The sequence below is a fragment of the Prionailurus bengalensis genome, chromosome C1 (genome assembly GCF_016509475.1).
Source record: "Prionailurus bengalensis isolate Pbe53 chromosome C1, Fcat_Pben_1.1_paternal_pri, whole genome shotgun sequence".
Classification (NCBI taxonomy): domain Eukaryota; kingdom Metazoa; phylum Chordata; class Mammalia; order Carnivora; family Felidae; genus Prionailurus; species Prionailurus bengalensis.
In genome coordinates, this window is record NC_057345.1 from 138057833 (window position 1) to 138129921 (window position 72089).

Sequence of the window (72089 nt, forward strand, 5' to 3'; positions counted from 1 at the left end):
CTTAATGTTACCCTATGAATCATTTTAATGCCATTAACAATGATGAAATAGTAACTTTTTCTGAAGTGAAGAAAACAAAGAGTGCTATAATTTGGGGAAGTTACTTTGAAAATTATTATAAGGTGTCCTTTTCAAATTTTCAGGTAATTTAAACATTTTCCATTAAAAAATAATACTAGCAATATTTTATATGAAAATTAGGATCCAAAGATTGTAGAAATGACACTATAATTATCATTTTTCTACTTCTTTAACTTCTGAATACAATGCTTTTCCCTCACTATAACAAATTATTAAAAATATTTTTAAACTCTGTTTCATTTATTTGTATAATTCAGGATGTGTATAATTTATTTGTAATAAAATTAGCTTTTATGCCTACAGATGTTCCATTCAACTATTCATTAAGTTTATACAGAAAAAGAACAGTTGCATGCAATATATATTTCTAATGAGCATAGAATAAGAAATAACACCTTAATAAAATTTTGATATTTTGTCTTTAGCAAATTCTGAAAGATATTAGCATGGAACAATATTATTGTTCACTGTGAATATGTGATAGATAACTAGCTGAAATCCTAACATGGTAACATAAGCATGACCGTTTGTCCCCCACTTCTATTTCCAGACCACTGCAGGGCCCTGTAGTGCCTTTCAATCCTTTTGAAAGACTTTTTGTTAATTTTTTTTTCATAGTTTTGGTTATTTTTACTGCTACATCTCAGTAAAATATTTTGAGATTTTGTAAGATAAAAAGGAAACAAACCCAGAAGGAAATCTGCAACAGTATGCAGTGAGTCCCCAGACGTGAAAATCATATCAGATCATTAGAAGTAATATTGTAAGAACACATATCTAAGCCTATGCCATTCTTGAAACCAAACAGTATGTATGTTCATGCTTTTGGTGTCTGTATGAGTTTTCTTTCTGGAAAAAGAGTGTTATTTTCTAAGTTACTTACTCAATTTGAAATATGAAATTGAAGTCAAAACTAACCAAGCTGTAACTTTAAGTCATGAGATACAAATAAATCTCCAACTATATGCTTTTATATTTAATTACTAGTTTAGAAAGCCATATTTTTTTCTATCGGAATAAACTTTAGCCACAAGAGGGATAAGCGGTATAGCAATACGAAATTTGCTGAGCTAACCTAAGTCTAAAACTAAAAGTTTAATCTGGTTAATAAATAAAAGCACAGACAAAGCTGAAAAGAAATTCTCACACTCTAACATACAAACAATGTAGGCATAAAGAAAAATGTAGTTAAATTTGCCCATTTGAAGTGATATAATGATTTTTTTATTTTCTCCAGAGTCCATTATAACATTAATTCTTTGAAATCATGTCAGGTCCACAGAAAATTAAAGAAAGAAGAAAATTAAGTGAAGGAGGGATATAAGAAGGAAGAAAAAAAGAAGGAAGATTGTAAACATTAGAGAAGGAGCAGAAAGCAGAACAAAATTGAGAATCGCTGTAATTTTGTTACGTTGGTCAATTGGTCAAATAGACATTTTTGTTACATAAAACTCAAAACCTTGACACTTGTCTTTGGAGGATGATAACTCTGATGATATTTAACTAACATTCTTTCTCAGAATTAAATTTGTACACTTTGTTTACCTGAGCATATTTTTTTCCATAACCTCTCTCAATTTTTATGGCAATAAATTAGCACAGACGCCTGTAACAGACGGAGCCTCTCCAAAAAAATGAAGACATCTGTCTTTTTGAAGAGGGACACAGAGCCTACAAGAGAAATGAAGCAAAAAGAATGATTCCCTCACGTGGGCAGAGCAAATCAAAGGGGCTGAAGTGATTCTGACTTCAATCTATTCAAAGTCAACATGTTTATCATTACATCAATACTACTACAGGGAAGGAGGAAAAATTAGGTGGCATGTCACACATACTAAAAACCTAACCAAGATAGAAAAAGTGAGGACAATATTTCAGTACAAATGGATAACTCACTGTACATATTAGAATTACTATGAATTATATGACTTCTATCCAGATTAAAAATCAGACAGAACCTAGATATTCAGTGTTGATATAACTCCAATAATGTGTTAATGACAAACTCAGGTGCCTGACAGTGGTTAAAGCAACTCAATAACATTAGCATTAATTGGCTATATTCTAAAACACTTTGGTTAAGCAACAGAATTTCTTTTCTCTGACAAAAAAAAAAAAAAACAACAAAACAAAACAATCGATGTTTAAGAACAAGATATTCATGAAAACCTGCGATAGAAATTATCTTAAAGAATATCAGACTTGGGGCACTGGGGTGGCTCAGTCGATTAAGCACTCAACTTCCCTCAGGTCATAATCTCACAGTTCGTGGGTTCCAGCCCCACGTCGGGCTCTGTGCTGACAGCTCAGAGCCTGAAGCCTGCTTCACATTCTGTGTCTCCCTCTCTCTGCCCCTCACCCACTCACATTCTGGCTCTCTCTCTCTTTAAAAAATAAACATTAAGAAAATTGAAAAAAAAGAATATCAGACTTTAATGACTTAAGAGGGAAAAGGACTTTGCAAATCATGTGTTCTATCTCCCATATTTTACATATGAGGAAACTAATACCTAGAAATAGTAACCATTCTTGTCTAGAAATCTCAACCACTGATAAAGATTAATAACCACTGATAAAGATAAGATATACCTATGTAAGATAGAAAAGACAGTTGGCAAATACAGATAAGATATATTTATACCTATCTATGTTATATTTATCTATGTACCTATGTATCTCTGTATCTATCTATCTGGGGTCAGTTATAATTTTCTTTTTCATTGATTGATTGATTTTATTTAAATCCAAGTTAGTTAACATATAGTGTAATAATTGTTTCAGGAGTAGAACTTAGTGATTCATCACTTACATATAACACCCACAAGTGCCCTCCTTAATGCCTATCACCCATTTAGCTCATCCCCCACCCAACACCTCTCCAGCAATCCTCAGTTTGTTCTCTGTATTTAAGAGTCTCTTATGGTTTGCCTCCTTCTCTGTTTTTATCTTATTTTTCCTTCCCTTCCCCTATGTTCATCTATTTTGTTTCTTATATGCCATATATGAGTGAAATCATGTATTTATCTTTCTCTGATTGGCTTATTTCATTTAGCATAATATCCTCTAGTTCCATCCACGTTGTTGCAAATGGCAAGATTGCATTCTTTTTGATCACCGAGTAATATTCCATTGTGTGTATATCACACACACACGTACACACATACCACATATTCTTTATCTGTCAGCAAATGGACATCTGGGCTCTTTCCATAATTTAGCTATTGTTGATACTGGGGTGCATGTGCCCCTCAAATCAGCATTTTTGTTTCCTTTGGATAAATACCTGGTAGTTCCATTGCTGGGTCATAGGGTAGTTCTATTTTTAATTCCTCACACCTGTCAGATGGCTAAAATTAACAACTCAGGAAACAACAGATGTTGGCAAGAATGAGAAAGGGGAACACTTTTGTACTTGTGGTGGAAATGCAAACTGTCACAGCAACTCTGGAAAATAGTATGGAGATTCCTCAAAACACTAAAGTTCTTTTTTAACATGGTGTTAGCTCTTCTGAAAAGAAAGAGTTTGTTATTATGTAATAACTCACTTTTCTTTCAAAGAAAATGTTTAACCTGATGTGTTTCAGAAAAAAACTTGTCTGTGTCATGAATCCTGAAAGTTAAAACCTCCCTCCTTTGGAATAACTTAACCTCGATCTCTTAAAATATGTTTTACAAAAGTGAATCAGAAGGTGGATCCACTGGTAGCCATAGGTACCACTTTTTTCCTTTTTCCAAATAAATCATATATATTATTTTTCATAGCTCAAAACCTCCAATCCATTCCAAGTAAAAATCATGATTCATAGTGTTTCATTTAAACTTGAGTTAAAAATCTGAAACAGTAGATAGCTCTTCTGTGTTAAGACTATAACCATCCACTTACTAGAGAAAGGACTGAGTTTTCGTTTCTAGGATCATTCACATTTCTCCTAAATCTCTCTGCAATGCTTGGTCCAATCTATATTATCTCTTACCTTTTGCCTATTAACATCAATAGCACTTCTTTTTATTAGTCTCTTGGTACTCACTGATGCTTTATGCATAATGATGCTTAAATTTAATTGAGCTGTAAGTTTCTGTTTAATTATGAGGCTCCATGATACCTTCAGCACTTTTTCCTTCTATGGTTACTGTAACAATTTCTCTATAACCCCTTTAAAATCCTTCACCTATTAAACTCCTAGCAGACAAGCCATTTTTAAGAAAAAGACTAATTAGAGCTTTGTAATTATCTTAATATATTTTTGTTTTGTTTTTTTAGCAAAAGCCTTTCTTTAAATACACATCGTAGAATAGTGTAAACACTGGTCTTTGATGGTCTAGTTCATATAGAAAGTTCTTTGGCTTGAAAATCAAATATATATTTAACCACAAAAAAAGTTGTTATGCTTCAATTCTGCTTTGTTTTTTCACTCTACTCTAGTTGTGTTGAAGTGGTGCTTACTATTTTCCACAGTTGGCATCTCAGTGTGAGAGCTATTCTGGTAAGTTACAGGCACAGAATTTCCTCTGTGACAGGTACTCAAATCAACCACTTCACAGTTAAACCTACGAAATCTTCATTATGTCTCAGGTCCAGAGATAAAATTTCAAAACTGTAAGTTAATTATCTGGATAACATATCTTTACACTAAAATATTCCCAACTATTTTAATATTATATGAATTGTTTGCTTCTTTTGAAAGATGAATATGCAGGTCTCAAACAAGAATTAGAAACTGAAAATGAGACTTCAATTCAAAACTTTGAAGATGATATTGGCTATGGAAGGAATACTAACTGCTTTCTATGTCCTCTCTTGCTAGGGCATATTTCAAAAGCTGTAACACTTCCATTAATCTGTCTTGTTAACTAGATTTTAGGGATTCACTGTGGCAAGAAATTTCTTTCGTATTTCTTCCATGACAATTACCAACTGCTTGAGTATTTCTTAAATATTAGCTGAAGACAGAACTTACAGTGAAATGGACCTTCCAGATAAAATCTGGAGATAATATTCTATGACTTTGTACCACAGAATTTTCATGTATGTATTATTCTTCCTCCAACATTTGTGCAAAAGTGCCCTAAGAATCGACACAAATATGCATGAGTGAAATTCTTGGTGTTTTCAGTTGGGTTTCCTAAAAAGCAAAGTCTAAGCAGGGATTTAATTCTCAATATGCATTAAGAGAATGTTCATCAGGACAAGAAGAATAAATGCAAAATACAGGAGGGAACAGAAAATAGTATAAGTAAGGATGCAGTTTCTGATAAAGTTAAGCCTTAGCCTGCACCAAGGTGATGAGGTTCTCCTCATAATTGTTCCATATTGAGGTAAGGGAGTCTCATCTATTGCAGTTCCTGTTGAGATTTTTGAGGAGGTCAGGCAACCCTCCATGCATCCTCTGTGAGGTGGTTCCTATGAAAATAGATCAAGTTTCCTGACAAGCTCACCAGTGTAAGTAGTTAGTCACAGAAATTTAAGGATATAAGAGATAATAAGAGCAAGGTAGCAACAGCAACAAGTACACTTGGCTTTTAATCTTTTAAGGAAGCAGCTCTCAAAATCTCATCCATGGAAATGCAGTAAGAGCAATACATAGGAACTATGCACTATGCAGTGAGAGTAATCAAAACGTGGTATATTAGTGAAAGGAAAACCATAGAGATACATGGAGGGAAAAGGGCATTAAAAAGAGACTCGCACATTTGTGGTTAATTGATTATGGTTAATTCAACCAAGGTACTATAGTAATGCAATGGTGAAAAAAATTACCTTTTTAATAATGGTGATGGCATAATTGGCATATTAATTATCAATTGCTGCATGACAAATTGTCCCAAACATAGTGGTTTAAAATAATAAGTTATTATCTCACAGTTTCTGTAGATTAGGAATCTGGATAAAATTTGGCTGTGTGCTAAATACTGGTAAGAAAAAGTAAAGACAAGCTGTAGATAGATCTTTTTCAAAGTATCTATCATCTGATGAAAGGCATATTCATAAGATACAGAGAATTTTTAGAAGTCAAAAATTCAATAAAAAGAGGCAAATGATGAACACTTCACTGAAAAAGTGTAGATGACAAACAAGGACATGAAATAATCCTCAATATCATTAGAAATTAGGGAAATGACAGTTAAAACCACAACATACCAACCAGAATGGTTAAAATTAAATTGAAAATGTTGAGTGTTGGTGAAGAAAAGGAAAAAGTGGACCTATGCACACTGCTAGTGGGGAGTAAAAAATAATACATTCTTGTTGGAAAATAGTTTGCCAATTTCCCATGAAGTCAAATGTACTTGTTTAACAACACAGAATTCTTCACCTGGGTATTTACTCAAAGGAAATAAAAACATGCTTATTCAAACACCTATCTGCAAATACTAGCTGGAAACAACCAAAATCCCCTCAACTGACCCCTAGAAGTCTGGAAACATATGCCCCATTTAGGAACTTCATTCATAATCACCAAATCTAACAACACCAGAACTGTCTAGCAACTCATCCACAATGAGATACAATTCAGTGGTATTAACGGATGAACTACCCGATTTACGAAACAATATAAAGCCTTAAGCTAAGTGAAAGAAACCAAGAACAAAAGACTGCATGCTGTATGATCTCATTTATATTGTATTTCCATTCTGGAATATGTAAAATTATAAGAAGAGGATTTACACTTCTCTAAAGAAGACATCCAGATGGCCAACAGGCACATGAAAAGATGTTCAGCGTCACTCCTTATCAGGGAAATACAAATCAAAACCACACTCAGGTATCACCTCACGCCAGTCAGAGTGGCCAAAATGAACAAATTAGGAGACTATAGATGCTGGAGACGATGTGGAGAAACGGGAACCCTCTTGCACTGTTGGTGGGAATGCAAATTGGTGCAGCCGCTCTGGAAAGCAGTGTGGAGGTTCCTCAGAAAATTAAAAATAGACCTACCCTATGACCCAGCAATAGCACTGCTAGGAATTTATCCAAGGGATACAGGAGTACTGATGCATAGGGCCACGTGTACCCCAATGTTCATAGCAGCACTCTCAACAATAGCCAAATTATGGAAAGAGCCTAAATGTCCATCAACTGATGAATGGATAAAGAAATTGTGGTTTATCTACACAATGGAGTACTACTACATGGCATGAGGAAAAATGAAATATGGCCTTTTGTAGCAACGTGGATGGAACTGGAGAGTGTGATGCTAAGTGAAATAAGCCATACAGAGAAAGACAGATACCATATGGTTTCACTCTTATGTGGATCCTGAGAAACTTAACAGGAACCCTTGGGGGAGGGGAAGGAAAAAAAAAAAAGAGGTTAGAGTGGGAGAGAGCCAAAGCATAAAAGACTGTTAAAAACTGAGAACAAACTGAGGGTTGATGGGGGGGTGGGAGGGAGGGGGGGGTGGGTGATGGGTATTGAGGAGGGCACCTTTTGGGATGAGCACTGGGTGTTGTATGGAAACCAATTTGTCAATAAATTTCATATATATATAAAAAAAAAGAATTTAAAAATAAAAGCTAAAATTATGAGAAAAAAAAAAAAGAAGAGGATTTGATGCCTGCCAGGGGCAAGTAGCAGAAGGAAGTCATTGTGAGGAAGGTGCACAGGGAATCTTTTCGAGGTCCTGGAAATATTCTCCATTCTCTACTACGGTTTTGATGGTGATACCATGGTTGTATGCATTTGTTTAGTGCATTAAAGCACATACTGAGAGTAAATTTCACTGTATTTAAATTGTGTTTTCAATAAATCTCACTTCAAGAAGGGAAAGAAGCTATACTGGGAGCTCCCACTATGAGAAGGACGTGATTGGCTACAATAGGCAATGCTTTCAATGAAGCAACTTTAAAAAGCTGAATGCATTTCAAAAATCATTCTCATAGGCATTAAGTTTTTCTAATTTTTTCATCATTGCTTTTATTTTTTAATTTTATTTCAAGCATAGAGTTAACATACAGTGTTATATTAGTTTCCGCTGTACAATATAGTGATGCAACAGTTCTATATGTTACTCAGAGCTCATTAAGTGTACTTTTAATCCTTTTCATGCATTTCACCCATCCCCCACACCCACCTCCACTCTGCTAACCATTAGTTTCTTCCCTATAGTTAAGAGTCTGTTGTTTGGCTTGTCTCTCTTTTATTTTCCTTTGTTCATTTCTTCCTTAAATTCTACATATGAGTGAAATCATACAGTATTTGTCTTTCTCTAACCGGGTTATTTCACTCAGCATTATACTGTCTAGATCCATCCATGTTGTTGAAAACAGCATGATTTCATTCTTTCTTACGGCTGAATGATATTCGGTGTGTGTGTGTGTGTGTGTGTGTGTGTGTGTGTGTAAGGGTGTACCACATCTCCTTTATCCATTCATCTGTTGATAGACACTTGGGCTGCTTCCATAATTCAGCTATTGCATATTGCAAATAATGCTGCAATAAACAGAGGTATGCACATATCCCTTTGAAATCCCTTTGTAAATACCCAGTAGTGCAATTGCTGAATGCTAGGGTAGCTCTATTTTTTAAATTTTGGGGGAAACTCCATACTGTCTTCCACAGTAGCTGCACCAGTTTGCATTCCCCCCAGCAATACACAAGGGTTCCTTTTCTCCACATCCTTGCCAACACTTGTTTCTTCAGGTTTTTTTTTCTTTTTTTAATTTTAGCCACCTGACAGGTGTGAGGTGGTATCTCATTGTGGCTTTGATTTGCATTTCACTGATAATGAATGATGTTGAGTATCCTTTCATGTATCTGCCAGCCATCTATATGTTTCCTTTGGAGAAATGTCTGTTCACATCTTTTGCCCATTTAAAAATTTTTTTTTCAACATTTATTTATTTTTGGGACAGAGAGAGACAGAGCATGAACGGGGGAGGGGCAGAGAGAGAGGGAGACACAGAATCGGAAGCAGGCTCCAGGCTCTGAGCTGTCAGCACAGAGCCCGATGTGGGGCTCAAACCCACAAACCGTGAGATCATGACCTGAGCTGAAGTCGGACGCCCAACCGACTGAGCCACCCAGGTGCCCCAAGTTGTATCAATTTTTTATAAATTTGAATACCAACCTTTTATTGGATATGTCATTTGCAAATATCTTCTCCCATTCTATAGGTTGACTTTTAGTTTGTTGGTTGCTTCCTTTGCTGTGCAGAAGCTTTTTATTTTGATATCCCAATAGTTTCATTTTGCTTTTGTTTCCCTTGCCTCTGGAGACATATCTAAAGAGATACTGTTATGGATGATTTCAGAGAAATTACTGCCTCACAGGCATTAAGTTTTAAAGGTACAAGTAGCAGATGAACTGTAACTCCAGAAAGTAGAGAACATTCCAAGGAGACTTCATGCCCATCAGATATTATGGGAATTTCCCAGTCAGGTTGATGTTCAAGCTTACTCCAAACTCATATACTCTGATGGCATAAAGAAACCAACTAAAGTCTCAATGTTCAAGTAGTACAAACATAACAATTTAGACATCTGAGAAGCCTCATCACTAACCTAATATTCCCTTTAAAAAATACTGTAGAATTTTAAGAATATGAAGAAAGATTGGGAGTTCATTTCAAAGTTCTAAAAGGAACCATAAAACATCCAGTGTCCTATAGACCTTGGGAAAGAAAGACCTGCTGGAAAAGTAGACTATTTCAAATTTTGGATGGCCTCTCCTTCAAGATATTTGCCAGATTTTAATGCTGTACGCATTTAGAAGCTTGAGAACTGGGCTGAGAAACTCTAGAGGGTAAAACTTAGTATCCCACAATTTCAAAAAGATAAAAACAAAGAGAAAAACCAAGATTTCAATAAAAATCTCAGGAGGGTCATCCCCAAGAAAGAAGACAAACATGAGAAAGAATGAGTAAAACTATAACCAAATTTCTGTGACAAATTAGTCATGACGTTATTGAGATTTCTGCCCCTTCTTATCCATTTGGCACAGAGAAGAGAAACATCTTCAGGTAGAGGGGAACAACATCTTGAACCTCTGTGTTTCCTTGATACATAATATCTGGCACATAATAAAGATATATATTTTAAATGCATATTTAATATTTATAATATGTATAATATTATATATAATATAATGTAATATAATATAATATGATATAATATATAATATAATGTAATATAATAATATTATATATATGTACACACACACACACACACACACACACACACACACACTGGACCTGAGAAAAGGCAGGGACTTTAGCAAATCAAGGGAAAAACAGAAGGCATTTAACAACATATTGCATATATAGGAGAATTAGCAAGCAAACCCTTTAAATATACATAATTCTAATGTTTAAGAGCATAGAGAATAAATTTGGAAAATACAGGTGAATTCAAGGAGACTTCAACAGAGTATTGGAATGTATAAAAATATTTAATAACTAAAACATAAGATATCTAGAATTTAGAACTCAGTAGATGGTTTGGATGGTAGACTGCAAGCAGAAAAATATAAGACTTGTAAAATTAAAGACAGATTAATAGAAAATATACAAACTAAAGCAGAAAAAGAAAAAGATAGAAAGGAAAAAAAAAACAGAGCATATAAGTCACATACAATGTTTAAAAAATTCTAATATACCTGTAATGAGAGTCATAGAGAAAGAAGAAAGAGAACATACCATAATATTTGCAGAGAAAAGGGCACCTGGGTGGCTCAGTTGGTTCAGCATCTGACTCTTGATTTCAACTCAGGTCATGATCTCAGGGATAGTGAGTTTGAGCCCCGCATTGGGGCATTGGGGTCTGTGCTGACATTGCAGAGCTTGCTTGGGATTCTCTCCCTCTCCCTTTCTGCCCCTCCCACACTTGTGCTTGTGCTCTCTCTTTCTCAAAAATAATAAATAAACTTAAAAAATTAAAAAAATATTTGCAGAGATAATGGCATGGATTTCCAAATCTATTGATATATGTCAACTCATAGATACGTGTAGATCAGCAAAATCTAAGAAGGACAAACACCAAGAAAACTACAGCAAGAAAACCACAAAAAAGTTTTTTTAGAAAATCTTTAAAATAGCTAAAAGGAAAAGTGGATACATTGCATCTTGTTAAAAGAAGACTGAGAGACTGAGAGATAACAAATGAATAGAAATTATGAAAGAGAAAACAATGATGGTGTCTTGTTGCTCACAGAAAATAGCTGCTAACCTAGATATCTAGGCAAAATATCCTTGCAAAAGGGAAGGAAACAGAGGCAATTTCTGACAAATAGAGATAATTTGTTTTTACTAAAAGTAAAGCTAATTTGGTTTCTTCAGGGAAAAGGAATAATGCCTTAAACAGAAACATGAAAACTGAGAAAGGAAAAAAGGGATAAAAAAAAGGTAAATATGTGTGGAAATAGAAGTAATTAGTGATTATAGAAAAAAATAATTGTACTACTTTATGTGGTTTAAATTAGAAATAAAACTAAAAGATATGACCACAGTAGTGTAAAATGTTTGGGATCTAGGGAAGGCAGAATGTAAATGTTCTGATGTTCTGTCAGTATTTCCTAAGTACAGTAACACTTTTTATAGTAAAATGTAATAACAAAGTATATTACCTACAATAACCACTATGAGAATAATTAAATTGTTATAATGCTAAAATTGAAAAAAAGACACAGATAAGAAAAAAAAAAAACAGGTTACTCAAAACGTAGGCACAAGAATAATTATAAACAAAATAAAATGAACCAAATAGAAAACTAATAGTATAGCTCTCTGTGTGTGCATGTGTATCAATATCAGTAATAATAAATATAGATAGAATAATTATTTCAAGTAAATGTCTAGGATATTCAAAACTTTTTATTTTATTTATTTTTTTTACGTTTATTTATTTATTTTTGAGAGAGAGAGAGAGAGAGAGAGAGAATAGGTGCAGAGAGGAGACTGAGGATGGGAAGCAGGCTCTGTGCTGACAGCAGAGATCCCGATGTGGGGCTTGAACTCATGAACTGCAAGATCATGACCTAAGCCAAAGTCAGATGCTTAACAAACTGAGCCACCCAGGTGCCCCATTAAAAAATACACACATGCATTCAATCTGCTTACAAAATAATGGGTGAGAGAAAGTTTGAAAGTGAAATGATAAAGAGCATACAAAATACTAATCAAGGACATTTACAGCGGCTATACTAGTATCAGATACTTAAGTCAAAAGCATTTGTAAAAATAAAAAAAAAACTATTTCACCATAAAAGGGCCAATCCATATTTAACAATCCTAAATTTGTATGCACTCAATAACAGAGTCAAAATATATAAAACAGAAATTTAGAACACTAAAATGGGAAATAAATGAATATGCAATAATGGAAGAGTTTAACATTCTCTTTCAGATAAGAAAAATTTCAAAAATATAAAAAATTTCATAAATATATATAAATATATAAAAAATACATAGATATTATACTGGAGGTCTTAGTTACTAGACACACACACACACATAGAAAAAGAAAGGGAAATATAAAAAGAATATAACAATTATAAAGGAAGAAATAAAAACATCTAACTCAGAGACGAAATGGTTGTGTATCCATAAAGTTTAAAATAGTTACAAACACAGAGGGAGGGACGAAAACCATAAGAGACTCTTAAATACAGAGAACAAACCGAGGGTCAATGGCAGGAGGAACAGGGGAGGGGGGGAAATGGGTGATGGGCATTGAGGAGGGCATTTGTTGGCATGAGCACTAGGTGTTGTATGTAAGCAATGAATCAGGAGAATCTACCCCCAAAACCAAGAGCACACTGTATATACTGTTAGCCAACATGACAATAAATTATATTTAAAAAATAAAAATAAAATAAAAATAAAATAAAAAATAAAGAATATACAGAAAATCTTTAAAATAAGTCTGAATGTCACAAGGTTGCTGTATATATGATCAATAAATAAAATAAATCATACTTCTATATATAAAAAGAAAAATGGGCAAAGAAATTCTTTAAAATTATGTTACATTAGAATAAAAAACCATCACATCCTAGCAAAATTTGTGTTCTAATCCTTTTTAGCTAAAAGCTAAAAAATATTGAGATAAATTTGTTAAACATTTAAATGAATAGAGTTTATATAATGAATGTAGATTGAAATGGAAGACTCAGTATGTTAAAAATGTCCCCTTTTAACCAAATTAATCTATGGTTTCAACTCAATTTTACTCAAAATAGAAATATTTTTGTGGGAATGGACAAGTGGATTCTAATATTCGTATGAAAATACAAAAGGCCGAGAATAGAAAGCAATGTGATAGAAGATTAATAAAGCTAGAGAATCTTCACTGCTAGCTATCAAACCTTAACATAAAGTTTTAGTAACTAATATTAATTAAGATAGTAACTAATATTAATTAAGATAGCAGGGTTTTGGCAAAAGGACAAAAAACTGGCCAGCAGAACAAAATGAGAAGCCCAGAATCTGATGAATGTATCCAGTCACATTATTTATAACAGAGGTGAACTGCAGTTTCATGGAGAAAAGATGGTGTTTTTTTCAGTAAATGGAGTTTAAGTTGATCAGTTATCCATTTGGAAAAAAAAAACAAAAAGCAAATGTATATTTTTCCTTATAGCAAATAAACACAGATATTCCACATGGATTACTTTTCTTAATGTGAATGTAAAGCAATTAATTTTAATTAGAAAACGTGAAAAGACATTGTTATGACCTTAAAACAAGCAGAGAATTTTTATCAGAATCTAAAATTTCTAACAATAAAATAAATTAATTAATTGGAATATAATAATTTATGTTAATCAAAAGCATTATTGAATGAAAGAAAATACATGGATTTGGAGAACATATATGCAAAATATTCATCTTACTAAAGATGTTTTATGTTGTGCACAGACTAATTACTCACAAGAAAAAGACAGCCCATCTTTTAAAACATGGGCTAATAATGTGAACACTGTAAAGAAATATTTCCATATCCAAAGTACGAAAACATGTTCAATTCCATTTATTGTTGAAATCAAAATAAAACCATATTAATGCACCACTACATATTCACTGAAATGGCTAAAAATAAGAAAGGAAATACCAAGTGTTAACAAGACTGTGGACCAACAGAAAATTCTAAGCCACTAGTGGAAACACAGATTCGCAGAACTTATAAGTGACAGCTGTTTTCAGCTAACTATGCCCCCTGTATGACCTAGAGGAATAGTCCTCTTGGGCTGCCATAACAAAATACCATGTCATGTGGCTTAAACAATAAAAATGTATTTTCTCACAGTTCTAGAGACTGGAAGTCCAAGATAAGGTGCCAGTAGGGTTGGTGTCTGGTAAGAGTTCTATTGGGTTGCAGACAGCTGCCTTTTTCCTGTGTGCTCACATGGCTTTTCCTCACAGTGTACATCATGGAGAGAGAGAGATGAATAGTGAGAGAGAGAGAGAGAGAGAGAGAGAGAGAGAGAGAGAGACAGAGAGAGAGAGAGAGAGAGAGAGAGAGAGAGGGAGAGAGAGCTCTCTGGGGTCTGTTTAAGGACACTAATCCTAATAGATCAAGGCTTCACCCTTATGATTTCATTTCCTTAGAGGCCCCATCTGCATATACAGCCAGCCACACTGGGGGTTACGACTTTAGCATATGAATTTTGGGAGGATACAAACATTCAGTCCTTAACATTCTGCATCTGGACCTCCAAATTTTTACCGTTTTCACATGCAAAATACATTCATTCCATCCTAAGTGTCCCAAAATTGTTGAGTCATTCCAGCATCAATTCTGAAGTCCACAGTCTCATCTAAGTATCATCAAAATCAGACATGGGTGAGACTTGAGGTCCAATTCATTCAAAACCAATTTCACTCTACCTGTGATTTTGTCAAGCTAGACAAGGTATGTGATACCAAGGTACAATGGTGGAGCAGGCATAGGATTGATATTCTCATTTTAACAGGGAGAAATTGGAAAGAAAAAAAGGGGTAATGGGTCTTAAGCATGTCCAAAATCTAGCAAGGCAATTTCCATTAGATCTTAAGTTTTCTGAATAATCCCTTTTGGTTTGATGCCCCTACCTTCCTGACCCACTGGGGTGATGGCCCCACCTCCCGCAGCCTTAGATTGGGTGGAAGCCCTGTAGCTCTATGTAGCTCCTGTTTTCAGATTATGCCATATGGAAAAGGTGAAGGGAATTTTCAGATATAAGTAAGGCTTCTCATCAACTTAAGTTAATAAAATATGAGAATATTAACTCTGGGCCTGACCTAATCAAATGAACTCCTTAAAAGAAGATCTAATGGTCAGAATCAGGAAGAAGTCAAGAGATACTCCACATGCCAGATATACTCTCCTGTTGGCCTTAATAAAGCCACATTTTGGAGAGAGTCAACATGGTAGCAAACAGTTGACACTGAGGACTCCAGTCCTACAACTGCAAGCAACTGAATTATGGCAACAAGTGAGGTTGGAAGAGGATGCCAAGCCTCAATGCAATCATAGCCCTAAATGACACCTTGATTTCATCCGAGAAAGAACCTGAGCAGAGGACCCAGTTCATCTATGGCCGGAATCCTGACCCTGTACACTGTTCTGACCTACCGAATGATAACTTGTGCTCCTTTAAGCCTCTAAAGTTGTGATAATTTGTTACACAGCAATAGAAAACTAATACATATGACTTCCCACATAAAAGAAATCAAATCTATTCTAAGATGGCACACATATTTCTCAAATCACAACAGTGTGTATACAAAAAACATTAAAGAAATTCATGCAAACAGACTTGACACACAGGAGATTTAATAAATTACGGTTTTGCTCTAAAGGTAGGTGGACTAAAAGTGTAGCTTTTCTATATGCCTAATACAAAAAGCTATGCCATATAGCTTTCCTATATGCCTAATACAATCTCCTAATTTACATATTACAATGAGTGTACATTCAAATACCAGAATTAGAAGGATTACTCTAGTGTACTAAAAAGTATGAGTATAGTGATGGTAGTGCACATGTTATCAGCACATTATAACCCTAGTGGACTCCCTAAAAACATTGCAGCAATGTCCAAAAAACCAAGTTTTAGTTTCTTGACAACTTGTTCTCTAATTTTTGTTATTACACTTCTCTAGAAATCATCTATTATATCATTATTTGTGGTGATTAATTCTTCCTTAATGTGATTTCAAAAAACAAAATAGATGAATGGCAAAATTCTTCTGAAATGGATCTGGTAGCTGTCTTTACTAAAATGACTTAAAGATTTGCACTTCCTAAATGAAGTGTAGAAATATCTTGTCATGCAATGTTCAAGTATTTCTTAAAGAAATGGGAAACAAATGTTCTTGTGGTACAGAGTGGAGGGAGCTGTGTGGCCAGAGACAGAATATTAGCATATCCAAAAAAATATATACAGTCTGTAAATTTACCAAGTCATAATACAACCTTCAAAAAAATAAAGCTTGACAAGATACTGTTGTTTGTGGAGACTATGAGGAGTGAGTCAAATGTCATCAAGAGAGCAAGGTATATATATATATATATATATATGTATATATATATATATACACACACATATACATATATATATACATATATATATACACATACATATATACATACATATATATATATACACATACATATATATATATATTTTTTTTTTTTAAGAATGAGAAAAACTACTGTGAAGATTGACTTTGAACTTCCTCTAGGACAGATCAGATGGATAATCTAAGATTAAGCTGTGTCTTGTTCCACTCTTAACCCTAATTCTGAGATGTGAGCTCAGGAGAATTACTTCTCTGAGTTCTAATAAGAGAACTTTTCTTCCCTAGTATCTAAGTGTTAGGATCATAAAGGTAGAGCCTTATGACCCAAAGTGTGGTGTGTGAACCAGCAATAGCTGGGAGGTTGGTATAAAGACAGACTCTCAGGCCTTCCCTCAAGCTTACTGAATCAAAATATGCATTTCCACACGATCCCCAGGTGCTCCATATGCACTGTAAAGTAGTAGCTCATAATCCTGGTTGTATACTAGAATCACCAAAAACTTAAATCATAAAACCAAAAAAACTAAAACCAAAACATAAGCAACAGCAAAAAACAAAAAACAAACTAATGTTCCAGGTCACTCCAGAAAAATTAATTAAACTACAATTTAAGTAGGCTGGGGGTGCGTTCCAGGCATCTAGATATTTAACTTTATTATTATTATTTTTTTAATTTTAGACAGAGAGAGCATGAGTGGAGGAGAGAGGCTGAGGGAGAGAGAGAAAGAATCTTAAGCAGGCTGCATGCTCAGTGTGGAACCCAACGTGGAGCTCGATCCCACGAGCCCTGATCGTGACCTGAGCCGAAATCAACAGTCGGCCGCTTAACCAATTGAGCCATCCAGGCACCCATTAAATGGCATGTGTGTGTATGATTGTACAACATTTTTTTTAAGTAGGCTTTATGCCCAGCCTGGGGCCCCACTCGGGGGCTCGAGCTCACAAATGTGAGATCAAGACCTGAGCCGAAGATCTACACTTAATCGACTGAGCCACCCAGGCGCCCCTTAGATATTTTTAAGTTCTGCCAGGTGATTCTGATGGGCAGAAGTGATATGAGTCCCTGTTCATGACCTGCTAGGTACAAAACTCAGCTACATTTAACTTTTAGAGAATGGATTCCTACACCTGAATCACAGTCCAAGATTAGAATCCCTTTACTATACAGACAGCCCAGACCAGACACCAACTGTCTGCCTGAGCTTCAAACACCAGTCACCATTTACCCTACTTTTCTTGTCTATTAGGACCTAAGTTATTTTGTATCCCTGAAATAACTGCAGTCCTGAAATAGAATCAGATTATTTCCAGACACTGCCTATACCATAGACTTTCTCTCACAATCCGTAAACAATGAAAAAGAACTCCAGTCTCTGGCCTTTCCCAGACCCTACGGATGCCCATCTTTTAGTAACTAGCATTTATTCCATGGACTGACCAATGATCATTTATTTTGTACTTTTCCTCTTCTGTGTTCTTCTTTTTTATACTGTTTTTCTTTTTTATGCTGTTATATTAAATTGCTGTGTTTTGGTTATTTATGAATCACATCATTATTAATTACTTTACATGCCTTAATCGCTTCATTAACTCTACAACAAGAGTCTATTCATTCCTAGTGCTGTTTTGGAATTCAAGGCCTAATCATGAAAACTGATGGTCCTTCCTTGATCATCAATAAAGTAACTACTGTACACTATTTTTAAAAAATAATTCTGTACATGAACCCCATTTTTCAGTCTTCTCATAGTGCTCATTCCTTACAGAAAAAGAAAAACATAAACTCCATAAACAAAATGCTTGTTTTTATTTCAAAACACTCTGGCCAAATGTGTCACGTGCATTATTTTATCATGGAATGCATTTTTTTTATACCCAGGGGTATCTACTACATATCACTAAAAGCCATTTAACCATTGATAGCTAAAATTGTACAGTATCTTCTTGCTAAATTTCCTAGACAGTTTAGCTCATCTAATTATACCATATTATCTAACACGACCCCCCTTCAAATGAATTTAGATCAAATGCATTTCTTCACAGAATGATCTTAGTTGGGCATTTCAACTCAATTCTATTCACATGGCTCAAGTGCCTTTCGTGTTTCTGCACTAAATGAATTTACATGTGCAAAGCATTCTCAGAGCTCTGCAAGTTCCATTAGTTGGAACAGAAATGAAGGAAATCTGGATCCAATGCATGGGTAAAGAAACTGAATGAACAATACTCTGAAAATAGCTACAGGGATGATGCAGGAAATATGCACAAGGTTAAGAAGTTTTTTTTGTTGTTGTTTTTTTTTTTTTTTTGGACTAAATAAGAATGACTGGAAAATTCAGATTGGTCTGGTGAGGTAATACACCTATACACATCTTGCCTAATAACAGATACTTTGAATACTTCAGAAGAGGCTGCCCTGAGATACTGGATGATTGCATTGTGATTCTGTATGAATGATCCATTTGTGAGGATCAAGGAAAACATCCTATCAAGTCAGATGTTAGGACTGATGTAGAAAGTTGGGGGGAAAAAAAGAACCTACAGAAGTAATGAGACAGTGTCTTTTACGTACAAGAAGCTACAATGACTGGCATTGATGAAGTAGAGTCAACAAGATGAATAAATCATCCTCCCAGCCTTTTTAGAGTCTCCTAAATTAGGGAGTAACACCCACAAATAAAATACCTAGTGACTTGAGATAACTTAACAAAACTTATTATATGCAGAGTAAACACAAATCATCTCTACCATAATAATAAGGTTTAGATAGGGATTGAATCTGAGTTTTTCCCTACAAAACTAAACCTCTGACTTATGATGTATTAGTAGAAGTCTGATAAATCTAAAGAATAATCATAATTTTAATGTTGGTATTTGTGAATCTATTAAATTTTAAAAGACAGGTTCTGGTTTATATTGCTGATATATCCACCACTTATTAGCTATGTCCATGAGCAAGTTTCTTAACTCTGCCTGAATTTCCTCACCTTTAAAAAGGTATGCCTGCATGGGGCACCTGGGTGGCTCAGTCGGTTAAGCGGCCGACTTTGGCTCAGTTCCTGCTTTGGGCTCTGTGCTGACAGCTCGGAGCTTGGAGCCTGCTTTGGATTCTGTGTCTCCCTCTCTCTCTTCCTCCCCTGCTTGTACTCTGTCTCTCTCTCTCTGTCTCAAAAATAAATAAAGACTAAAAAAATTTTTAAATATATATCTGTAAAATAGACACTTCTTGGGATTTCCTTACGGTTAAATGAAATAAAATATGGAAAGAGCTTAGAATTAGGCCTGGCATACAATAAGGACTAACAAAATTGATATTATTGTTACTATCAAGTAGAAATAATAAATTATGTATTAATATTATCATAATAATTCTATATTCCTTCCTATAGAACCCACATTCTTGGTGTTATTTTAAAAATTATTTTCCTCTTAACATTAAAAACTACTCACTAATGCTCCTGAATGACATTAAAATAGTGGTTTTCTCTAAGCAAATCATATCACAATGATATACTATTATTTATACAGAAATTGAATTTCAATAAAAATTTCGTAATTTTACATGATGAATAGTCTAGCACAGGACTGGTTATCATAATGCACAGATACCTTAGATGGAAACTTGAACGAATTAAGACATGGTCAGAAACGTAAGCATATAGAAATAAAACCAACATAAATAGGGAAATGCTTTCAAGAGTTTTAGAGTTTCTTATTTCAAAGCTTGGGCTCAACACAATACAGAAGCCAGACTGGTGATGGTATTTTTGGCATAATAGAAAGAAAAAAGTAAAAATTCCCATAATTTATCCATGCAGATCCTGCCCTTTCTGACACCTTAAAAGCCTCTGACAATTTTTCCTTGTGTACATTCTTGAGTAATGTTACAGTAGTACAATTTGAATCTTTAGATTTGAAGACCAATATTTTATTCTAGTTTTCTTTGTGTCAAGTTCAGTATAGTAGATAAGCTAACATTATAAACCACATTATCAAAAGGTGAAAATAGTAATAAGGCTGTTTTGCAAAATGCATGAGCCACAAAAATGCCAGAGATGAAGTGTATGGACAACTCATAAAGTAAGAGAATCTTATTAACATAAGCTGAAGACTGTCTTGAAGAGAATATGAAAAGTGAAGGAACATATCCCCTAGTCAAGAAAATGGTTACATTTCAATACAGTAATAAGTATGTTTATCAATGCTGATGAGAGTTGAGTGACATAATGATTGTATAAAAACTGAAAGGATGAAACCTCCTCTTTGGGGCTTGACTTAAACATTATCTCCTGTGTCTTAAACTGTGGTGTTAAGAAACCACAGGCCATACCTCTCTCTTCCCCATAACTTGGCCCTGTCATGCAACCAAATTAGAGCTGTTTTCCTCATGTCACTGGGAAATGCCTTTATTATCTTTATACCCTTATGAAAGAAGAGTAGAAAGAAAAAAAGAGTTTAAAATATTCAGGTAACACACAGCCTTTCCTAGGTGACCTCTTCAAAGCTCAGTATCTCATAATAATCAAAAGTCTATTGTTCATTCCTGTTACATTTTTGCTGTGTGTCTCAGATATATTTCTTCTTTACTTCTCATGTCTTTATCATAGGATCCAGGCAGAAGGAGTCGCTAGATTCTGGGACATACTACTCCCATGGAAGAGGGAAAGGAGAATGGCCGACCCACTTCATGGCTCATAAATTTCTGTTCAAATATAGTGTGGATATTTCAGCCTTTATACCACTGGCAAAATTAAATCAAATGGCTGTGCCTCACATCAGTGGGTCACAGAAGTAAATGCCTCCCAGAAAGATTAATCTTCATTCACCTGGCAACAGGAAGGTATGCACTATCCTCTTACAGAAGGGAGGTGAATAAATGGTAACAATAAATATAATTTGTTATATCTCATCCTCTTAGTAACATATTCCCTTGCCTTCTGTCTGCACATAAACAAACTCCTTCCCAAAGAAGGCATCTCAAAAAGTCCCAACCCATCATGACATTAGACTCAATTCTAGGGTCTGATGTTTATTTCTATATCATGAGTATGGCTACTGTTGATACAAAGATACATGAACTACAAAAATAAGTTATCTGCACCCTACAATGCCCAACATTCAGTAGTGACACAGGGATGTGTTAATCACAATAAATACTGTGTTAGAAAATAAGAAGAATGGGAGGCACAAAATAATTGGTCCATAGCAAAGCTGACTTACTCCTGGAAGATATTTAGGGTACCCATCTACTTTGGGGATAAAGAATCTTCCAGAATTCGTCTTCAATTCTGTTTCATGATCATATCACCAAGTTCTTTGGTTATGCTCCATCTCAAATCGATCCTTCTTCATTTTCCTTGGGCACATCTAACGAAAGTATTAAATTGTATACCCTCCTTGGGGGCTTAATTAGTGTTAAGAGATGCATCTTGTCCATAGATGAGAGCTCAATGTCATTTTAACTGTCGCATTGTGTTTTCGTCTAATTTTTTGTTATGCTATATTATGGTTTGTTGGTCCGGTCTAGGAGTTATCTTGGCTGTACAAACCTCTCAAATCTCTTGTCTGATTTTAATCTGATCATATTAAACATGATTTTAATAAGCTTCATGTTCCAGTAAGAATGTCTATAACTCTTTTTGAAATACACTTTTCTCTCCCTAGACATGTCAATGCCTAAAGATTATCAGGTTTCAGCAGAAACACTATACCATTTGTTTGTTTCTTTGTTTTTCCTGTAAGCCATTTTGTCCTTCCCCAATTTTTTTTTCTGAGAATCAATTTAATCTTGTTATGGAATTTAGCTAAGGCAACTCAGTAGCCTCCATGATTCCATCTTTGCGTTAGGCCAAACTTCAAGAAGTCTTTGTTATGCAAAGCATTTGCCAGTTTTCAGTGGTTGAAGAAAATGGTTGTATCTTTCAATCCTCTGATTTCAGAAATTTCTAGATCCATGTTTTTCTTCCGTGATTTTTAACCTTTTTTCTAAGTTCATGCTTTTCTTAATACTTCTTTAATGCCGTCAAACGCAACCAAGTCACATCAGTCACTTTTTGTTTTTCAACTTCATTTAAAATGGCAAGTTTGTTAAGTATAGTAGCAGCCTTTCAAGTTACCGCAAGAGACAGATATACCAAATATATCACCATTCAATAAAGTTTCTCCATGTTTCCTGTCTCTCCTGAGAGTTCCCACACCTCCCAATCCATAGTCCTGAAGCCAATGTCATATATTTTGGGACTTTTGCTATGACTGCATCCTGTTTATAGGTACCAATTTCTTATCAGTTATATTTTCTGACATGTTGTGGTAACAACAACAAAAGACTGGATATGGTTGCCTGCATTGCATTTAAGTTAGAGATCATCTCTGCTTCACTTGTCTTTTCAGCTAGGATGGGAGGAGTAATCCGAAGGAGTCAGCATCTAGGAGCTGCCATTTTCATGGCAGGAGGAGAACATGATGCATCTAATAGTTCTTAAACCTTCTTCTCAGACATTATGGCTGTCAATTCTGATCACACTGAATTGGCTCAAGTGTCACATGACCAAGTTCCCAAAATGGGCTAGAGTCCTATGTGTCTGTCCAGAGATAGATAAGCAAATAATTTCAAATACGAATGCAATCTATATTAACTCATGGTTTCAAAATTACTGAGGAACAGTATTAATACTGCATCCAAAGTTTCTAGGCAGATTCAAGATACAACATGTGACTAGTTATGGAAACAAAGACTGTAATTGTCCTAGGAAGTTCACATTTAGTTACAAATATATATTTGTGTGTGTGTGTGTATGTGTTTATCTATTAATCTTAGTATGTTATGTTTATGAGAAAAGAATTAAAAAATAAGAAATCAAACAAAAAACATAGGTGCTAGATGATACTCTTGAAAGACGGTATTCAAAAAATGATTATATTACTTGTAATAGATTAGGTTTTACTGTTACCTCCTGCTAAGACAGTGATATTGCAGACAAACTGTGACTCTCAAATTAAGAAAAACACAGAAGCATTCAGAATTAACAAAGTTCAAAACTCAAAACACCTCACCTTTGGTGACAAAGTACATCTGAATCTTGTATTTGTGGAATTTATAAATTGATTCATAGGAGACCAAGAAATGATCAGGCATCTTGTTATAGATAATCTTACAAAACTGCAAATGTTTGAGAAGTAAAAAAAAAAAAAATGCATACATTGTGTCACTCAAACAGATGTGCCATAGAAACAGAGCAGTCAGATGTGGATTAAATGAATCTTGTCCCAAGTAAAGGAACTACAGATTTCTCTCATTCCTGCACCAGCTGCCTCAGACATTAACAATGTTAGCAGCTAATGGAAAAGGTGACTTAGAAGCTTGATTCTGGGGAAACACCTGTGGGGCTTATTCTACCCTTGATAACCATTACTAAATACAGTCTTCCCATATTAAACATAAACTGAATGTAGAATCCAACAAAAGAGCACACTCAATTATATCAAATTAGCATCTGAGTGTATGTAATCACAGAGTTTAGACCAGAGTTATTAAGCTGTCCTTTGTAGCACAGTGACAACGGTTGAAAATGATCCCATAGTATAATATAAGGGGTTTTGTGAATGCACAGTGGCATCCTTTATGTTTGGATGCTGACACTGGAGTTTTACAGAATATTTCCACACATGCAGGGCTGAGAAGAAAGAGCAGGCTTCGTCTTTTCCAAAGTACTTTCTAATCATTTTAAATTTTGCCATCTGACAAGAAAAGTACTTTTATGGCAATTCTAGATTTAGAATAAAAGTTTGAGTATGATGAACAGAAATAAAGTTCACACTACCTGGATCTTCAAAGCCAGTCACAACAACCACACTCTAAATCCCCAAGTTAAAATATTTGTAGCCTCCAGCAATTCTCCCCAAATGCCAAAACAAAAATAATATTTCCAGACAAAGGTTGTACATAGAGAAAGTATGGGACCAAGAAGTTTGCCTTGCTGCTACAACCAATATCTTTAAATGAACAGTGCAACGCTTATGTGATGTGATGCTCCTCAGATGTCCTCTCATCATTTTCACCTGAGCAAGAGCCAACTCTAAACCCACTCCTAGATAGAAGAAATACATGGAGGTTCCTCCTTTTGCACTTTTGAGGAGACAAAGGACAACTATGCTACAGACTGGGAAACCTACCTGACCTCTTGATACTGATTCACACTACATTGCTCTCTTCTCTATAGTTTAGCCTTTATAATACTGTAAATCCTCTGAGACTAAAAGCCATTCATCAGACATTGCTGTAAAGTGGGAAAGACTATTAATCAGACCAAGGTAGCTTTGAATCCTAGCTCTGCCATTTATTAGCTATGGCTTTTCTAGTTTCCTCATCCATAAAACAGATACAATCATTGGTCTAGATGGCTTTTTCTCTCCCATCTTCCCTCCATCTTTCTTCATCCTGTCCTCTGAGGCTGATCTTACTGACTTTAATGAGCATATTTCCCCTCTCGCTTCTGGTTGTTACAACGTTGGGTTTTGGAGATTAGGTAGCAGAGGGAAGTTCAGCGGGAGTCTTGGCAGGGTCACAAGGGCTGGTGTATTTAGCCCCTGTCAGCTGTCCACCTCCAAGACAGCCCTTTGTCTGTCTTCAAGTTTGGCAAACAATCGTGCCTTTTGCTCCTTAAAGCCGAGGTGGGGTAGGGCTACCCATGGCCCTTACTAAATTCATGTTACCCACTATCCAATGTGGATTACCTAAATTCTGCCCTATCCTTAAAATTAACCTCTTTATTAGTTAATTAAATAATCTTAATTTGAATGCTCCATCCCTTTCCTGTGAAAATGCTAATTGATAGAGCATTACATTCCTCTTTAGAATTTTTTTAGATGCTAAGTATTTATGGATATGTTTTTATCCTCAAAACCTGGGACAGCTGTTGATATATCCTATACATTTAATACATTTTAATGAATCCATTATTCAATTGAACCAGAGTTGGATAATACCATTTGCTTTCAGAAATACTAGCATAGGATATATGCTAATGATATATTCAAAAAATATAGCTTTTTCTCCTGAAAATAATCATCTTCAGGTAGCCAATGTATGAATTCCACATCAAGAGAATCAGTATGGATTCTTACATGAGCCATAAAATTCAGGGCCTTCTGCCCATTCTATTTAATAAATTAGTCCACAATTGCTTGTGCAAATTTTATTATAGTGTTGTCCCTTTATTCACAGATGTTAACAAAATTCACTGAAAAGAGCCAACATCAGGATTGACAATTCAAATCCATATTGATTTGAACTTGTGATTGAGTTCATGTCAACTTGTGATTGAGTCTCATGAACTTCAAGGTCTGTGATATTTTAGCCTACTTTTAACTCAAGAGCCAGAGAACACTGTTATTGCCATATGTAATCTCAGTTTGGAAATCTCAATTTTGAAAAACCTGTTACCATTAAGTAATTACAAATTTGTTCCAATTCTGTTATTTTCCTGAATTCTCATTCATTAGGAGTCATTAGGAGGATTTCTTGCTTATCTTTTTTTTTTTTTTATAGTAGGCTTCACGCCCAACAGGGAGCCCAGTGCGGAGCTTAAAACTCAGGACCGCAAGATCAAGATCTGAGCTGAGATCAAGAGTCAGATGCCCAACTCACAGAGCCATCCACGTATCCCAATTACTTGCTTATCTTAAATTCTTTAAAAGATTATTTTGAAAGAGACAGAGCATGCACATGCACACACACACACACACACACACACACACACGCACAAGTAGAGGAGGGGCAGAGAGAAGGAGAGACAGAATCCCAAGCAGACCCCACACCATAAGCACAGAGACCAATTTGGGGCTCCACCTCAGCAATTGTGAGATCATGACCTAATCTGAGATCAAAAGTTGGAGCCTCAACTGACTGTGCCACCCAGGCACCCCATTTATCTTAATATCCTGTAGAAGATGCTACGGTTGGTTACTTTTGAGAAAACTGAGAGTAAACAAGTGTAACTTCAGTTTTTTGTAACAATTCATGTACCATAAAAAGATTTGTGTTACAAACAATCCAACGTTTCATGAGTTACATCTAATTTTTCTTTTGTCACAATTTTCTGTAACCACAAATACATTATAGGAATTAAAAAGTCAATATTGCATTATCTACTTTATGTTACTGTACAAAGTAAAAATATGAGTATCCTAAAAAAATCTATAAGTAAAAGTGAGATACTGAAAGCCCAAAGGAATTACAGAATAACAGCTTAAATTGTTTGAAAAAGAGAATTAATATCCTTAACAAATCATGACTTGGATCACTTTCGCAAAAATCTCAGATAAATTCTGAGGTCCAAATCTTTAAGAATCATGGATGAACTGACAAAGTCATTGTGATATTTGACTTGAGTTGACAAAAGTAAAATTTATGTGACAATAGAGAGACCAGTATTTAATACATAAATTCAGCCTTTCGTTAATGGGGTATCCCACCCTGCCTATTGATATGTTCCCTTTTGCTTCAAAATATGTTCACAGCTTGAAGGTTGGAAAAATTCTTGGCAACAGAAGACTTTTTATTGTGCAAAAGTAATGTCTCATTCTGGCAAAACCTAGTCTTTTAAAATTTAAGATATTAGTCTAATCCATATTACATCCAATGGTCATCTTTACCCATCAATGTTCATATACAGCATACAGGGGGAGGGCCTCAGGTCCTTTCCAAGAAGATTCTTGGTTTTGCATTAGAAAAAATTCAAGAGCAAGCCATTTAGAGAAAGGGACAAGATTGTTAAGTATAGAATTAAGAAAGGAGCTATTTCACAGACAAAGTAGCAATCTCTCCTCCCAGATGGAAAAGAGCACCTCCCACCATCACCCTTTGCCTCCAATGAAGAGTTTTCAAAGTTTTGTTTTTGTTTTTGTTTTAATTAGCTAACCAGATAGGGAAGGACTTACTCTTTAACTTTGGGTTTATTATTCACATTGGGCAGTTAGTTTTTCCATTCTTAGGGTCTTGGAATTAACCACAGGGAGCAATTTGAAGAATGTCCAGCCTTTGTGCCTTTTATTGCCAGACGGAGTGGGCTCCTGTGGTTTTCCATGTGTCTGATCTTGTGATTCTTTATGATCTGCTGACTTTTAGGTTAAGGGTGAGCCTAAAACCGAAATGGCTTTACCTTGGTCAACTTCTTTCCAGAGTCTCCCTTTCTTCCTGAGTCAATATTAGTCAATTCTAACTAACTATATTTCTTGAAGCTTGAATTGAATCTCTGATATAAAATATCACCAATGGATAGTATAGGGTCCACTAATCAATTTTACTCAATTCCTTTCAATATAGTCTTTACAATTAAAAGATACAAATACTTATTGAAAGCTGGATAGTGTGTTGAGAACACCCAGCTAAAGAGGAAACAAGCTCTGTTTTATAGGAGTGGATGACCTAATACAAAAAAAATTGCATTTAAATTAATATCTATGATACAGGGTATATGCTAATAAAAAATTCATTGTCACAGCAAATAATACTTAATGTTTGGGTTGAGAGAACAGTATGTGTGGGGTATGGCAGAGTTAGAGAATCAATAGTTTTTTAAAAAGTGAGGTGCTTTACTGTGAAGGAGAACATAATAACTGAAGGCCCAGAAGCTGAAAAGTGCATAGTATTAGAGAAAGAAAGAAAGCTTTTGTTATTTATAGCGTATATATATCAGGGAAATGGCAAGAAGGTGGAACATTTTATAAGAGCTTTGAAAGGTGAGACAAAGAATTCTTATTTTCTCTGGAGGCAACAGGAAGTCATCGAAGGTTTTTTGGGCAAGGAAGAAACAGAGAATGCATGTTTTACAGAAAATATATGTAATGACTAAAAACAAAATTTATTGGAAGAAGGACAATGTATTAGGAAAAGTAAACCCCTATAATACATAAATAGTGTAGCAGCTCAAACATAACAGAGTTTTCTTTCTCTTTAATGTAACAGTGAAGGGCAGGTATTCCTGATACGGCTTAGGAACAGAGGGAGACTCAGGCTACAGTAGCTCTTCCAACTTCAACATGTGATTTTCATTTTTTTTTATTTTTAATGTTTATTTATTTTTGAGAGACAGTGGGGGAGGTGCATGGAGAGAGAGGAAGACAATGAATCTGAAGCAGGCTCCAAGTTCTGAGCTGTCAGCACAGAGCCTGACGCTGGAGCTCGAACCCATGAATCGTGAGATCATGACCTGAGCCGAAGTTGGATGCTTAACCACCTGAGCCACCCAAGTGCCCCTCAATATGTGATTTTCAATGACAGAATAATCATCACTTTCCATCTCCAGAGAAGGCATGGGGAGCAAGAAGGAGTACACAAAGAACTTTTGTTTATGGAAACAGACTTGGAAGTGGCAGACATCACACTCAACAATATTCCACTGAAAAGACCTTCGTCACATGGTAAGATTTAACTGAAGAGAAAGCCTGGAAATTGACTGTCTGGCTGGGCAGTTACATCTTAGGTGCAAATTCAATTACCATGATAGAAAAAGAGTATAGATTTTCCTGGGCAACTAGCGGGCTGAACCACAGATACTAACAACTCCACTCTTTATGTCAAAGGTTCCCGCTGGAGAATAAAGTGAGCCTGAAAAGCCTCCCTGCCTCCTTGGTTTCTTCTGTTGATTTTGCCTTTTCAATTGTTTTGTTAATGAAATTATTAGCACTGCTTTCTAACTTCTCCAATTCTACTGTGTCTTTTACCTTCCAACCAATAACATGTTTAGCATAAAATTATATTCCAGGGGCACCTGGGTGCCTCAGTCAGTTAAGCATTGAACTTCAGCTCAGGTCATGACCTCACAGCTTGAGTTTGAGCCCCACATCGGGCTTTGTGCTGACACCTCAGAGCCTGGGGCCTGCTTCAGATTCTGTGTGTGGGTGTGTGTGTCTCTGTCCACCCCTACCCGATTTGTGCTGTCCTTCTCTCTCTCTCTCAAAAATAAGCATTGAATATATATTTGAAATATATACTAAACATTATATATATAGTTATATATAACTATATACATATAGATATATATAGTTATATATAACTATATACATATAGATATATATAGTTATATATAACTATATACATATAGATACATATAGTTATATATAACTATATACATATAGATATATATAGTTATATATATATATATAACTATGTATATAGTTATATATATAACTATATGTATATAGTTATATATATAACTATATCTATCTATGTATATAGTTATATATAACTATATCTATATGTATACACATATACATATGTATGTATAGTTATATATAACTATATACATATAGATATAGTTATATATAACTATATACATAGATAGATATAGTTATATATATAACTATATACATATAGTTATATATATAACTATATACATATAGTTATATATATAACTATATACATACATACATAACTATATATATATACATATAGTTATATATATAGTTATATATATATAGTTATATATATAGTTATATATATAATATCTAATTATAGGAATCTAATTAAAGGAATATGGATTTTTTGCAGTTAGATACTCTAATTTCAAAGTTTACCAATGTGGCAAATTATATTATTGTATTTACAAATAAACAAATTTCATTATCATCCCCAAATTATCCTCTATTCTCCATACGAGGGTTGTGAGTTGCAACCTATTTTCCAGCCATTTACAGGACCTTCGTATGGAATGCTACATGGATATAGCATAGATACTGGGTATGCCATGTGACTTTCTCTGGCTAGTGAAATGTAAGATTTGACAGAATGATTTAAGGGACATATTGTTTCATAGTGATTTTTTAATTTGGAACCCAGAATGAATTTAAGTCAGAGCCACATAAAATGTGTAATTGTAGACATGTCATATGATGAAAAAAAGTGTCTGTGTAAATCTGATGGCAATTTGTTACTACCACATAACCTAACAAAAGCTAACTAACACATTAGAACAGTTCTCACTCTACAGCATGGATATCTGGATATTTATTTTCTACAATGTGAATTTCTCCAAACTTAAGATCTCACTCTTTGCTGAACAGAATGAACATTTCATTGAAATAGTATAATATGATATGTATTTAACAGAAAGAATATAGCCAATTACTGGACAACATAAAAGATTTCTCAAAGGAAAGGAATCCCATCTACTTATTTTTTAAAGTTTATTCATTTATTTTGAGAGAGAGGGAAAGGCAGGGAGAAGCAAAGGGGGGGGGAGAGAGAGAGAGAGAGAGAGAGAGGGAGAGAATGAATCTCAAGCAGGCTCCACACTGTCAGCTCAGAACCCCACACAGGTCTTGAACTCACAGATTATAACCTGAGCCGAAACCAAGAATCAGATGCTTAACCAACTGAGCCACCCAGGCTCCCCAGATCTACTTATTTTTGAAGCACTGAATGCATTCATTATTTCGGTTTATTTTCAAATTCTACTTGCCTTAAACATGGGCAATAATCTGAACTGACTCCATGCTTGCCACTTACAGCCTGCCAGTACTCTTCATGTGCTGGCTTAATTATGATTTATTTTTCCAATGACTTAGCATTGAAGCACCATAGTTATCTTGATTCACTGACTTTCTTCCTCTCTCATGATTTCTATCTCACTCTATGTGTAATACAGACTCTACCAGGTCCTTTTCCTGTGAAACATTGAACAACTCAGTTTCACTCTGTTTCTTTCCACTGTAATCTCATTCCTACATCTATATTCCGTGTAGCTGAAAAGAGTTTGAACACAATGAGAATGGTTATTTTCTCAACCCTTGTAGTTTCTTCATCTTGTCTCTCATGAATTTCCTAGCACTGGGTCTCCTTTTGTTTTCCTTGCAGCAAATTAACAAACACAATAATAATGATTTACTTATGATTCTGCAATGGATGACAGACTGTCAGTCAACTTACTACTATGGATGGCTACTGCTTTTGAAAGAGGATAGATGTCACCATCTATCTGAAAGAATTTTGAATATCACAAAAAATTTAAAATAATTAGTGATAACAGAATAATATATACAATATTTATGAATGAGAAGACATTATTAAATAAATCAGTAGCAGACTTATTGAGATGGGTTCTATTACACAAGCTTAGTATCTTATTGGAAGTCTTTTTCATTTAATTAATACAATTTTAAATAATCTTAAAGGTTCATTCTATCAAATTCTATATGTTTTCTACTTGGCCATCATTGCTGATATACAGCTCATTAATGTTATGGGCCAAAAGTAATAACACTCATACATTTAGAAGTATATTTCTATATTAGTTGGTATGAAACAAAATTATAAGAATCTATATAGATATAGATATATATAGATATATACATATTCTTAGAATTCTGGAATAGTGCAGGTGAGAATGTTAAAAGTGGCCATGTCTGTGTTGTAGAAAATAGTTACTTTTTATGCTTATTTATATTTTCTTATATTTTCTACAATTTTTACTCATATACAATAATGTGTATTTCTGATTTTGTACTAATACAAATTTGGTTTGCTTCTCTTTATAACGTATTTGAGGAATACTTGCTATCCTAAAATTATTTTATATAAATTTTGTGTTTTGTAACTCACCATCTATTCCATAAATGTTAAAACAGAGTATGAGAAGAAAATTGAAAGATTAATCTAGAGACAAAATTTTTCCTCTTAACTTGGTAAAATTGAGTTCTACCTAAATAATTATGCAAAGATACAGGTTTAACTCATAACTCTAAAGCAGACCTTTGAAAGAAGTCTTAGTTGGTAAAAATAATACTTTGCCCATTATCTACACATTCAGTTCCAGAGCAACATATTCACCACCAAATAAACTATCTTTTTTACATAAACTATTCTTTCTTGTTAATGTCCACTGATAACTATTAGCTCTTGTCCCCCTCTCAGCTGTAACCATTCACTAATTTTATCATAGAGCTACTAATAAAACTTCATCTTTTAGTCAGAAATGTTTCCACTATTCCAAGAAGCCTATTTTTTTTTTACTAATTCAATAATTATGTTAGCAACATTTTTTTACCACCAATGTCATCTAAGTAACATTCTGTATTAAAAACAAGCTTTAGTTTCCATCTATGATTCTACTCTGAACAAGTAGAAATATTCTAGATGGGTCAGTGTCCATTCTGTGTGTATCATGTTATCTCCTGAAATGTGCTAATTTAAAAGAATAAGAACAATCTATCTGTAGGCAGTACTGATACTCACTGGATAATAGTGAGCAAAGTTTTATTTACTCTTTGAAATGATACACATTTCCTTGAGACACACACACACACACACACACACACACACACACCATCAAAAGAACATGTCTTCCCCCAGAAAATCTTATCTGATAATAAACTTTCCTAATATTTTCCTGCTAAAGATTAATAAACTTCTCTTGAAACTTATATCTAATTTATGTGACTTTAAGGGTCATGCTTTAATAACAATGATGAAACACGATTATTACTTCCTAATGCTGAAATTACAGTTTTTACATTGTAAATTTTTCCTGCTATGCGCCCTGTGGCACTAACATCTTTATCACTCCATGTGTTTCTAGTTTTAAAACCTTTACCCCTGCTGTTTGAAAAATATTTCTCATTTTCGTCCCCTATGGAGTACAGAAATCCCTAAAGGCAAAGCCATTAGTGATTTCTCTGCCTTTCCCCAAACACGTATTATGATCACCAGTGCTGCTCCCACTGCCTCATTGGCTTTTGGTAAAGTATGCAAATGAGATGTTCAAAATACACACTTTTTGCAACTGTGCAAGTTCATACTGATTTATAAAATGGGCAGGCTATTAAAGTGACTGAAAATGTCAGCAAGATTTATGCATGGGTGACAAATTGTATTGGAAATGTTCATTTTTAACATACTGCCCTAGGTTTTTTTTTTTTTTTTTAACAACCTAGATATTCCCTGTGATACATTTGTTTTAAGGCCATTTTTTCCTCCCCAAACATACTTTTGACAGTGACTTTTTGACTGGAAAAATAAACAATGCTACTTCACAATCATACAAATTGTATTTTATCACAGAAAGCAGTACTTGGAAGATATAATAAATTTCCTTTTGACACCCATTTTCCCTACATACCATTAGTCCACTATGGTTAAATAGTTTCTTTTATAACAGATAACTTGAATTGCATGCATAAATATTGCATCACTAAGATATAAAATTATGTAACTATCAAAACAATTACCCAGTCACCTCTGAGGAAAATATTTCGTTTATATTAAAACTACACAACAACAACAACAAAATGCACAACATAGGGAACAAAAGATAGGAGTGACAACTGACATATGTCTTCTGGAGTTTATGATTCCATCTTTTGAACATTCCATGTTAAAAACGGTCTAAGCGATATTTGTATGACTTTTCTCTATTACTTGTGAATTTGTTCCAGAATGCTCCAGCCCTATCTGTAATTCAAACAGGCAACTGCCGCACTCTCTTACCAGTCCAAGTGTGGTCTTTGAGCAGAGGTCTTGATATTTTATATCTCTCTGGATGACAGCCATTCATTCACTAAAGGAAGCAAAGAAATAGGAAAAATAATACCGGAGCCAGTTGATGCAATGTCACTTAGGAAATTAACTATACCATCCTGGCAGACCACAAGACATATACACACAGCAGAAATAACACCAGTATAACAATGTGGTGTAGCACAATTAGAGAAGAATGGATTATAGAAATCAAATGTAGTAAATGAAGAACTGCCTATGATTAATTTTACAAAGAACAGATCTTATCGGCAGCATTATGTAGTCTTTCTAGTTGGGAAAGTTTTGTATTAGAATTCTAATTCTACTTTTTATATTCAGATCAGTTTGCACCAATACTATTATTGCAACTGATTTTCCTAATTAGTTCATTAAGTTGCATAACAATTGGTTTACAACTAACAACTCTTCTTGATGTTAAAATGGTGAAGATAAAATTGATTTAGAGCCCACTTCTGATCATTCATTCTTACACATTCGTATGTCCTGGTGTTTGATGAAGCTCTCCTTCTATGACTGCCAGCCTCTCTGCCCTGTTCTCACTGAAGTACCATGGCTATGTTCTTGCTTATTAAAAAGAGTTAGCGTTATGCATTGTACTGAAAAAAAAATCCAAACACTCTTAAAAGGAAAAAGAAGCAACCAAAAAACATCTGCTTTTCATCAAGGGGTGCCATCTTATAGCTTATACTAAAATGAAAGTTTTCAGAGAAAGCAATAGGAGTTATGAATAAGCAAAGATTTGTATAGGTGAAGATGCAGTTAGAAAAGACTGGGAGAAATCATTTTATTTTTTATTATTTTCTTTTTTTGCTGTTGTTTCCACCTAAATCTTTAATAAATCACTTTAATAAAATAAATGCCATTGGTAAGATATTCTTTGTTCAAATATTTTCTGTTTAAAGGAAATAAATATTTTATGTTAAGGCTGAAATAACCTTGTAACAATGTTTTCCTCTAGATTTTTAACTTTGCTTCCATAATTATTAGGGCCCATCAGTCTCCTCACAAGAGTAAGGGTTTGCCTCCAAGTTATTATCAAGAAGCACACTTTCCTGACTTCCAGTCATTGCCCCAGAGGATACAAGTGGAAACACTCAAAGAAGAACAGAGAGTACATTTAAGAACATCTGGTATAACATCAAGAAAATCTGTCTACAAGACAAGCAAAGGCCACCTCCTTTCCTGGCCCCTGCATTGAGATGCAACAGAGGAGTGATTTGCTACAAGTGGTTCAATCAGGAATTTAACTCATAAAGTCTAGGGTTAACTTACAAGATATAAAAAGAACACATATACTTGCACATATAGGTAATACACGTGTATGTAAATATAATGACACAGATATAATGTTTAACAAAAGATTATTTTGAAATCTCATTTGATTTTGTCATCCTTAAAGATTAAATAAAACAAAATTACAACTCCATAACACATGGTGAGTATAAGTGGGGCCTTTACTTTGCATTCAGAGTCCAGGGTGCTAAGCATTACACCATGGAACTTTACTTTGCATCAAACTGCCAAATACACCTTCTATACAATTAGAAATATCACTATTTTCTTCACTGTTGACCCTCCCCACCAGATGGCTCATGTCGATTTATTTCCCCAGTAATAACTCCTTATTAGCAGACATAACCTTGCCAGATCAAAAATAGATTGAGTTAGTTGAAGAAACATTAATTGAGTATCTAATAAATTCTAGATACTTGAGGTAGGCTGTAGAAGTACAATGATTAAAAAGGCATGTTTCCCACCTGTAAGAGGGTAAAGTATAATAATGAATAGAGTGCCGAGTCTATCACCTAAGGTGAAGTTCCACTGCCAATATAGTTATTGGTAACTGGGGGAAGAAGGAGTGGAGATGTTTACCAAAAGTTAGAATTTTGGTATTATTCTTTTCACGATGAAGGGTAGTCTCTTGCATAAATTGATGAATCTCAAATGAGAAAATCTATTTTACCTAAACTATTTTTACGTTTCAAAATATAAAAACCTTATATAGCCAACCCCCAAACAATACAGGGAAATTTTTAACATCCCCAAATATAATCCCTAGATAAACAGGCCTTTTAACTAAGTACTCTCCCGCCCCACTTATATCATTCTCATTTATCTTTTGAAATCTCAGCCTTGATGTTATTGGACAGTAAAAAGGCTGCAATGGGACCCCTGTCAAAAGACAATTTTCTTCCTTGAATGATAAGCAATGGAACATGTAAGAACAAAAAGCCAACTGATTAATGGCATGCAATTCATCTACAATTATCTAGCCCATGTTACACAGTCATTGTATAGATTGGACTAGATCATTAAATTATGTGACAGCAATCAGCCATCTAACTTTAAAAGAGGTGGGAAGAGCCAATTTAAAAACTTAATATCTCAGGATGATACAGTAGCCTGAGAAAACCAGCCAATTTAGAGAAAATTACCATATGTACCAACCAGAATGATAGATGTGAGCCTCAGCTAAGCATTTGTCCCTGTGCTGATGATGTTTGGGATTCAGTAAAGAACTCTGCTTCTTCAATATGTGTTTAAGAAGAGTGGTGGCCCAGGTCAGGAAACACTTAGAAAAATGATGTATAGACTTCAGGAGAAAATATGTTTTCATGGTAACTTTCCACTCTCCATAACTTTACTGGAAATTAGAAGTCATATTCTGAGATGTGGACATCAAGGCTCTACTGTGTTCCTCCACATTTAACACTTAGTGGTGCCTCTTATGTATTGCATCTTTATTTGATATACTTACATATTAGATATGCATTCTATAAAACCCAAGGCATGAGGTTCTCATTCAAAATGGGATTGAGGACTTTAAATAACAGTGGAAAGGCCTAACGTGAATTATTCTTATAATTATAATGTAACTGTTATTGGCAGTCAGAAGCCAAGTGAAATGTGAGGAAAGTAAAACATATGTATCCCTATCTCACTCTTTCAGTTAAACATTACTGAAAGCATAATTTGTGCAAGACATGGTAGTAGGCACAAAGGACTCAGGGAAGCTGGGACCTAAAAGATCTCAGAATCCAGTGGGGTGACTGAATCTATAATTACGGTTGACTTGGGACAAATACAATGCTAAGGGTAAGAGCATCCTGAGAACATCACGATGGGACACAGCACACTCCAGGGAAATCTAAGACAGGACATCATCTCAAAGAATGACATCATGTCAAATTAAAGATTTTCATGAAGCCAACTATGAGTTCTCCTAAAGTAATAGAGGATAATTTTTTTCAACGCATACTGTCCTAGTCAACTCAGACTGCCATAGAAAAACCAGGTAGTTTAAAGAACAGAATTTATTTATCACAGTTCTAGAGGCTGGGAAGTCCAAGATCAAGGTGCTGGCTCATTTCATTCCCTGGTAAGGGCCCTCTTCCTGGCTTGCAGGTGGACAGCTTATCACTGTGTCTTCATGATCATCTTCTTATAAGACCACTCCACTCTCATGACCTCATCTAAATCCAATTCCCTCCCAAAGACCCCTTCTGCATCATATTGGCAGTGAGGTCTTGGACACAGGAGTTTCAAGCTGACACATTCAGTCCATAATACCTACTTGATCTCACACAAACGTACTGTGTTTTTATTCGATATCTATGATAATTTCCTTATATGTAAAATGACTATTTTTTTTCCCTCAAATATACACTTGAATCTATGTTGTTCTTATCATCAAATCATTACACTGGATTAATGGATGTCAGAGAAGTTTGTGAGCAGCAGGGTTAGCAAGTATGCTATTTTCCATAACTACATAACTGCCCCAAGACTATCTGAATTGATGGGCAAGTTCTGTCTCCTCCTTGTGAAGAGCAAGTTGATTATATGGCCCAACTGCGGATGTGGCGTTAGTGGGACCTGAACGAACGTGGCTTCGATGTTATTATTTTATTTTGAATCACTTTGACACTCTGAAGGAATCATACTCCATTAATTTTTTTTCCTCTATACTGATAAGAAAATTTCCTTTACAGAACTTCTGCCTTTCAAGCACAAGTAGTTGGCAACTGCTTCAAAATCACAGCTGCTCTTTTTTTTATAAAGCTGGAAGAACCCAAAATCCAGAAGACAGACCAAATACATATGAACATAATGCTATAAATTTCAGGATGGTTCTCATATGGTGCAGCATAGTAGGGACGCTTGAGGACACACATTTTTCTTTTGTTTCATTATCAAATGTGTCTATCTTTACGTAGACACGCTCATGAAATAACTTCTAAATTATCCATGAGACTATGAGCCTAACATACTCCCATTTGTACCTATTGCTTTTTTTTTAAATTTTTTTTTCAACGTTTATTTATTTTTGGGACAGAGAGAGACAGAGCATGAACGGGGGAGGGGCAGAGAGAGAGGGAGACACAGAATCGGAAACAGGCTCCAGGCTCTGAGCCATCAGCCCAGAGCCTGACGCGGGGCTCGAACTCATGGACCGCGAGATCGTGACCTGGCTGAAGTCGGACACTTAACCGACTGCGCCACCCAGGCGCCCCTGTACCTATTGCTTTTTAATGAATTAAATCAAGTGAATTTTTGGCCTAATGAGAACACTGATGAATACAGTAATAACACTGTTCACAATTTATCAAAACTTTATAAACTATGTGTCAACTATTCTTTTAAGTGTACCACATGTATCCTTTCACTTAGTTCTAGCAATAATCTTATTTCTTCCAATGAGGCAGAGAGAGCTAAGTAATTTACCTGAGATCATAAAGGTAAAAAGAGGGAAAGGGCATGGACTGAACACAGATAATCTGACAAGACAGATAATTCCCAATCCTCATGCCCAAGGTAATTAGTTGGTAACTGACTCAAGATCACAGGTACTCATTCTCTTAAAACTGAAAAGAATCAAGACCTAGAAGAAAGAACAAATACAGTATGAAAATAACGCTACAAATCTCTGGATGATTCTCAAGATATCACACAAAGCCTGAAGCCCTTAAAATTCTGGGAATGCTCTTTAAGAGAAGGGGCATCAAATTATTACTTTTTCATGTTTTTATTTATTTATTTATTTTTATAAGAGAGGATACACATGTGTATGAGTGAGCAGGGAAGGGGCAGAGGGGAGAAAGAGAATCCCAAACAGGCTCCATGTGGAGCCTGGAGGGCACCAAATAATGAAGACATAAATATCTATTTAGAATTAAAAAGTACAGCAATATACCATTTTTTAAAAAAAGATGCAGAATGTGGTAAATAACATAAGATCTTGAAAAATAAAACTTTTATCACTTCTGGCCAGTTTCTGTAATATATTTTTGGTTTATACTTTCTTTAATCATCTCTTCACATAACTATAATTTCTTAATTATTCTAATTTTGTTATATAGTGAAGAGATAATTAAATTTTTCCTCTATTACGTTTGACTTTTTTAATTGGTAATTTAGAAAAGTTACTTTGAATATCACAACTCATTGTTGGTAAAAGCATGTGAACTTTTAGGATTGTTGTCAAATTTGGGGGAACTTCTGTCAGATTTGTTTTTAAAAATTTTTTTTTCAACGTTTATTTATTTTTGGGACAGAGAGAGACAGAGCATGAACGGGGGAGGGGCAGAGAGAGGGAGACACAGAATCGGAAACAGGCTCCAGGCTCTGAGCCATCAGCCCAGAGCCTGACGCGGGGCTCGAACCCACGGACCGCGAGATCGTGACCTGGCTGAAGTCGGACGCTTAACCGACTGCGCCACCCAGGCGCCCCTGTCAGATTTGTTTTTAAATATGAGCTGTATATTTGGAGAACATGTCCACAGAATAGTTTCTGATTTTGGAAATTCTGAAGTTTGTTTCTATTCCACTACCTATATTCTCCCAGTGTCAGGTAAGCAGAGAGCTTTATCATTTTGCAATGTCACTTCTGACTGCATTGGATCTTGATTCATGGAGAGTAGACACAGTGGATGAAGAACATATCTGATTGCTATTCTGCACCAGGATGACTAGCATAAACCAAACACAGAAATACATGAAGGCAAGATTTAGCAAACTAAAATACAGAATGATATGTTAAAGTTGAATTTCATATGAACAACAGATCATGTTTTTTGGACATATACTAAAAACTTAATCTAACAGATTAATCTAGATTTCAAATTTAACTAGTGTCCTGAATTTTTTTCTGGCAGCCCTACAGAAACACACCTTTGAAACATATAGACATACCCCACTAAACCCAAATTAATGTATCTTCAACCACACTTCCCCAAAACAAAGTCCTCAAATGGTCTATAGCCACTTCACCACTGCCTGACAAAGGGGAAGTAGAACAGAGAGGGAACTGGAGAAGAGACAGACAGCAGTTTTAACTAATTATAGTTAAAATGTCCTACTTTTGTAACGTTTGACCATGTATGTCAATAATGGCCACACAGCATACTGCCTGAGCCACTATGAGTACCATGGATCCATGAAAGTGAAGAGCACTAAACTCTGGCTTAATAAGCTTTGAGGTTAAACTGCTCATTTCGCTAGATCTATTTAAAAACGATACTACTGGCCCATCTCCAATGGGTATGACTAGGCACCAAAACTTCCAAAATGTTCTTCCAACTCAGACTGTGAATTCCAAATTCTTTACTCTCTCTGAGCATTCATATATTCATATTGCAACACATTACTTCATACTTCGTGGTTTTCTGTTTGTTAATGTTTCATTTGATAGAGAAAGAGAGAGAGAGAGAGAGAGAGAGAGAGCATGTGAGCAGGAGAGAGGGGCTGGGAAAGAGAGAGACAGAGACAGAGACAGAGACAGAGAGAGAAGGAGAGAGAGAGAATTTCAAGCAGGCTCTACACTCAGTGAGGAGCCCAATGCAGGGCTCAGTCCCAGAACCCCAGGATCATGACTCAAGTCGAAATCAAGAATCCAGTGCTCAACTGGCTGAGCCACCCAGGTGCCCCCATGCTTATTTGTTTTTAATTAAAAGCCTGATTATTTTATCTTTCTTAGCTAACTATCTACCTACCTAGCTACCCATCTACCTATGTTTTTTCACAACTAGATTTTAAATTCCTCCAAGGTATTGTGAAGGCTTCCTTCCTGCCCTCATCTTATATACTTCCTATGGTTACTGAAATTAAAAAAAAAGTCAGTGATAAAAATGAAAAAAAGAATATATTGTGCTGTTTTTGTATAATTAGAAAGTAGCATAATTTGCATCAAAGATATGGCTTCTCGTTTAAGCAACTTGCTGGATTTCTCTTTAGTGTGTGAGATACCCCATTGGCATGTGATCTTGGAGAACAGGAAAATATAAAGAGAGATTTGAATAATTCTAAATCATTGGAGAAGAAAATTTCTACAAGCAGCCCAGGACAGAAAGGGAGAAAGGGTCAAGGAAGAAGATGTACAGAAGAACTGGGTGAGAATGGAGAGCCCAAGCTTAATGTGAAGAGGCCAGAGTTGTAAAAAGAGATATAACCAGTAAGATGTTTTCCAAGATAGGAATCTGTAAGATATTTTTCTAGGTATCACAATGTTTAATATTGGATTTAAGGATATCTTTTCACTTCCTAAGTTCTTATAGCTCTTTCCTATAAAATATTCTTCAGTCAACATCAAGTGCACACAGTAAATTTGAGCTTGTGGTACTTAAGAAGAATCACAGAGTATGGGAAGTCTACTATAGGGCAAGCTAGATCTGTAAAATAGGAAGTACTGGATTTAATTGCAAAGGTGCTATGTTCTCTGAAGTAGGCTAGATGGTGGACTAGCGTCTTGCTTACAAGACCCATAGAATCCATATGGAAATTGATTGTATAGTATTTGAAATGTTGATCTAGAGCCATAGTTTCTACTATTTTTCAAATGGGAAAAATTAATCAATGCATGCTCATTGACTTAGCAAATGTCCATTCTCTCTTCCTACTGCTCTGCCGGTTGAGCGTCTGTCTCAGTTTCTGCTCAGGTCATGATCTCACGGTTTGTGGGTTCAAGTCCCATGTCAGGCTCTGAGCTGACAGGGCAAAGCCTGTTTGAGATTCTCTCTCTCTCCCTTTCTCTGACCACCCCCCCCCCCGGCCCGTGCCTCAAAATAAACAAATATGTTTTTTTAAAAAACTGTTGTCTTTTGTCTCTCGTACATGAATTACTTTGGTAAAGCAGTAAGAAAAAGGTCTTTGCTAGCTGTACGTACCACTGTGAGCAATGTCCACCTCACAGTGCATTTTATTCTCAGCCCTGTTGAGTATCTCTTGTTTTCTCACTGCCCTTTATTTATAGAACTTCCAACTATATGCCCAACACAGGTAAAATGTCAGGCAATGTAAACCATATTTCCCTGCTGCCCTTTGGCCATAGCATTATAAAGAAAGCACCTTTAATTTATCATGTCCTCCTTGAGTGCCCACAGCTGTTTTACTTAGCAGAGCCTGGTATCCTTCTGTGGAGGGCTTAGAAAATGTGACAAGACTATAAAATGAAAGGGTTGCATGGGCGATCTCTAAGAATCATTCCAGCTCTAGAATTCTGTGTTGCTGTGACTCCATTCTCCTCAGATAAATGTTCACTGGGTGCAGAAGGAAATGGCCATGCTTTACTAGTCATCCTATATTAAGGACAAGACATTTGGCAATTTGCATAATTTGTGGGGAAATATTTTCAACCTATGCTCTAATATGCTATGTTATAATATTCTAAAGCTGAACTTAAATTTTTTAAAAAGTGAATTTGTAAAATTTAGTATCTGTACTCTTTCTTAAGAATTTTTAATTGATGAAGTAAGGGCTAGGGTAAAGGGGATGTATGGAGGGGTTTCTTAAAGCATTATGTGACACCTAGTGAAAAAGAACATGAAAAGAATAGATATATTTCTAAGAGTAATTTTATATTTATTGCACTTAATTTAACAAATTATTGCAGGAAACACATAGACAGCATTTTCCCAGTAAAATTATTATACTTAAATGAACTTTTGACAATGTATTAATTACAAGGACATGACCACATTTATTCTGCTGATCCAGTAATTACACACATTAAAGAAATATTTATCCACAAACCATGCAGTGTACTTCAAAACAGCATTTATTGCCAAATTACATTTCCTGGATATCTGTGCCCTATTTCCAGTTACTAGTAATTTTTTTTAATTTTAAGAGGAAGAGAGAAATGATGAGAAATTTGAAAAATACTGTATAAATAAATGCTTACTGATATGAAAAGATTGAAATGCAGACCTTTTTCATCATAGACCTCAGAAAAAAAATTGTGAGGCACCTTAACTCACGTGTTGCCAACAGAAGGAGGATAATAGTAATCATCATATTTCCAATTCCTTTTTTTCCTTGCCTACCTTTAGTAATGAATAAAAACATAACACATTTTAAATAAAAAATATGACTTCACACAAGATAGTAAGAGGAAAATCAATGTAAATGGCATGTCTTAAAGATTCAAATATGTAATTTGAGAAAAACTTGAAAAGTTTTATGAAATATTGGCAATTGCTTACAATACAATCAGAATCGTTCTACCTCTGTAGCAATGCAGATACAAACATGCTCACTTTCATTTTTTTTTTAACACAGACATCGGCTTTTTACTAAAAGGAAAAATCCATTTAGATACTCTCTGACCATATATTGATATAGTCTCTGTTCAGTTTAACTAATCTTTTTGAATAATTATAATGTAGCAGATTCTGTGCTAAATAACAAAGGCACCAAGATTAATAGGTTAAAAATTACGAAGAGTAAGCAGAATCAATACATTGCTAAGCATCTTCATTATTTTTATGTTTCAAGTTTTATTTAAATTATACTTAGTTAACATATAGTATAATACTAGTTTCAGGAGTAGCATTTAGTGATTCATCACTTACATATGTCACCCCATGCTAATCACAACAAGTGCCCTCCTTAATACCCATCACCCATTTAGCCTACCCTCCATTCACCTACCTTCCAGCAACCCTCAGTTTGTTCTTTATAGTTAAGAGTCTCTTTTATGGTTTGCCCCCCTCTCATTTTTTTTCTCCTTTCCCCTATGTTCATCTGTTTTGTTTCTTAAATTCTACATATGAGAAAAGTCATATGGTATTTGTCTTTTGCTGACTGACTTATTTCACTTAGCATGATACACTCTAGCTCCATCTAGCCCCAACTTGGAGCACTCAAATATATAAAACAATAACAAACGTAAAGAAAAATCATTGATAATAATACAATAACAGGAGGGAACTTTAACACCCACTTACAGCAATGGACAGATCATCTAAGGAGAAAATCAACAAAGAAACAATGGTGTGGAATGACACACTGGACCCAATAGATTTAACAGGTACATTCAAAATATTTCATCCTAAAGCAGCAGAATAAAAACTCTTTTCAAGTACACATGGGATATCGTCCAGAATAGATCAAATACTGGGTCACAAATCACCCCTCAACAAGTACAAAAAGACAGAGTATACAATGCATATTTTCAGACCATAATATTCTGAAACTGGAAGTCAACCACTAGAAAAAATTTGGAAAGACCACAAACATATGGAAGTTAAAGAACATCCTACTAAGGAATGGATGGGTTAGCCAGGAAATTAAAGAATACAAAAATGCATAGAAACAAATGAAAATGAAAACATGAAAGTCCAAAACCTTTAGGATGCAGCAAAAGCAGTCATAAGAGGAAGGTATATAGCAATAAACGCCTAAATCAAGAAGCAAAATAAATCTCAAATATAAAATCTAACCTTATGTCTATCTAAAGGAGCTAGAAAAAGAATAGAAAATGAAGCCTTAAAGCCAGTAGAAGAAGGGAAACAATAAAGATGAAAACAGAATTCTGGGTGCCTGGGTGGCTCAGTTGGTTAAGCATCCAACCAGTTCAGGTCATGATCTCTTGGTTTGTTGCTTCGAGTGCCATGTCGGGTTCTGTACTGACAGTGCAGAGCCTCGAGCCTGCTTCATTCTGTGGATTCTGTGTCGCTCTCTCTCTCTCTGTCCCTCCTATGCTCACACTCTCTCAAAAATGAATAAATATTAATTTTTTTAAAAAGATGACAGCAGAAATAAATGATACAGAAACAAACAAACAAACAAACAAAAAAACCAGTAGAACAGATCAATGAAACCAGGAGCTGATTCTTTCAAAGAATTAATAAAATTGATAAATCCATATTCAGACTTATCAAAAAGAAAAGAGAAAGGACTCAAATAAATAAAATCATGAATAAGAGAGGAGAGATCACAACCAACACCACAGAAATACAAATAATTATAAAAGAATATTATGAAAAATTATATGCCAACAAACAGGGCAATCTGGAAGAAATAGATAAATTCCTAAAAACATATAAATTACCAAAACTGGAATAGGAAGCAATAGAAAATTTGAACAGATCCATAACCAGCAAAGAAATTGAATCAGTAATCAAATAATCTCCCAACAAGCAAAAGTCCAGGGCCAGATGGCTTCCCAGGAGAGTTCTATCAATATTTAAAGAGTTAATACCCATTTTTCTCAAGCTTTTCTAAAAAATAGAAATGGAAGAAAAACTTTCAAACTATTCTATGAGGCCAGCATTAACTTGATTCCAAAACCAGACAATGACTGCACTAAAAAAGAAAATTACAGGCCAATATTCCTGATGAACATAGATGCAAATATTCTCAACAAAATATAAGCAAATTGAATCCAACAGTACAATAAAATAATAATTCACCAGACCAAGTGGGATTCATTCTTGGGCTGCAAGGGTGGTTCAATATTCACAAATCAATCACATGATACACCACATTAATAAAAGAAAGGATAAGAACCATATGATCCTCTCAATAGATACAGAAAAGGCATTTGACAAATTACAGTATCCACTCTTGATAAAAACTCTCAACAAAGTAAGGATAGAGGGAATGTACCTCAACATTATAAAGGTCATGTACAAAAGACCCACAACTAATATGATACTCAATGGGGAAATAAGAGATCTTTCATCTACAGTCAGGAACAAGACAGAGACATCCACTCTCACCTTCACTTTGGATGTTGTAAAGGGTAGTTGCAGAAGGGAGGGATGGATATTCCTTCCTTAAGGTCCTATAGTTGGTGGGAGACATAGTGAATTCTGAATTAAAGAACAAACCCATTAAACTTAACCAAAGTGGCTGTCCCCCCGCCTCCAGTGGCATAATTTGTTATGTTTACCAAACAATGGAAACCTATGTCTCTATAAAGGCATCTGGTGCTCTGATAGGAAATTCATCCCATCATGTCTATAGAAGGGCAGGAGATTCCAAACTCTTGGAGCATCCTAAACATAGCACTTAGAGATTTTAAGCCATTGGATATTTTACAGAAAATTGTAGAATCTACCTTAAATTTTCTATAAAATGAAAATCCATAATCTTTTCTAGTTCCTTATTTTGGGTGAAAAAGGAGGAAATGTTATTAAAAGCTTAACAGTATGAATATTAATAACAATAAAATAACAAACTAGGAAAACCAATGGAAGATCTACTTTTGAATGCCTCATTTGACTAACATTTTATATGCATTAGGTCATCTAATCCTCACAACTTTTTTTAATGGAGTTAATGGAAATATGTGCATCTAAATAAGATTATAACTATCATAATATATGGCATGATCTGATTGAGTTTGAAGGGATCCTTAAAACATGAAAAAACTACAACATGTTTTTTTCCATATTTACCATTTTAATAAATTAGAATACATCATCAAATTCATGTCTATACTTAATGGGTCAGTGTATCTACTCTTCCTAAATTCCTTATCAATTCCTAAAAGCAATACATGTATCTTAGGACTGAGAAAGTAGCAGAGAGTTCTTTCTCAATTACATGTAAGAGAGACAGACATGCAGTATTTTATATGATTGAGGTCAACATTTGCAATTACTAACCTTTGCTTATTGCATCAAACTCTATCAATGTTAGGAGATATATCATTTTATTTGTTTGTGATGAGATTGCATCAGCACAAGGCAGAAGACAAAAGTACATATGAATGAGAAGATGAAAAAGCCCACATACAGAAAAGGATACCTCAATTTTGTTTCTTTCTGCTGTGGGTAGAGAGGTAAATTTGGGATACATGATGTCTAAAGTACTTTTTAGCTCTAAATCCAATGAAGATATGTCATAAAGTACAAAACGCTGCTTAAATACAAGCACCCCTATCTTTTAAAAATTAACTTGTAGATGTAAGATACAAGAATAGTGTATACTTTAAGCAGTATAGACAATTCCTGCTATAAAACTTAAAGCATTATTCTTACTAAAACACAGAAGTAGGATTATAAAAGTATGTCTTAAAAATATTTGTACGCAGGGGACCTGTGTGGCTCAGTCAGTTAAGCATCTGACTCTTGATTTCAGCTCAGGTCATGGTCTCATAGATCATGAGTTTAAACCCATGTGGGGCTCTGCACTGACAGTTCAGAGCCTGCTTTGGATTCTCTCCCTCTCTCTCTGCCCCTGCCCTGCATGCTCTCTCTCTCTCAAAATAAATAAATAGCATTTAAAAAATATTTCTAGGCCATATATATATATATATATATATATATATATATATATGTGTGTGTGTGTGTGTGTGTGATATATGTGTGTGTGTGATATATATGTGTGTGTGTGTGTGTGTGTGTGTGTGTATTTGTGGATATATAATAGAGATGTTTATATATTTGTAAGCACAATAGAGATGTTCTTGCCTTGGGGTAGAATAAAATAGGGGAACAAAGGAGAAAAGTAAAGGGGCTCTCATGTACAGAACTCTGTTTATTAAGATTAGAACAACCCCCCCCCCATGCCATGACAACCACCAAATCTAATTAGAATGCCTTCATTGTATTTCTGCCTGAACTACTATTTAATGTTTCTACTGCTAGCAGTGATTGAGAAATAATATGAATTAAAGCATGTTAGATCAAATAGATAAATGTAGGTAAGACTACAAAGGGAAATGAAAGATTGATACAAATTATATTCATTTATTTTTAAATGCTTCATTTTGATAACCTACTTTCTGCAAAATCATGTGTAGTTGGGCACCTAGGAAAAAGTAAGATTTTAAAAGTTGTTTTACAGCCTATTTCTTCTTTATGTAACAAATTATACATTTATTGTTCTTGAGTCACAACTACTAATATTCTTGGCTTCCAAAGCACTTTGAAAAATTCAGTGACAAATGCTTGGCATTGACTTCACACACCGAAGTCTTCACTATCTGCCTAAAATCTATTTTTGTGGGGTTTGTGGTTTAGCAATTTAGGCTTCCACATCTGGATATGTCCCAAGAATTGGAGAATGTGGCCATTAGAAAAAAAAAAAAAAACTCCCAGCAAAAAATCCTTCTTCTGTGCAGTTAGATTAGAAAGATGTGTTTCCCTTAGAAAAAAAAAATGTGTTAACTTATAGAGCTCTGGATCAATGATTCCTCCTTTCTATCAGTTACTTCTCATCATCCATGACATCCAAGAACAATAGGATTTTAATAAGAAATTGATCACTAATTATACACTACAACAGACACAAAAGGAAGCACATTAATAGATGTTTAATAATTACTAGATGTTTAAAATCTGATAAAATTGAATACCAATTCTTGAAAAAAGAAACATGAAATTCTGGGCACAAATTTTGTCTGAAATCCATAGCCTACACTCTCCTGATTGGTGAAACTCTAAAACCAAAAACAAACAGATTTATGATTTGGAAATTCTGATCACAGGGACAAATCATGAAAGGTTAATAAGAAGTAGAAATATTGGAAAGAATGATGAAATCTTATGGGTTTTTTTTCAATAACTTTCTCCACATCAACAATAACTAGTTAAGGGGTAACAACAGGAAAAAAATAAAGGTAAAGTAGAAAAATTTAATAAATAAAATTATTCCAAGAATAATTTTAATAATGTTTGCATAGGACCAATATTAAAAAAATATTTTGTAAAGATACTAACAAGTATGTATGTTTTAAAATGTTTATTTTGAGAGAGAGAAAACAAGCATGAGTGGCAGAGGGGCAGAGAGAGGGAGAGAGAGAGAATCCCAGGCAGGCTCCAAACTCCATCTCACCAACCATGAGATCATGACTTGAACCAAAATCAAGAATCAGACACTTAACTGACTGAGCCAGGCACTCCCAACAAGTATATTTTAATAGAAAACAGAATCCTGGGGTGCCTGGGTGGCTCAGTCAGTGGAGCATCCAACTTCAGCTCAGGTCATGATCTCACAGTTCATGGGTTCAAGCCCCGCATCATGCTCTGTGCTGACAGCTCAGAGCCTGGAGCCTGTTTTGGATCTGTGTCTCCCTCTCTCTCTGCCCCTCCCCCACTCACACTCTGTCTCCCTCTGTCTCAAAAATAAACAAACATTAAAAAAATGTAAAAAAAAACATTTAAAAAGAAAATCGAATCTAGATTTTTCTAAATCTTAGAAAAAATAATTATAAATATAACAATTCTTCTCAAGATTTATTGGTTCGATGTGATAGGAATTATAATCTTAATGGGCCTGTTTTAATGGGCCTACAATTCACATAAAATAGAAATAAAATGTATTTGTGTGTATGTGTAGGGTAATGTGTGTCAATGTAAAGAGGTATATACTCTATACAGTTAAGGTAATTGCAACAGCAAAGTAATAAATCAAGAATCAAAAGACAAATTGTTTGCCATTATGCCCTAAAGAATGCTAAAGAAGCAAAGTCAGCTTAATCACGTTTGAAATATGAGAAGCTCTAATGAAAATGCCAAGAATTAATTAAGTATTAAACAGAATAGCTAGGTATTCTCCTCCAAACTCTTCCTTTTATTAAATAAATGGACTTTGAATTCCCTCACAATAATTGTGTTAAAAAATGTAATAATAATAAGGGAAGACTTAAATGAAATAAATCCTGGCATGTTTAGAGTGGTTATCTCAAGGCTGGAAGATTAAGAAGTAGATTATGTTTATGTCATTCTTTACATATGCTCTTGCATTTTACAAATGTTTTCCAATGATTATGTTTTCTTTTTATTAAAATAGGAAAGAAAAGAGAGACTGAGAGAGAGGAAGGAAGGAAGGAAAGGAAGGAAGGAAAGGAAGGAAGGGAGGGAGGGAGGAAGGGAGGGAGGGAGGGAGGGAGATGTTGGGGAGGAACTACCTTGAAAAATTCCCTTTATAAACTTGTGTCACCTAGCTGAACTGGCCATTCACTGATAACTTACAGAGCTATAATATACTACGTTCTAATCCCAAAATGAAGGATGTGTTTGAAATCCTGGTCTTTGGTATTCTGAGCATTATTATTATTACATGATCCCACATTGATATGCTGCAGGTAGTGTCCTCCGTAACAAGTTCTATGATTATGGGAAATTTATTTAAATCTTCCGGATTTCCATATTTTCATCCTTAAAATGACTGAAGTGACAGTCCATTTCTAACAGAGTATGGACTTGCTTTTTATCTTTTCTAAAATAACTGATTGCTACCAATAACTTAGATATTGCTGCTGATGCTGTTAAAGACAGCCATGATGATGAAAACTACCCTTTACTGAGCATTTACTATGGGTCAGACACTGTTGTAAGCAATTTTACAAAATTAACTCATTAATAAGTACAACAACTATTTTACAGATTGGAAAACTTGGCCTCATTTCTTCTATGCTACTAAGTGGTAGAGCAAAGATATGATCCTAAATAATTTTTCTCTAAAGTCCAAACTCGAGAGCAAGCCCTAATCAATGACATTGGCCCTAGGCTTGTTTTCTGGCTCTTGTTTTATGGCACCTGCACACATAATAAAGTTAACAGAGAAACTGCACTCATTGATTCACTTCCAATGAATTGCAAATACAAACCCAGTCAAGTGGATTTCCTGAGTCTATTTTTTTAACTAAATTACCTAAATAGCTAAATAATTTCTCAGAATACTGGAACATTGATCACTAAGCATAATTGTAAGTTTATATAGTTTTGTCGTTGTTGTTGTTTTACCTTTATATACTATAGAAAGGCTGTAGCTTTGTTCAAGATAATGAAAGTGCTCATATCTGACACTTTTAGCAGGAGAACCTACTGTGTAGAAAGGCATGCTTTGTCTGCTCAGGATCTCTGTTGGTCTGCTAAAATGTATCAGTTGCCAGACATTCTCAAGTATCTGCGCCTTGATTGTGAAATAGCAGTTATTTACGTTGGTTAAAAGTAATAATTAATATAAGTGGTTGAAGCTACACTGACAGCAATAATGACCAAACTGTGTGCATGTGTGTGTGTGATTTTGTTTTACAAGAAGGAACAATAATTTCATCCTGAAACTGGACCAAAAGTGGATCAAAATTCTTAAAACTTTTTAAGGATCCCAAAAGCCTTCATTTACGGGAATTATAACTTTCAACACTTAACTTATTACATATTAAAAGTGAAAAATTATTAAAATTTATGTTTATTCAATCATTTGTAAATAACAACGATGAATGCACTGCCTGTTAACATAACATATCTTGGTATTGTTTTGAAAATAGCTTTCACCTCTCAGACCCCTGAGCAGGAACCACTGTCCTCACAAGTAAAATGTCAGCTTATTTTAGACTATGAAAGAGAAAGCTTGGAAAGTAAATTTTATTTGTCTTGGTATATAATACCTAAGTCTATAAAAAAAAGTGACAAAAGATGTTAATTTTGTCAAAGTTCACTTAATTTTATAAGCTAACATCCTTGGTTTACTGACTAATCCCTTTCAAATGTTATTTTTTACCTGCTTTAACTAATGTGCCTCAAAAGCAAAGATCCCATATTTCACCAGAATACTTTTCTGTGCTTTATGCTGAATTAATTGTGCCCTTTGCTATTAAAGAAAAAAAGAAAAAAGTTTCCTCACTTACGAAAGATCTAGAGTTCTTTATAATCACATTACCAGCCATATTTATTTTGTTAAATGTTTTCTTGTCAATGTGATTAAATAGGTAGCCCAGTGCTGTCTCTTCAGGCACCAATAATACTATCCTATTAAGTGTCCAAATTTCTTCTGATAAATATTTTGAGTTTGTCTTCCTCAAATCAAATCCTAAATATGTAAAACAAAAATTTCAGCATTATTCCAGAGTCCGTTAGAAAATTGCAAAGTATTTATCCTTTCACCTTACAAAAAAGAAAAATGCTAGCAAGAATTAGAAAGTTTGTTTGCTGGGCTATTATTTTAAGTGTTGGGTGGGAAAATCTGTCAAATCAAAAGAGACCAGCCACTTGCCTATGTTAAATTTGTGTATAAATTATTATTAATGTATATATTTTACAAACTGTATGTATTTTACAAATTCATATGAATTCCCTAGAGATGGATAAATGTTATTGCTGGCTATCACTATGTTTTACCTGCAGAAATGACGTCAAAATTCTTCTAAAATATTCTCTACCATTTAGGAGAACCCTGATCCCCTCCATTCTGATATTTTGTATTACATTAATAAATAAACCACAGCCATTAAATCTCTGTCGTCTAAAATGAGATGTTCATTTAGTACTTGCACCAAGGCTCTGGTACAAGCTTTAGGTTAGAGTTGTGTCTTCAAACGAGGATAGTCCCAGAGCCTTTTGGGAAATGACTGTATCAGGTACTTCATACTTTTAGGATTTCTGAGCTCAAATCAATAATAAAACTTTTACACTGTATCAGTGGACCAAAGCTTTTCAGAACTCATTTTAATATGGAAACAAACAGCTTTATGAAACAGACTGTTAACCAAAGATCCAGCAGAGGAAGACTCGATTACATACCACTGAATGAGCTGATAAGGGACATTTTATTGTGTTTATCTGACTGGAATATGGTTGATGTTGTTTCAATGTCAAAATTTTCTGGATAAAAAATGATGCCTTTTGTCTTTGTACTTAAGTGATCTTGAACCCACTTTTATATGCTTTTATGAACTAAAATAAAATATTTTAAAATTATATCTGACCCCTACTGATCTCCAGAATTTCTTACTTAATCTTCTTACCTTTTATTATATTGGCAATATAATTATTTATTTAGGATCAATGAAAATCAGTCCTACACTTACCAGGACAGAATTGAGAGAAATCAATTGTACAACCAAGACCCTGTCTGGAATATTATATTTGAGAATTATGCTCATTTAATCAGGTAGGACAAGGCGCTTTTAAGAAACAAACAAACAAAAAAGATTAATTCATGTTTAGAGCCAATGCCAACAAAATCCTCTCAGGGGAAGTGATCTGGTACCTGGTTTATCCAGTACCTGGTCTGAAATGGATCCAGGCTTATAGGGATTTTCTTTAAAAAGTCGCTTCATGATAAACCATGAATACTAGCAAATTTGGAGAAATTACAAAGGGAGGCATCCATCAAAATTTACAAGTATAGCTGGTAAAATCTAGTGGAATTTCTTGGGCTTAGCATTCTTGCCTTGGGAGAGTAAATTATACAGGCTTTTAAAAATCTGAGATTCCTTATAAAAACTTCCAGAGAGAATTTAATTTATGGCTTTAGTAATCTCAATATCTTAATTTTATTACCTCAAGGAATAATCTTTGAGATTTTATGATCAAACTAGGGGACTTGGTCAAGAAAACTTGTGAGACTTTAAAAGAGGCATAAAAGATCACTGGGTATCACGCTCAGAGCACTGCTTAAGATGATATGCACCTTTCATTGTGTTTGACTCATTTCATAATTTAGCAAATAACTCATGTCCATAGAAATACAAACACATTTCATCCAGTGGAGGGCAATTCATTGTTGCTCCATGGATACTGTTCAGATTCACATCAACTGGTAAATTCATTTCAGCATACCTCAACACACAAACATATACGCATGTGTATAATGTGTTCTTTGAAATCTCTTTTGAACTAGTGATAATATCTTGCTAATTCCCTCATTAATTAATTAGTTAAATAAAATCTTAAGGATGTACCCATTAAAACATATGCAACAACTTTAGAGATCATTTATCCAGATGACCGTAGGAGGCAGGAGAGAATGGGGTATATTTTAGAAGATAAAATGACATGTGTAAAACCCCTATAGCAGGAGAGAATAAGATCTTATTCAAGAAACTAGAAGAAGGGCGGGTACTTAGGACAAAAAATATAAAACAAGTCTGGAAAGGATAGGCAAGATCCTAACATGTTGGAAATGGCAGGCTGTATTTAAGAATTCCTATTTTCTTTTTTTTTTTTTTTTAATTTTTTTTTTCTTTCAACGTTTATTTATTTTGGGACAGAGAGAGACAGAGCATGAACGGGGGAAGGGCAGAGAGAGAGGGAGACACAGAATCGGAAACAGGCTCCAGGCTCTGAGCCATCAGCCCAGAGCCTGATGCGGGGCTCCAACTCACGGACCGCGAGATCATGACCTGGCTGAAGTCGGATGCTTAACCGACTGCGCCACCCAGGCGCCCCAAGAATTCCTATTTTCATTTGAATTGAAAATCCAATTCTCAAAAAAAAAAAAAAAAAGAAATCCATTAAAGTGCTTTAAGGTAGACATGGGGAGATGGATTTTAGATAGTTAGATTTGATTTCAAAAAGATGGCTTTCTACATAAAATTATGGAAAATGGCCTGGAAAGGAGACTGTAGAAGCAGGTTGTTATAGAATAAGTGAGCTATAATAGAAGCTTGAAAAAAAGTGGTGATAGTGGAGATAGAAATGGGTTAATTTGAGAGATATTCCTAAAGAAAACAATTAACGAAGACAAAGAAACAACCTTAACGTCCATCAATGGATGAATGGATAAAGAAAATGTGGTACATATAAATAATGGAATATTATTTAGCCATAGGTAACAGAGGGCAGGCAAAATTGGTGGGCAAAAGTTACAAGCTTCCAGTTATAAAATAAATAAGTCACAGGGATGTAATATACAATATGATAACTATACTCAACAATACTGTATTGCATATGTGTAAGTTGCTGAGTGGATTTTAAAAGTTCCCATAAAATAGAGGCGCCTGGGTGGCTCAGTCGGGGGGCATCTGACTTTGGCTAAGGTCATTATCTCACAGTTGGTGGCATTAAGCCCCACATCGGGGCTCTGTGCTAACTCAGAGCCTGGAGCCTACTTTGGATTCTCCCTCTTTCTGTCTACTCATGCTCTGTCTCTGTCTCTCAAAAGTAAATAAAAATGTAAAACAAAACAAAATAGTTCTCATAAAATACATTGTAACTAGGTAGGATGATACATATTAACTATTCTTACTATGGTGATCACTGTATATTAAGTACAAATATTGAACTGTTATGTTGTATACCTCAAATTAATATATGATAGGTCAATTATATCTAATTAAAAAACTAAAAAATCCACTCATTATTATTTTTTCTAGTTTTGATGTTAATATACTCAAATTTTCTTTACAAAATAATCCACTGATAAGTGAGGACATTTGTTCATTTAGTACTTGAGGAATATTGTGTAATTTCCAATATATATAAGTATACTTGGATATACATGATTTAACTTAGTTTTGGAAGTGTCTTTGATTCAATGTTTGTTTGTTTGATAGGGAAGGAACAGGAAAAAGAGAAACAACTGGCAGGGGTGCCTGAGTGGTTCAGCTGGGTTACACAACTCACTGCTGATGTCAGCTCAGCTCTTGATCTCAGGCCAAGAGCGATATTGGTCTCCCCAGTGGGCATGCAGCCTACTTAAAAAAAGAAAAAAAAAAAGAAGAAAAGAAAAACAGAATTGGCAAATTACCTGGCAATGTTTTTTTTTTTGTTTTGTTTGTTTTTTGTTTTTTAAGGATTGAAGCATTTACAAGCTTTTTCTATCAACCAGCAGAAAATATACATTTAGCAGAATATGGAAATGATGTGAATTGTCTTTTTACTTTCTAATGATGGTGTTTGTGGAGGGAGGTGAGTGGGGACATGGTGCTGACATTAGTGGGACTTCCAGTCAGTCACAGAGAAAGAAAACAGGCTCCAGTATCATGTAACTGAAGAAGGTGAGGCTGCAAAAGTTGTGTTTCTGAGCCATGAACACAGCATTACCCACTGCACAGGAGCTTGAGGTAGGAACACAGCTGGCAGCTTCACTCACCTCTACCACCACCACTTGGAATCATTATTGAAAAAAAAAAAAACTCAAGAACTCACAAATGTATTTATTTTAGAAAGATAAGTCTTGAGAAAGATTTCACCCTCTATATGTAGAAAATATTTTCATCCCAATTTCCAATATTTCCATGCAAGAGACTGCCTTGGCATTTACAGAGTTCTCAAGGTATGTCAAGAGATTACGGCTAGAAGGGTTGTGTTTATTCAGTTAGGGGAATGGCAATGAGCATAAGAGAGAGAATATTTCAACTGATCTGCATCATGCTTTGAATTAAGAATCCTGTGTCTACAGGGTTAAGTATGAAAATACATGTATTTACCAGAGATTCTAATTCAAAATTTACTTTTAAGGATTTTTGTGATACCTTTTTTATTAAAAGATGTTATTACTCCCATAGATTGTTTATTACTTACATAAAGCAGAAGGCAACTTTATAATTGAGGAATCTTGCAGATAACCACCTTAATTGATCATTCAATTTCCCCCAAAATGGGACAAACTGAGATTTCTCCCCCTAACTGATGAACTGAGAAGGGGCACATCATCTAAGTAGTAATCCCATTAAAACATATTTAACTAGAATCTAAGTCATGAGAAAAACATCAGATAAATCCAAATTGAAAGATAATAGGTCTGGAGTTTTAAAATATCAATGTTATTTTGAAAATGCTGGAAAAATGGGACACCTGGGTGGCTCAGTCAGTTAAGCATCTGACTTCAGTTCAGGTCACGATCTCACGGTTCCCTGGGTTTGAGCGCCCCACCCCCTCCCCACCCCCGCCCCTCGTTGGGCTCTGTGCTGACAGCTTGTGGAGCCTGGAGACTTCTTCATATTCTGTGTCTCTCTGTCTCTGCCCCTCCCCCTCCCACATTCTGTCTCTCTCTCAAAAATAAACATTTAAAACTTTTTTTAAAAAAAGAAAATGGTGAGAATCAGTAAATGCAATGTGTGATCTTGGTTTGCACCTTGGAATAAAAACAAAACAAAAAATTTAAAACTACAAAGAAACAACAACAAAAGCAGTTACAAGGACATTATTAGATAATGGGGAGGAAACTGAATAGGAGATACATTTTGGATTACATAATTGAATCAATGTTAAATTCCGTATTTTAATATATGTGGTTATGTAGAAGAATATTCTTGTTCTGAGGAGATGCAGGCTAAGTCAGTTTGGGGTGACATGACAGGGTGAAAGGAAGATCCTATGGCAAAGCATTAAAAACTGAAAAACTTTGGTGAAGAGTTTCTATGCGCTCATTGTGCCATTCTTTCAACTCTCCCATAGGTTTGAAATTTTTTGAGCACTAACTTGGGAAAATAAAATAGCTAACCCGTTATGTTTCTGGTGCATAGTTGTTAGATAAAAATCAGTGCCAGGTGATTTTATGCAGTTTCAGATACATTGTTTACTCTCAAAACAAACCTAAAAGCTTCACGCTTCTTTACAGATGATAAAATGGAAGCTCTAAGCAAGCAAAAGCTGCAAGTCAGTTCTACATCTCTGGACTCCAATGCCATTGATCTGTACACTATTCAGAAGATAGGCTATGAGTCGGCAAAGATCCTCACAAACACAGTGAAATTCTTACCCATGAACTTCACTTCTAAAAACCAGAGAATGGGGCACCTGGGTGGCTCAATCGGTTAAGCGTCCGACTTCGGCTCAGGTCAGGATCTCGCGGTCCGTGAGTTCGAGCCCCACGTCGGGCTCTGGGCTGATGGCTCAGAGCCTGGAGCCTGCTTCCGATTCTGTGTCTCCCTCTCTCTCTGCCCCTCCCCTGTTCATGCTGTGTCTGAGCCTCCCCTGTTCATGCTGTGTAAATAAATGTTAAAATAAATAAATAAATAAATAAATAAATAAATAAATAAATAAATAAATAAATAAATAAAAATAAAAACCAGAGAATGTGGCTCAGAGCCTGGAGCCTGCTTCCGATTCTGTGTCTCCCTCTCTCTCTGCCCCTCCCCTGTTCATGCTGTGTCTGTCTCTGTCTCAAAAATAAAAAATGTTAAAATAAATAAATAAATAAATAAATAAATAAATAAATAAATAAAAATAAAAACCAGAGAATGTCCTCAAAGAAAAAAACTTGGGTTTCATGTCCACGTCTTTTTCTATTGCCCAATTCATCATTTTTACTGTTTTAAAAAACAGCACTCCTCAAGCTCTTTTTACATAAACAGTAAATATCCTTCTTAACATCTGACTCAGTTCCTCCCAGAATTCTTAACGGCATTTTTCCTTAAGTCCTCAACTTCAAGTTTCCTAGTGAGTTTATCTACGAAAATATCAAACAACACTTTTTTCCAGTTTAAACTTCTCTGTGGCCTACCTAATTGATTTCTCGAACGCAGCTAACAGCCACGTAACCTCTTGTGTCCACCCTGCAGTTATTATTGTGTTATCCATATAGGCCTTCCCTAGGGGGCTGCTCCACCACTAACATGAGACCTCACCATTCTCTTTCCCAAGGATTTGCTGTACACAGCCATCGGCATGACAGAAGTCAGCGCTGTGCAGCCCGCTGGCAGAATGCTTTGTTGCTGCTTTTTTCTTGCCATTTTGTAAATTCTTCTATAAAACTGATATATGTAATATCATCATTTTTTTTTTACTATTTTCAGCATGATGCTAGTATTTGTGTGTGTGTGTGTGTGTGTGTGTGTGTTTCTTCCTCTTCTTTTGCTTTTTCTTTTAGGACTTATTCTGAAATAAGTTTCTTTAATTTTTTTAATGTTTATTTATTTTTGAGAGAAAGAGCATGAGCGGGAGAGGGGCAGAAAGAGAGGAAGAAGACACAGAATCCAAAGCAGGCTCCAGGCTCTGGGCTGTCAGCACAGAGCCAGATGTGGGGCTTGAACTCACGAACCGTGAGATTATGACCTGGGTCTAAGTCAGACATTTAACCGACTGAGCCACCCAGGTGCCCTGAAATAAGTTTCTGAAATACAAAGCAGATAGAACACAAATAGCTTTCTAAATTAACTTTTTTTAAAATTTTTTTTAATGTTTGTTTATTTTTAAGAGAGAGAGAGAGAGAGACAGCATGAGTGGAGTTGAGAGAGAAAGAGAGAATCTGAAGCAGGTTCCACACTGCCAGCACAAAGACACACATGGGGCTCTAACCCACGAACCGTGATATGACCTGAGCCACAATCATGAGTCAGACGCTCAACCAACTAAGCCACCCAGGTGTCCTTAAATTTACTCTTTTTTAAAATAGAGGATTCAGCTTGAACATCACATGATTTCAGAATTCAAGGCTATCTACATTTATCTGAAGACCAGGTCAAATGGGCTCATTATAAGTCAATGTGGATGGACTGTTTGATGTGTGGCTATGAGAACAGGGAACATCTTAAAGGAAAAGAGTAGAGTTGACTCAAAAACAGAAGCTGTGTCTTCCAAGAGTGACTCACAGAATAGAAATGATATGGCTCACCCCCATCTCCCCTGGCCCATCTCCTGTGAACTCAGGCCTGACCCTTGAGAGAGCAGTACAGTAAATGGATAGAAGTCATTTCTCTATAATTCCCGTGGATACCAAGTGCTGCCTCAGCACTGGGGAAGTGCTACTGGCTGAAGCTAAGTTGGCAATGGCGAATGAATGAGATATTGATGATGACCACAGTATCCTTGCCTAATAGCAGCTATTCTGGAGACAGCATAATCTCTTTAGGGCAAAAAATGTACACCACTGGCCAAGGTATCCATGATTTTGGCCTTAGGCAATAGCAGCTTTCATTTGGCTTCTATGAGTTTAAACAGCATCAGTGGAAACATATGCACATATTAGTGTGATCCTTTTAGTTACTGGCAGTTAATGGAAGCATCATCACAATGGACCAGTAGAGGAAAAAAGAAAAAAAATTGCATTCCATATTCTGGCAGAAAGAGCAGTTCCCAGAGTACATACGAGGTCCCTGTGGACGTCCCAACAATGAACTTAGCGAGAATTAGAACTTCCAGAATTCCTACATACTGAATAGAGGCCTGGGTGTGAGGGGCAGTCCGATATAGAAATAGTATGGTTGACCTCAACTTTCATCCTATTATTACCTCAAGTTGGGTACAGATATAAATGTTAAGCTGTTTTTTACCAGAAAAGGGAAAAACAACAACAACATATTTTAATGGATGCCTGACACAATGCTGTTTTAACTTATACTTTCTTCTTGACTAATACTTGAAATCATACCTTCCTGTGAAGAAATTCTTAGAAATAGCACAAAATGAAACCAATCGTCAAAAATCTGGGATCCTGAAGATTTGGGGATAGAACAGAAGAAAATATAAAACACAGTAAGGACAAAATTTACTATGAACTGATGAATTTGGTTTTAGATACACCAAATGTAATGGCAACATGCTATTTGTTAATATATTAAATAATCAGGCAAATAATGTAGAGACCTATGAAATGGTAGATGCTACTTGAACAGAAGGAAAGAAGTATCCCCAGCATTTACAGCTAGGAAAAGATGCATTGTTACTGAAATAATAACGATGTACTGGCTCCGTTCCATAGGTAATAAAATCTACCCAGGCATCCATTCACATCAAGGGCCTCATAAAGATACAGTGACCATGAACACCCCAAAAGACCACCAGAAACACTTGCTGGTGAAACAAAGAGACTAGCAAATGGAGAAGAACGCCACCTTGACACAGGAGAATGGTAGCTGTAAGGTTTTTGTTCATACACTGAATGATTCTAGGGTCCATCCTGAAGACAGGCCCTAAGTGAGACGGTCAGGGTTTATGACATGAGAGCTGTGGATCACAAGCACAGAGGCCTGGGTGCTGATGCGTAAGCCGTCAATCTTGAAAAATAAGCTGCTTACTCGGTTCACATTACAGGTTTCCTCCTCTATTTGAAAGTAGAGAGTTCCGGGGCGCCTGGGTGGCGCAGTCGGTTAAGCGTCCGACTTCAGCCAGGTCACGATCTCGCGGTCCATGAGTTTGAGCCCCGCGTCAGGCTCTGGGCTGATGGCTCGGAGCCTGGAGCCTGTTTCCGATTCTGTGTCTCCCTCTCTCTCTGCCCCTCCCCCGTTCATGCTCTGTCTCTCTCTGTCCCCCAAAAAATAAATAAACGTTGAAAAAAAAAAGAAAATTAAAAAAAAAAGAAAGTAGAGAGTTTCTCTGAAACCTTTTGTAAGTAAAAACGCCATAAAATAGAGAGTATTCCCTCACTTTCTAAAGGTTTACATCACACCGCTTCACTTTTAGGAAAGATCTACATTAGTGCCTGTCTGTGCTAACCAAAAGAAATCTAAAAAGGATTTTTACTTTTACAAAACAAAGCTGCTACCATACTAACATAAGTTCCTATCTACGAACATAATATATTTCACCCATTTATTCAGTTTTCCTCTATAACTTTAAGGATAGTTTGTCATTTAAAAAATAATTTGCATGTTTATTTTCATATTTATTTTATATATTTAATTTTTTATATATATTTAGCTTTTCCGATTTTGCTATTTCTTTAGATAGGAACTCACTTTTTCCTTTAATATTTTCTACCTATACATTCTTGATGTTTAGAAAAGGTACTAATTTTAACTTTGATCTTGTTTCAGTTATCTCATTGAACTTTTGTGTCTCTTCTAATTGTTTGTATGTTATCTAGGGAGTTTACTATACTACCTGGAAATATTAGTACATCATCCAGAAATAATGATGGTGTCATTCTTCTTTAACACTTTCTCATCCTAATTTGTCTTCTTGATGTTGAACTTCCAAGACAGTGCTCAAGAGTATCAGGAACAAGGGACTTATTAACATCTAGATTATTAACTATCTGCATCTTTTCCCTACCTTCTCTCTTCCCATAATGTAAGAACTTCATTAACTAATTTTCATTTTCCTTCCTCCACTTGCCATCACCCATGTTTAATTCAGAGTTTTGCATTGAGAAAAATCATTTTATCATTATGCACCAGAAAAGTATTAGTCATAGTTATGTATTTGCTCTTTTCTAGTTTTTTTTCTCAACCTTCTTTCTCATGCTCTCTATGCTTTTTAATTATTATCCTTATTATTTTGTCTGAGTCCCACCTTTAGACTTTCTTTCAGGTACAGCTTTGTACAATGAAATTATCGGAGTCTTCACATTTCTGGAAATGTCCGTTTTGCTGTGACATTTAATGTTAGTTCGACTACATACAGGATCCTAAGTCTAAAATCATTGTCTCTGCAGACTTTGAAGACATTGCCATTGAGAATTATTCTCTGATTCTTTTTCATTTATACAGATTTAATCTCATCTATGCTTATTCCCCCCACACACACACATACACAAATATCTACAAAAATAGTAGGTACATTTGCATCTTTCTTTGAGAATTTCTTTATTTTCTAACTTGATTTTCTTTGCCATCCTCAAACCCCTCTAATTTTCCAACAGTAGACATTAACAGAAAAACCATATCAAACCTCTCAGAACTGTAAAGACACTTGGAAGTTACATCGAAGCAAAAGTTAGAGTTCTAGATGTCAGCTGTAAAGGAATAACTTAAGTCAGTAAGAAGTGTTGTCTTGAGTGAAGGGATGAGAAGAGCTGAGAGCCAAATGTTGAATCTGGGGACAATCCCAAGGCTGGGGAGAAAACAGCTTTACTTTATACATGTATTGGTAGCTGATAATCTTTTTGTCCTTTATCCCATCAATATAATAATATCCATGTTTGGCTGATCAGGTGAGAAATCCTCTGTAACCAGAAGTACATTATGTTTGTTTATCCAGCAGCTCATTTTCTCTGAAATCCTTGTCTTATCAACAGCTCTGAGAAGTGATATTGAAGTTTTCAGTCTCAAATTCAGTGATTTATTTGATAATACAAAAGTTTATTTTACTATGATCCTACAAAGGCTTTGCACATATAATTGATAGAGGAGTTTATGTTTTAAATATTTTCCTTGAAATATTAGAGCTATCTGTCAATTTAAAGAACTATATGAAGAAAGTTACTTTTTAACATTATCATATACTTTGTGCATTTTAATAATTTATATTGTTGCTGCAATAATTATAATACATACCGAGTATAAAAACAATGAAAAATGATCTAAACAGGAAGCAAATAAAAATAACTTGTGTTCTATTATCCAGAAATAGATACTACAGTATTTTGGTGCATGTATTTCCCACTCTTTCTGTAAGTCTAATTGTATTAAGTATTGGAGAAAGGAAGCTTATCTGATGGCTTAAGACTGCATTTGAAATCATCTTTTTCTTTATGTTCTGCTTGCTTTCCTAAATGTTATTTTAGTTTAGTTTAATGAGTCTTAAAATACACTTTATGTAAAGAAAAGGGACTTTCAGAAACTAAGGGGCACTTCTTTTCCAGACACTTCTTTGCTTGGATATGCTAGATGAGGCAGTGACTAAGTATCTCTATGCCGTTGCTACTTACAGCATGGCCTAAGGATGTGATGGGTAGCATCAAAATCACCTGAGGTCTTCTTAAAATTGTAGAATCTGGGCCCTATTGCAGAGTGACAGAATTAGGATCTGCTCTTTAGCAGTAAGCCAAGGTGATTTTTATACACATGGAGTTTTGAGGAACTGTTTGTTATCCAGCGTCAGGCTTTCCCGGCTCAAGGCTCTAGCTCTCCCCATGCTCTGCAAACACCAGTCCCTGCCCTGCCCTGCCACTTCCAGCCCAAGGACAGCAATAGCTTCTCACTCTCATTACTCCCTGGGTTCGTGCTCCCCCATTCTTGGTGGATTCTTTCTACCCTATTCATACCACCATACACATCTGCTTGGATAATCTCCTTAAAACACCTGTCCTGGATACCTTTAGTTTCCCTCCAAGAATCTGACTGATCACTTCCTGATAAGTAGGGCCTGGCGATGTGGATAGCTGGCAGAATATTTCCTTTATCATATTCTTTCTCAGGCCTTTACATTCTGAATTCATGGGGCGCCTGGTGGCTCAGTTGGTTAAGTGTCTGACTCTTGATCTCAGCTCAGGTCATGATCTCACGGTTGGTGAGTTCAAGCCCCATATCAGGCTCTATGCTGACAGCACAGAAAATGCCTGGGATTCTCTGTCTCCCTCTCTCTGCCTCTATCTTTCTCAAAAATAAATAAATGAACATTTTATACAATTCTGTATTCATAAAATTCTATTTCATCCATTCTGACATACTTAGTCTCTCACAACTGGTCAAGTTATTCTGAACTCTAATTTGGTTTGGTGATCTGTCTCCCAGTTTTGCCATTTTCAAGTCGCCACAGAATTATGCCCTATAGGCTGAAAGTAGTACAGTGTAGACATTCCTCATCAGAGAGAATTTTCTGGCAATATGTTAGAATTTATCATGTGTCCATTTGTCCTTTTTGTGTTGAGAAAATATCTTACTTAATCCTTGTAATGAATCATTGTAAATACTGTTAAAGAAGAGAAAACTCAGAGGGGAGGTTACATAACTGTTCTGAGATCATACATTTGGTAGCCAGCAAGGCTTTCTGATTTCAGAGGCCATTTTCTTAACAGTAATTGAATATTGCGAGCCTACACATTTGTCTGCTACCTCCAGGTAAATGTTTTCAGCTGAAGTCCGCTAATTTCTGAGCAAAGACATTATAGTTCATCTTTGAAAATATAGGGAATTCCTAATCATTCTAACAATTTGCTCTATGATCAGTCACCAACCTTATGTTCAAAGCCATTCATTCTGCTAGAAGTTCATTTCTCTCTTCAACAGACATATACTCCACCAAGGACACTAAACGCAATCCTGCATAGCCACGGATGTGGCTATGGATTAAAACTAATTTGCCCCCTAGAATCAAGTCCTCGGCATGTCATCGGAATGTGGGGGGACTGTAGACCAACAGGGTAACATCATAACTCATTCATTCATCCTGGTCTTCCCATTCATCTGGCTGCAGTTTCCTGTTAGATCACTTACTCTTTAGGTGCTCACAAGATCGTTGTATTTTTATAATGCTGGCAGTCTCATGTCTCCTAAGGTAGAACTAAATCACAGGGCTTTTTTTCCCAGGGTTGAAGGAGTACTGTTTAGTTAGGATCCATTAGAGTCAGGATCAGTGCTATATTCCAGGAGCTTGCTCTCATTAAAATATCATGTTCAACCAACACCCCAGTGCAAAGGGTTGTAATTAAGCACCACCAATGACATCACCTAAGAAGACATCCTAATCTACCCCAGTTTAAATTCAAACACCTTGCACTTTTTCACATTTTGAGGTAAAACATTTAAATTCCTTTTGGGTGTCAGACATTGCTAAGTGCTTTCATATGGATTTCTACATTTAAACCTAGTCACAACTTGTAAAGCAGATATTCTTTTCATTTTCATATGGAAACTGATGTTTTTCATAAGCACAGAGCCAGCCTATGTGATTAGGAAAAAAATAAAATAAAAGTCAGACAATGCAATGACGTGGACAAAGAGGAATTCAACTATACTCCTACTAAGTGTAAAAGCACAGCTAACATAGAGAACTATTTATTAATATTCAGGAAAGTTGAAGATGCACCTACCCTAATATCTGACAAGTTCACTACCATTCATACATTCAGAGAAACTCTCTGACCTCTATGCATGTACGGGAGGGTCCAACTGCAGCCTTTGTTTAGCCATGGTAATATGAAAATAACTTCAAATCTCAACACAAGGTACATACATAAAGTATGCTTACATGCAGAATTCTATAGATAATTTTATGACACCTTATGTAGAGTTTGACACTTGCAAAACTTTAACATATATTTCTGGCTTCTAACTATATCTGTAGCAAACTATTAAAATATTCAATATGGGATACTGTTTACCTCTGAGGGGAGAGGAAGGAGAATTGATACATAAGAGATATACAAATAGATTTCAACCTTATTATTAGAGGTGAGTAGTGGGTACTCATGTTCTGCTGAGTTAATGTTATCTTCTCTAATTTTAATACAAATAAAGGATAGAGAAGTAGTACGAAGTACCAAAAGCTAAAATATATATACATATATATATATATATATATATATATATATATATATAATAATGAGATACCATTAAAAAAATGAATAACACAGACACAAACGAGCAAAATTGGGGAAATCTGAAGACCAGTGGATTGAACCAGTATCAAATTCCTGATTGCAATATGTTGCTATAATTTTGTAAAATATTACCATTGAGGGAAACTGGATAAAGCATATTCAGGATGTTGCTGTGTAATTTCAAAAAAAGAACACATACGAGGTCTCAATCTGTATTTATGCATAAACAAACCATCATCAATGATATTAATAAAGTTTACATGGAGTCTGCACCAAACAATTTTAATATAAAAGTTGACAACTAAACAGAATATTTTGAACCTGGTCACATGCTATCTCATAATAATCTGTGGAGCCTGCTTAAAAAACAGAATCCCGGTTAAGACTCAAAATTTCTGAATTGGAATCTCTCAGGATAGGGCTGAGTAATCTATATTTATATAAAATCTCTATGTACTGTTGCCATACAACAGAAACTTCATGGGGCACCTGGGTGCTCAGTTGGTTAGGCATCTGACTTCGGCTCAGGTCATGATCTCATGGTTGGTGAGTTCAAATTCCCCGTTGATCTCTGTGCTGACAGCTGAGAGCCTGGAGCCTGCTTCAGATTCTGTCTGTCTGTCTGTCTGTCTCTCTCTCTGTCCCCCCTCCCCACTCGTGGTCTCTTTCTCTCTCAAAAATAAATAAAACATTAAATAAAAAAATAAAAATAAACTTCAGAACCAATTATGTGAATATTTGAATTATTTCTGTTGACTATCACAATTTATAAAATTAATCCAACTGTAGTGAGCACTTCATACATATGTCACATTTTAAAAGTATAAAATCCATTCCCCTTTAATCTGATAGGTTATTTTGTGTCTAACTGGGCATAGATAAATACATACATGTAACCATGTGAGACCACTAAGGCTACTATGTCATTTTGATCCTAGGTGAGTTTGAAAAATTGAAGGGACAACACGGTTCCCCCCCCAAAAGAGTTCATTAATTGCTTCTCATCTTTGTGAAAAAAGAACTTTTGTTCGTACAGTACAACTTATGCATGTAAAAAAAAATTTGTTGCTGTTATGTGTGAGACAAAGGACTCTCATTTTGTTTCTGGTAAATAAACAAATTAGATCATCTATATATCTATATCTATATCTATATCTATATCTATAGATAAGTGATGATGAGGGATTGTTTTACTAAATAAATGATGATGAGGGATTGTGGGGCAAGCTGAGGGCAAAATACAGGCTGGCACACCCCATCCCCCACCAGGTAGAATATGTGTGATATTCCTTGGACACTCCTGTCTATCCAAGAACAAAGGAAAGGGTTTTAAGTGTTTGTCGTGGTAATGTGGGAAACTAAGGCAAATGAAAAATTAAATTCCTTTACTGACTACAGCCCACTGACAAGTCCTTGAAACCGGCAGAGTGACCTCCCTCCAGGAGCTCAGCTGCCTGGATGGATGATGACACTTTGCTAGGGGCAAAAGAGAACCTTAGCTTAACATTATCCCAACCTCGAGGATCCTGTAAGTGTCTACATCCTTTAACTCAACTGCCCCAAGATATATGCTGGCAATCATGCTTCAAGCTTATGCTTCCCCCCACCCCTGGCCCCATATACATCTGAAGGGACTCATGACTGGGCTTTTATTAAACAGTAATAAGTGGCATTTCCCTAGGAACAGCTAGCCCCTCAAGGTCCTGGAAACCTTGCTCCCAAAATACCTTACAGACTTACTCTATCCGTGACCCTCTCCCAACCTGTGGGTATACAATGAGTTGCCTGTCATGACCCAGTGCAGCTCTTCCTGCCCATGGGTCCTGTCCCATACTTTAATAAAATCACCTTTTTGCACGAAAGACATCTTGAAGAATTCTTTCTTGGCCATTGGCTCCACACCCCACAAACCCCTCCATCACCCCAAAACTTCATCAAATGAGACCTCTGAAACATAGTATGCCAGGTAGACAGAACTTGGAAGACAGTTTCTAAAGCACCTTTTAACCAGAACAGGGAATAATTAGGTTTTCCTACTGGAAATCACACTAATAATCCGAGGTGGATGTCTAATTTTGATGCCTTTCCATATCCCCAAACTATTTTGAGATCACCTGATTTTCACCAGCATCCAGAGCTGTCTTGCTGGGCTAATGGAGAGTCATGTGGTCCACATCAGGGGGTAGTTAAATACGGTTGCTCCTGCTGCTTCTCTCATTGCCCAATTACCTGACTGACTTTTGGAAGTTATAGCTCATGGAATCCTGGAACTGGGCACACCAGGGCACTTGATCAGACAAACATGATTTCCCAAACCCAGAAGTCACACTGAAGCTCCGGCTGAGACTGAAGAGTTGCCAAGCTCCTGATATGATTTAGCCTAGAGGATTTTAAGTAGCTTCAGGAAATGCAAAACTTCCCGTTGATTTGAATGGTTCTTGTCACTTTTTAGAACACCTGGCACTCAAATATTTAAATTACAATTCCAGTTTTAATTTGAAGGAACCTAACAATAAGCTCTTTCTACTCCCAAAGTACTTTAAGTCTGACTTTTCTTTAATTTTCTAAAAATGCAGATTTGGGAAATGAAATTAGCAATGCAAGGTGAACCTAGTGTGAATTTTACTGAAGATTATGCAAATGCAGGAAATTATAATTCTATCAGGATGTCATTACACGTGTCTACTTAGACACACATTTTCTGCTATGTTTAAGTTAAACAAAACACTAAATGACTATGTAGTATGACATCTCATTAATATGTTTCCATTCACATCTGTGCCTTTAATATAAAAAAAAAACAACTGCTTCAGTGATAAGAGATTAGGTCCTTTAATTAGAAACAAATGACAAATCACTGTTAACCCCATGTGATGCTTTCTAAAACTTCCATCAAATATTCCTCTTTAAACATTATTAAACACAAGTTCCCCAGATCTACTTCCTAGAAAGTGCCATTTAACAAAACCCAGGCAGGATGTTAATACTGGGGCCGAATTACAGGTTGCCAAAGCATTTCCTGTGAGGGGATTGACAGGGGATCATTTTGTTATGGGGCCACCTCCAGTGTGTTGTGACAACCGCTCATTACACCTCTGAGCGCAGCACTCAGCCGTAGGTTCTACAAGATGCAAATAGCTCCAAATGGGTTCAATTTAGAGTGAGTGGATAATGTATCATTGACTTCTCTAAGGTAGAAGCTTTTAATTTTCCAAGAACAAGGAAGAGAGGGAACATTGCAGTTTCTGGAAATAAAGATTTAGTTAAACAACAACGCCTGAGAAATGGAGTCACAATAGCAATATCTGTTACATTGTACATAAAAACACTTCACCTGCCTTGTTTTCCCTTGGCCCAAACCAAAACGCCAAGTGGTCAAGTGAGCATCACCTCTCAATAAATATAATTATCCACTTAAGAGCTCAGTGTCAAAAACCAGTAACCTCTAAGTGATGGTGGGTTTTTCTCTTACAAAAGGAACTGCTTACAAAGCTACTATAGTTAATTATAATAATACTCAAAAAGTGTTTAAAACACATTTTGATATGGAAAAAAATATCATGGAAAGCTTTTCACAGTTGGACTTTAATATTTTAGTGTGCTAGCTTTTATACCCCTCTGTGATTTTATTCCCACTGTTCTATTACTGATTTTAGTAAGTGTTACTAACAATGGAATGCAGCAAGTCCCAACTCCCAGCTATTTAGGAGAGAGGTATGCTAATATGGATTGAAAAAAGTCAATAAGCCCATTTAAGAGTCCTGTGTTTAACAAAGCCACAGGAGAAGCCAGGGGGGCTACAAAACAGGCCTGCAAGAAAAGATGGCTGTTTTCTGCCATGAGTACATTAATGAGGGGAACGTTCTCTGCTCTAAATTGCCAGCATCACTCTAGCCATGATTACTAAAGTCTTCTGGATATTAATGTCCTTTGTTTCGAGCACTCTACCAAGACATTAGTTAAAGGAAGTTTGTTACTCTTTTTTCCTAAAATGAAACTTTAAAGTTTGTTTTCTAGCAAAGACAGTGTGCATGCTATATTTATATTGTGAATATACTTATATTCATAGAGAAAGAATAGTTTGGGACATGATACCAGGAAACACTGGTAGGAGAGAACAAAACTGGTACAGAGAACAGAAGGCAGTCACTGAAGTGTGCATTATCAAGCAAGTTGTTTACTTCTGCTGAGAAACTCTGGGGGTTGGTACAGGTGTGCCTCAGACCCATGGAACAAGGTAGCCTGGCATTTACAGACTTCCATCAGTCATCGGCTGGTCGCTCTTCCTAGAGTATAACGATTCTACAATACTTAGTTCAGTTAAAAGAAAAATCAAAGGACTGGGACTGTTGGATTTACATATACTACAGTCCCTTCTTTCTTTAGCAAGTCCCTTAGTGTGTTTGGGCTGCTATAACAAAATACTATAGACTAGGTGGCTTAGAAACAACAGAAATTCATTTCTCACGGTTCTGAAGGCTGTGAAGTCCAAGATCAAGGTGCCAGCAAATTCAATATCCGGTGAGGGCCCATTTCCTGGCTTATAGGCAGCCATCTTCTTGCTATGACCACACACAGTGGGAAAGGGCAAGGGAGCTTGCTGGGGCATTTTATAAAGGTAGTAGTCCCATTCATGGGGGCCCCAACGTCTGAGTTAATCATCTCTCAATGATCCCATCTCCTAATACCATCACACTGGGGGTTAGGATTTCAACATAAAATTTTAAGGCATCACAAACATTTAGTCTATAGCAGTAATAGAATGCATAATGTTTATTTAGTCATGAAGCTTTCTGGACAGATATTATATTTCCCAGTCACTCTGGACCAAGTTTTATCTAATGAGATGTAATTGTTGAAAGTTGACCTCTGTGCTTCAGAGCCAAACTATTACATGAAGACAGAGTTTGGGATAAAGAGAAACAATAGCTTTAATGCTTTGCCAGGCCAAAGGAGGCTGCAGTAAGCTGCAGCCTTCAAAAAACTGCAAGCCTGCCTGCCCAGAGGGGCTGGGGGAGTTTTATAGGGAAATACAGGATCTAGCTGGTTTTGACAGGAATCATGTACTTGTTGCCAGCCTCCTTTGTCATGTCTTTAGGGTGGTACAAGGTTCCTAAAACAAAAGGCTAAGAAAGAAAGAGAGGTTTGTGCAAGAGAGGGAAAAGGTTACTTTAAAATGAGCTTCCCTGAAACATTACTGCAGCCATTTTTATTTTTGTTCATCTTTATGCTTAAAAGCAGTTTCATAATCAGAAGTGTTTGTGCAACTTCTGAGCACTGGTCTAAAAGGAAGGAATTTCTCTTTCTTCAATTTGGCTTCCTTTCTACTAGCTGGAATGTGGCCCTAAAGGCTGGAGCTCTAGCAATCATCTTGGACCATGGGATAAAATTTTGTGATAAAAAGAATTATATTCTAGGGAATTTGTCTCCAGACTTCTTTTAAAGATAAATACTTTTCTATCTTATTTAGAAGTATTACTCCGGCTTTTCTGTCACAAGCAAATGAACTTAATGTCACATGTTAGTTATTATTTATAATGGCCTGAAAACCTATAAAACACCTTGTACAAATTTCATAAAATATATACTTCTATGTAAAAATATTAAATCATAATAAAAAATATAACATATTGAATAAAAAGCTCACTGTAAAAAAGTAAATTTTCCCTAATTTGGGGTGCCTATGGCTCAGTGACTTAAGGGTCTGACTCTTGGGTTTCAGCTCACATCACAATCTCGTGGTTCCTGAGTTCAAGCCCTACATCGAATTCTACTCTGATGGTAGATGACAGTAGACAGGATCTGACAGCCTGTTTGGGATTCCCTTTTTCTCCCTCTCTGCATGCCCCTCTCCTGCTCATGCTCTCTCATTC